This window comes from Nilaparvata lugens, chromosome X (assembly GCF_014356525.2).
Source record: "Nilaparvata lugens isolate BPH chromosome X, ASM1435652v1, whole genome shotgun sequence".
Classification (NCBI taxonomy): domain Eukaryota; kingdom Metazoa; phylum Arthropoda; class Insecta; order Hemiptera; family Delphacidae; genus Nilaparvata; species Nilaparvata lugens.
This window is the reverse complement of record NC_052518.1, coordinates 51,871,242-51,943,330: the sequence shown is the minus strand read 5'-3', so window position 1 is coordinate 51,943,330 and position 72,089 is coordinate 51,871,242. Positions and strand designations below refer to the sequence as shown.

At 33.1% G+C, this 72,089-nt stretch overlaps 2 protein-coding genes and 1 long non-coding RNA gene across 3 annotated transcripts; 1 reads left to right on the top strand and 2 right to left on the bottom strand.

Moving 5' to 3' along the window:
- Window positions 1-37,598: 37,598 nt before the first annotated feature.
- On the bottom strand, window positions 37,599-38,993 carry LOC120355045 (piggyBac transposable element-derived protein 4-like). Its single transcript, XM_039443309.1, has one exon. The coding sequence runs from the start codon at window positions 38,964-38,966 to the stop codon at window positions 38,139-38,141; it is 828 nt and encodes a 275-aa protein (XP_039299243.1). The 5' UTR covers window positions 38,967-38,993; the 3' UTR covers window positions 37,599-38,138.
- On the bottom strand, window positions 38,975-40,534 carry LOC120354619 (piggyBac transposable element-derived protein 4-like). The gene is made up of 3 exons (XM_039441982.1): window positions 40,261-40,534; window positions 39,026-39,957; window positions 38,975-38,994 (listed from the first exon to the last, which is right to left on the bottom strand). Exons 2-3 carry the CDS (start codon window positions 39,942-39,944, stop codon window positions 38,975-38,977), a joined length of 939 nt encoding a protein of 312 aa, XP_039297916.1. The 5' UTR covers window positions 39,945-39,957; window positions 40,261-40,534.
- Window positions 40,535-52,850: 12,316 nt separating this feature from the next.
- Window positions 52,851-59,653, top strand: LOC111044012. The gene is made up of 4 exons (XR_005573383.1): window positions 52,851-53,096; window positions 54,924-54,998; window positions 56,542-56,619; window positions 59,385-59,653. It is a non-coding gene; the product is annotated as an uncharacterized LOC111044012 (long non-coding RNA).
- Window positions 59,654-72,089: the final 12,436 nt, after the last annotated feature.

Genomic DNA, 72,089 nt, shown 5'->3' with positions numbered 1-72,089 from the left:
GTAACTGGATTTAGAAGATCAATACGATAATGTGCTCTATCACAATTTAATCACAGAAATGTTTAAGTGAAAACGTTGGGCGCAAACCTTCTGCCATGAGGAGACAAATAAATTTATGAAAAGCTTGATAGCTTGAATAGTGATCTGATATTTGTTACACGTTTTTAGTCTAAGACATAATATGTCTTAGACTAATTTTTAATGTTTCTTCAATCAGCAGGAAAACTTTGGTTTTTCAAAGTTATCTTACTCCCTTATTTTGGGGTATTTTCAGAAATCAAGATAAATATCCTACCAAATTCCCTACACGAATACAGTGTAAGTTGTATTATAATAGCTACAGTACTTATGTACTGTATAGTACAGTACCTGTTCGTTTTTACCGTATAATTATATGATAATAGAAAGCTTTATTAAAAACAGCCATAACTTCCTTGTTTTCGGATATTTTTGAAAACAGGACTTATGCTTTAGAGAATTTGGGGTCGCTGAATCCAAATCCGAAATCAGAAATCTTCTATCTATATTTTAAGGAAGTTAGACTTTGAGAAAAAGTGATGAGTCATACTTTGAGCAAACGTCGGCGTAGTTGTTAGATCTTGCCTCTGCTTGCCTCGAGGGGAAAAGACGTGACAAAACGAGGTTCCTGGATAGGAATCACCATGTGAAAGACACGATTTGACTCAATGTACTTTGACAAAAAAACGTGAACACTGTTCAGTGTTCAAGTTGCACGTCTCCTATTGTGTGAAAGTACCCTTACTGGTAATAGACGAATATGCATTGATAAATAAATACAACATTACGATTGGAATAGATTCTTTTGATATTGACTCCGAATTTACATGCTTGGACATTTTAAGTTTAATAATTAAAACTAAAAACCTGAATTATGTATTCTATTACAGAGGAATAAACAATCAAATTTTTTTGGATATACCACATGAAAACAATGGCTCTGAAGATTGTCCAAAAGAATACCTACCGTATGATTCTATTCTCTATGCTTATTTGAACAGTATGATAGAACTCAGGAACTTTATTCAACAGTATGATGTTCTGAATGCAGATTTATATAGGGGAGTACTATCATCACTAGGTAGTAATATCTCTTCTTCAGCAGCATGTATACAAGAGATAAGGCGAAACGAGATGAACATCTACAATCAACTTAAGACTTTCCTGTGGCCGACATCCACTACATATCGAATGGGCTTCTGTTTTGAAAATGAAGGAAAATACGTACCCTTCAATGAAACAACAAAGTCATTCTTAACTAAGGAAAAGTATATTCTAGTCAGTAGAGACACCCAAATCATGCTGAATGCTGAGCTACTGAAGAATATTCTAAAAGTTGACATCACAAATTGTAAGATGCCAAAAATAACTTGGATGGATGGAGTTCCAGGATGTGGTAAAACTCACTTTATCCTTCAACAACATACACCAGGTAAAGATCTCATCTTGTGTCAGACAAGAGCTGGAATAAATGAAATTAGGCAAGAGGTGAATAGAATTCACAAAAATAAATATGAAAGAATAATTAAACAGGATTATAGAACAGTTTCATCTTTTATAATAAACGGATCAAAAAAGCAATACAAACGTGTATTCATAGAGGAAGCAGTATTAATGCATGCAGGTTTCGTGGGATTTGTCTCATCTCTCGCTGGTGCTTCTGAGATAATTCTGCTAGGAGATTCAAACCAAATACCTTACATAGAGAGAAGTAAATTAACAGCTGAATGGTCACACATTTCATCTCTCTGTGAGAAGAGAATCCATCAAACAGTAACTAGAAGGTGTCCAATAGACGTCTGCTACATCCTTTCCAGCTACTACCAGGACATTGGTACGAAAAATGAGGTCCTGTTATCCGTCAGACCTCCAATAACAAATGGAGAACTTGGACCACTTGAACCCAACACTCTGATTCTTACATTCACTCAGCTAGAGAAGAAAACAGTGCTAGAAGAGCTGCAATCAAAACTTCACCCTTCAATTAAAGTCCATACAATTCATGAAGCACAGGGTTTAACTCACAAGAATGTAGTTCTGATAAGGAACAATAAAAAACAACTTGGAATATATAACAGCATACAACATGTAATAGTAGCAATGAGCAGACACACACAAACCTTCAGATATATCACAACAGGGCAAGAAGATTTAGTGCTGACCCTAATTCGAAAACTGAAGGATGTTAGTGGAGAGTTTCTCTTAAGCTGGAATGAAAGAAACATGGAAAGGATTAATGAGAGTTTAAATAATGAGTAACAACAACTTATCAAATTTGCTCAGCTTCGAGGATCTTGATTATTTTGAAGAAATAAATGATGAAGTGATCAACAACAGTCAACAACTTTGTGCAGCATTGAGTTCTTGTGATTTTAGCATCTTCTTTCTCAATATAAGGAGTATCAGAAGAAATTTTGATGAGCTGATGATTCAATTGTGCGACATTAATTTTTCTTTTGATGTTATTATTCTAACCGAATGCTGGATTAGGACTGAATTTGTACTCCAGTCCATTCGAGGATATGATGTATTTTCCACCATAAACAACCCATTACAAAATGATGGTGTAGTTGTTTATGTTAAAGAAAGTATAAATGTACAATGTGTTGAGCTACGGATTAACCAGGCAAATGTCCTACATATTCGGTTGGATGCAGCAGACAAAAAGTGGAACATCCTTGCAATATACAGATCACCGTCCTTCAATGATATTTCAGATTTCCTGAGTGACTTAGAATCGATCCTGAATGAATTAAGAGGGCAACAAGTCATATGTGCAGGAGACATGAATATTAACACCCTTCAAATTCGTCCACATCATCAATTGAATGACTACTGCAATCTTCTAAGCAAGCATGGGCTCAGACTCTGCATTAAGCAAGCAACCAGAACTACAACAGAAACTGCTTCTTGCATAGATCACATTGCTACCAACTCCAGAGATAATATTTTTCCAATCATTACAATAACTGACCACTTCACCACAATTCTAGGAGTGCAACATATTTCGAGAAATAGTGCAAATGAAACTGGAACACATGAAATAAACGAGAAAATAGACATTAATAGCTTGAAGAATGAACTACTGAATGAGGAGTGGATTCATGTTTTAGAAGATGATAATCCAGATACATCTTATGACACCTTCTTATCAACTCTGTGACAACATATACAAAATAATATCAAGCAGCATCGGCGGCAGAAGAAGTACAAACCCATCAAACCATGGATCACCAGAGGTATAGTAGCAGCAATAAGAACCAGAAATCTTCTCAACAAAAGAAGAAAGGAAGACCCAAACAACATTAACTTAACCAACTTCTATCGTCGGTATAGGAATACACTCACAGCTTTAATTCATGAAACAAAGGACCAATACTATAGAGAGAAATTGTATGAAGCTGGAAAGGATAATAAAAAAATGTGGAAAGTAATCAAAGATGCTACTGACTCTAAATCAAAAACAAAAATGAAATTGAATGCTATTAAAATAGATGATCCAGAAACTGTGCTCAACCACATGAATAACTTTTTCACAAATGTAGGTGAAGAAATGGCGGAGACAATAATAGATTCCTTGAGAAAACCACTAGACCAAATCATATCCTAATATAAACCTGTTACAAGAACTCTACACTCCATCTACTTTCACCCAGTAACTGAAGATGAGCTTCTTGAAGCTATCAGTAGTTTACGAAATGACAGTGCTTCAGGACTTGATGGAATCAATAATAGAACATTGAAGTTGATGAAAAATGTAATTGTGAAACCATTAATTCACATATTTAATTTAAGTCTGTCAAAAGGAATTTCTCCAAAAGCTATTAAAGAGACATGTGTTAGACCATTACATAAAGGAGGCGACAAAACAAATGCCACCAATTACAGGCCTATTTCACTTATAAGCAATATTTCTAAGATTTTGGAAAAACTGGTAAAGAAACGTCTTTGAAAAAACAACTTACTATCTAGGAATCAATTTGGCTTTCGTGAGGGGAGGAGTACAGAAGATGCGGTTTTAGAATTGTCAAATTTTGTCACAGATAAGCTAGAAAATAACAAAAAATGTGCAGCAGTGTTCCTGGACCTAGCAAAAGCTTTTGACACTGTTAATCACAGTTTGCTGCTGAAATTAGAAGCCATGGGAATTAGAGGAGTTCCTTTAGCATGGTTTAGATCATACCTCTGTGACCGGCGTCAAAAAGTCAAAGTTGAAGAACATCTCAGTTCAGAAGAAACGATGAAGTTTGGGATTCCCCAAGGAACAGTTCTTGGGCCAATTCTGTATTTGGCATATGTAAATGAGCTATGTTCAATTAAGATAAGAGGAAGAGTAATAGCTTTTGCTGATGATACGTGTATACTATTTGAAGGAAACACCTGGGAGGAAGTTTTTAATCTGGCACAGGAAGAATTGATGAAAGTCGATAAATGGTTAAGAGAAAATTTGCTTACAGTAAATGCTACATAAACGAAATTTTTAGCCTTTTCTCTGACGGAACGGACGAGACCACCGGATTCTTCAATAATCCTGCATCACTGTGGAAGCACCAACAACCCGTGTGATTGCCCTTCAATTCAACAAGTCAATGAAATAAAATATTTAGGGACAATAGTGGACAACAAATTCAAATGGGACAAGCACATTAATCTATCAATTACCCGGATCAGGAAGCTTCTCTACAATTTCTATCAACTCCGTAAAATCCTGAACTATGAGACATTAAAAACTGTTTATTTTTCTTTAGTGCAATCAATTTTAAGATACGTCATAATTATCTGGGGAGCTACGAATTTTATACATGTTGAACCTCTCTATAAACTTCAAAAACGAATACTAAAAATAATAGACATCAAGGAGAATCAATTCCCCACGAACATTCTTCTCAAGGACAGTAAAGTACTGAGTGTAAGACAACTCTACATCCAGGCTATCATCACGCGAATGAGGAGAAACAACGAACACATAAGACTGGCAGATCATAACCATCAAACAAGGCAGAGAAACATGCATTCAATAGTACCAAGGATGAACACTACATTTGGGCAAAGAAACTACATATATTTGGGACCAAAAATTTACAATTCAATACCAAGTTACATTAGGGCAGAATTCAATAGACACAGCCTCAAGAAAAGTTTATTTTCCTGGTTGGTTGATATTGGGATGGAAAATTGTGAAAATTTAGCTAGACTTAAAAAACTTTGTTCTGAGGTATTGGGAATACGTGATGAGATATTAGTGAATCGTGCTCATTTTCTGGGGAAAGACAATAAAACTGTAATTGCGCACCTCCCAAAAGATGAAGACATTAATAAAATTTTTGATAATGTGAAGAAATTAAAGAACACTAATATGGTCGTCCACCGAGACTACGCTCGTGAAGTGAGGTTCAAAAGAGGAAAACTTTTGGCATTGAAAAAAGAACTATCCAAGTTAGTCCCGGACGTTGATATACACCTTGGCTTTGACTTCTTAAAAATTCAGGGAATTCACTTCTATTGGTCATCGGATATGAGGTTGATGGCCGGTAAGGAGGACGGCATGGAGAAGCTGAAAGCAATGCTACATGTTGATTTGAGCAGTTATCTATCGAGTCTCATGGAGGAAGCTGTCAACTAGGGAATTCCCACTACTCGACAGATTATTCACGAAGTGAACGAACAGTCATCGACCGTGAGAGAGAGAGAGAGAGAGATGATCGCCTAAAGTTACTCTACTATAATGTGTGTGGCCTAAAAGGGAAGGTGAGAAATTTTGGTTTTAGAGATTTTTTAAGAAACTATGATATTATTTTTATTTCTGAAACTCATATTATAGAGGAGGATGCAGAGTGTATAGGTGATTATCTAAATGATTTTAAACTGATCTGGTGTTATGCGCAAAAAAGCTCTCAGTATGGTCGTGCTAGTGGGGGTATGTTACTAGGTATTAATAAAACCTCAGATTTCAGAGATATGTTGAATTTTAAAAATATTGATAATATGAAAGCAATTGTAATAAAATTAGATAATTCTGTTTTCCTAAATGTATTGCCTGTATATATCAACTGTAATAACTGGGAAAGAGATTTTCAAGAGATGAACAATTTATTGCTGCAAAACTCAGATGAGGGATTTCTAGTGATAGGAGATAAAAACGTTCGAATCGGTAAAGAACAGAAGATGTCTAGTTATGTAGGTCGGACTGTGTATAGTGGGTTAAGTAGTGGAAGAAATTCAAAAGATACTATAGTTAACAGTAGGGGGCGTAGATACTTAGATATGTGTACAGAATTGGGATTTATTATATTAAATGGAAGGATGGAGGGCGATCTAGAAGGAGAAATGACGTTTGTTGGAGCAATGGGCAATTCTGTAAATGATATTGCAGCTATTAATTTAGATTATTTAAATTATGTAGCTAATTTTAAAGTAGTTCCTCAGGCTTTTTCTGACCATTTGCCTATCGAAGTTGTATTGAATGTAGGTAAGAAAACAGTTGATAAGTATCAATGTTTACCGTTACTGCCGAAATTGGCTTGGAATAAAGTTATCGGAGAAAAATATAAAGATAAGATAGCTAGTAGAGTTAATAATGTAGTATTAAGTGATGATGTCGATCAGGCAAGCCAAACTCTCACAGAATGTATTCGAGAAGTGGGTCTTGCTCTAGGAAACGGTCAAAGTTCAATTAGTTTTGAACGAAAGCAAGCTTGGTTTGATAATGAGTGTTGGAAAGCCAGAAGCAAGGTTTTATCTCTTTTGAATTTGTATCGCCGTATCAATAATGATTGCACTAGAAAATTGTACTTATATGAGAGAAATAAATTTAAAAAAATATGTTACGAGAAACGTAAAAGCTATGAGAAGACACTAATAAATTCAATTTCTTTTGGCAAGCTCTGAATAAATTTAAGGAATAATATTGTAAATAACGCCATAACTCCTCAAGACTGGGTAAACTATTTCCAACACCTCTTCAATAACAATCCCGAAATGTTAGCTTTACCTCATTTCTATGCTGAACCTTACATAGTTGACAACAGATTAGATAGAGATTTTAGTAGGGAAGAGCTGAGTAGAGTTTTAAAATTAGTAAAAAATAATAAAGCGCCTGGTGAAGATCAGATCCCATTCGAGTATTATAAAAATGCACCTGATAACTTTCTAAACAAATTGCTGAATGTCTACAATTCTATATTTACATCAGGTAGAGTCCCACATAGCTTTAAGTCGTCAATAATTTTTCCCCTTTTCAAGAAGGGTGAGTGCGATGTAGTAGCTAATTTCAGAGGCATTAGTTTTTTATCAACATTTTTCAAAATATTTGCAAGGTTAATTCTTAATAGACTCAACTGCTGGCTGGGTGGAGGAAGATAAAATCTTGAACGAGTTTCAGGCTGGCTTTCGTAAGGGGTACTCGACCATTGATAATATATTCGCCCTAACATCCATCATTAGTCTCTTAGGTCTCTCAACAAGGACATTGAATATTTTGAGGGCATTGAATGAAGGCACAACTTCTAGTGTATGGTGTACTGCCAATGGGGGTCTCTCCCAACGTTTTGAAACGAAGTCAGGCTTGAGGCAAGGTTGTTTGTTGAGCCCGTTGCTTTTTTCCCTATTTATGAATGACTTACATAATGAATTAGGGGGAGGATTAATAATAGGTGGTAAGAGGATTAGGGTTTTATTGTATGCCGATGACATAGCTTTGATTTCGGACTCGCCAGTGGGACTCCAGTACATGATAAACAATTTAGAGCGTTACTGTGAAAGGTGGAATTTAAGAGTTAATTTAGATAAGTCAAAAGTAATGGTTTTTAGGAACGGGGGAAAAATGGCTAGGAGCGAGAAATTGACATATAAAAATGAGCAGATAGAGTGTGTCAACAGGTATAAATATCTGGGGGTAGTTTTAACTCCAACCTTGAATTTTGAAGCTCAAGTGAGTGATAAATTAGACAAGACAAAATAGCATTGAATGTGGCATGGAAAGGTTTTTTAAATAGTAGTAGTGTAGATTTTTCAGCCAAATGTAAGTTGTTCAAAGCTTGTGCAAGGACGATCTTGTGTTTCGGAGCACAGGTGTGGGGTTTTAGACAATATGATAGTGTAGAAAAGTTCAGCGCCTTTTCATCAAGAAGATTTTTGCACTTCCAATAAAAACACCGAATTATATGTTGTTTATTGAAACTCAACTAACACCTCTATTCGAATATTGCCTTAGACTCTATTACAATTATATTCTAAGAGTTATGAAAATGAAAGATGAAAGGCTCCCTAAATTCCTGGCTCAACAAGTTATTCAAAAGAAATGTTTCTGGTTCAAAGAGTGGAAGAAATTAAGTAATCAAATTGGTATAAATTATGAGTACGAAGTTAATTGGGATGACTCATTTAAAATAATAATCACAGGTTTGAACAAGATGCATAGGGAAATTTTTTTGCGGGATGCTCAAGATGGGCGTTTCCACACATGGTACAAAACTCTCAATTTGGAACTGGGTGACAAAAATATAATTATGAAACGTGGGTCATGAGGTGGATACTTAAAGCAAGGGGTGAACTGATCCATTTAAACTACAAGCCATAGGTTGCTGATGGAAATTATGTTTGCTCCATGTGTAATCTGAAAGAAATTGAGGATATTTATCATTTCATAGCTCGATGTCCTTGTTTAAGAGAATGGAGAAGAAAATAGTTTGGAATTGGGGAGCTATCAAGGGATGATTTCGTTTCTTTTATGAATGGAAGAGATTGGGTAGGGTTGGCCTCCTACTGTAGAGAAGCCTGGCGTTATAGGCGATTACTTACACAGGAGTTTAACTGGTAACTTAGTATAATAAATTGAAACTTATTTATTGAATCTGAGTTGGGTAGAAGTATCGTGTTATAATATAATACAATATAGGTTATTCGAATATTCTCAGGAGGACATCATAGTAAGACGAAATGAAAGGGAATATTAATTCTATGTTATGATTTCCAACTGCTGACAGTTATTATCATAATATAAAAAGTATAGCTTTCTTTTTATAAAATTAATGTTGTAAGATTACCGAGTGGTAATTATGAACATTATACTTCTACTTGGAAGAAATCAACCCTCCAGAAGCAATACATAATTCACAGTAATAATTTGAAACATTAAATTGCCTTTTTCTCAAAACTTGGATTTTTGAGTTGTAGCACTGTTGAACTGGGTCAGCGATATATCCTTTTTTAGAACAAAACGTCTCTTATCCATCCATTGCCTCACAATCATCTAAAGCACAGATTTTCACAAGCATTATATTGTCACAAAAAGGTTCTGTAATAGGCACAAGATTTGAGTCATCCTGCACAAACAGTTCTTCCCCAGCAGTGTAATCAATATTTCCAATGTCTGTCACAAGGTTGTCGTTACACAAGTTTTCTGATAAAAGCCACAAACCAAACCACTCATTGGTAGGCTTGATTCTATTACCACAGAGCATAGGCACATTAAACACCTTAGAAGAATCATGTTTAGTGCACCGTTGACACTATCAAACTGAACGAACGAATGCAGATCAATGCAGTTGTATTCATAGTAAGATGGGGTGGAGTGGGGGTCGTTGAAACAGCCTTCGTTGAAAGTATAGTAAGGTGATTTCTTACCTATATGCAGGCCCGGCCGCAGGGGTGGGCGGACCGGGCGGCCGCTCAGGGCGGCAGATTATTGGGGCAGCAAATTTTAAGGAAAGGAAATTTTTTAAATACAAATAAATAATAAATTTATAATATTCAATGTGAATAGTAAAATTCTATAAGAAGCTTTTCCAAACTCAATCTAATATATCTAAGATCAACAATGTCCCAGGAATGTCTGAGTGGTCTAGCGAAAATAAAATAGCTCAGTCCCTAGATCTTGAAGAACTAGAGAAGGAATTTTTCTATGCAAAGGTCAGACGAGTTTTACTTAATTAAACAGATGTGTTGAACAAACTCGTGTTGTAGCAATATCGTAGTTTTAATTACTTAGCAAGTTAAATAGGCCTAATACTCTCTTGAAGTCTCTTGATTTGAAACTACCGTCTTAATAATGTTTTCTTATTGTGTATTGTATCTGTTCCGAACATAAAAATAGTTTAATAAGATATTTTGTGTTACTGTTCTAGTCCAGTCAACGAAAGATTATAGGGGGAAAAGTTTGGAACACTATTTTCAACTCCTCATCTCTTACAAGGATAGTAAGAGGATTAACATATCAAATGTCCTCATCCCTATCCCATGTGCTAAAGAGGTGGGGGTGGTTTAAAAGTATATATTTTTAATTTTCGCATATATCTCGAAAAGTATGCATCTTATGAACATTTGTACTCCGTACAAAATTGAAGCTCACAAAATTACCAACAAGTTTTGTCCTCTACATTTTTTCCATATCTCTTATAGTTTCTGAGATATCCGCTCGCTCTTGAAGGTGAGACATTTTTTGAAAAAACACTTCTCACCTTCAAGAGCGAGCGGATATCTCAGAAACTATGAGAGATATGGAAAAAATGTAGAGGACAAAACTGTTGGTAATTTTGTGATCTTCAATTTTGTACAGAGTGCAAATGTTCATAGGATGCATAGTTTCCGAGATATATGCAAAAAATGAAAAAATGGTACTTTCAAACCACCCCCACCCCTTTAGCACATGGGATAGAGATGAGGACTTTTGATATGTTAATCATCTTACTATCCTTATAAGAGCTGTGGAGTTGAAAATTGTGTTCCAAAATTTACCCTCTACACCTTTACTTGAGCATTCGTTGCCTGTACTTATTCCCCAATATTTATATTTGTCAAATATCTGTTTAAATGTCATTTTAAACTTGAACAGCTGATAACCTTCGGGCAAATTCTCAAGTAAATAAATAGACGGGATACCGTACCTGGTGGTGGGGGGGCGGCGTTTGTCGATTTCGCCCAGGGCGGCAGAGTCCCTAGGGCCGTGCCTGCCTATATGATAACTGTAATAAATATTAATAACAACAATTATTTCAATTTTGAATTACTTTATTATTTTATACATTTACAATTTATTATTTCTCTATTAGTTATGTTGGCGGCAGTGCGACCAACAGTTGTGAATTGGTATGTTGCCTTGCCTGTGTGCTTGGTCTGTTCTCTTCTTGCTGCTTAATGAAATGTTCAATAAATGGAATTATGTGAATTCTAAAATGTTGGTCAATTTGCGTGCACCCACCCAAAACATTAAAATTGGCGACGACGGATAAATGGATAATGAAGAAAAATGGAACTGGAAAAACAACGGAACTTTGATGTGATTATTGTAAAACGAAAGTGAAATTCGAACTGAACAGGGGTACAAGTAATGACCTAATCGAACAAGATGGCATCAGATGGACAGGCTTCTACTTCAATTGTTAGGGGAACAATTGGGAGTATCAGTGAGTTTCGACTTCAAGACAATTGGGACCAGTGGTGTGATCGACTTGACCAATTTTTTGTAGCTAATGATGTAACTGAAACTAAAAAGGTAGCTATAATTCTTACGATGATTGGGTTGGAAGGTTATTCCTTGCTCTGTGACTTATGTACCCCGGACAAGCCAGCAACAAAACCCTTGAACACTCTTCAGAAGTTAATGTGTGACTACCTGCAACCTAAACCATTGACGATAACAGAACGCTATAAATTCAAGGAGAGAAAGCAGCTGTCTAACGAAAGTATTGCATCGTTTATCGCGAATTTGAGAAAATTGTGATTTCGGTGATAAATTAGATGAACATCAAAGAGACCAGATTGTATGGGGATTGAAGGAAGAACATATCAAGAAGCGTTTACTAGGCGAAGCGGATCTAACCTTCCAGAGAGCAGTAGAGTTGGCCTTGGCCCTGGTGACGGCGACGCATGATGTGGGGGAGTTAAGCGGTAATTCGACTTCACGGATGATGAACTACAACAAAAATGAAAGACGGCAACCCAGTTTCCAGATGAATTCCAGATTTCAGAAGACTAATCAAGGAGTAAATTTCAATCGGTCCAGCCAAGCAGAGAGTAAGAACATGGAACAAAATAAGGGGGTATGCTATTGCTGTGGTAAGTCCAATCACTATTCACCACAATGTAAGCATAAAAATAAGAAATGTGATAATTGCGGGAGAGTAGGACACTTGAAAGTAATGTGTAGATCGAAAACTTCAGATTCTAAATTCAAAAGCAACGGTAATAAATTTGTAAAGAAACAGTCCTTGAATCAAATTAATGATGAGCTAGGTGGGCAGTTGGCCCATTCTTATATTTTTTTTTAATGAAACAACCCTGGATGTGACTAAAAATAATTTCTACATTAAACCGTTGAGTACTATACTTACTGTTGAAGGTGAAGATATTCCATTTGAAATCGATACAGGTTCAAGTATTTCTGCTATTTCGTTTAAAGATTATGAAAAATATTTCAAAGACTTATCGATGATAGACAGTTCGATCTCACTCAAGAGTTATGTTGGTGATCCTATCAAACCAATAGGTATATTAAAAACTAATGTAGTCTATGGTTCCATTTCAAAATTGCTTGAATTGTATGTCATTCCAAAGGGAGGCCCACCGTTAATTGGTAGACAATGGATGGCTGACTTGAATTTTAATTTCAATCTAAATGTAAATGAATCTGTGAATGCTATTAAATTATCAAATGTAGATAATAATGCTATGAAAGGTAGGAATATCCTTATGAGTAGATATCCTAATGTTTTTTTCCGACAAGCTAGGACTTTACAATAAAACGAAATTTAAGTTGTATTTAAAGGATGATGCATCTCCGAAATTTTTCAAGCCTAGGCAAGTACCTGTTAGTTTGAAAGAGAAAATTGAAAACGAATTGTCAAGATTAGTTGATTGTAAAAGTCTAGAACCAATTGAGAATAGCGAATGGGGGACTCCTATTGTTCCAGTTTTGAAACTTGATGGTACCATGAGAATTTGCGGTGATTATAAGGTAACTATTAATAAGCATTTGAAAGTTGATAGATATCCTATTCCACGAATTGATGACTTATTTTTAGCACTTAAAGGAGGTGAAAAATATTCGAAAATTGATCTATCTCAAGCTTATCAGCAAGTTGAATTAGAAGATGATTCTAAAAATATTGTGACAATTTCTACCCATAAAGGTTTGTTTAGATATAATCGTTTACCTTATGGTGTTGATTCTGCTCCAGGTTTATTTCAAAGAGAAGTGGAATAATTAATTCTAGGTATTGATGGAGTTGTATGCTTTCTTGATGATATTTTTGTAACAGGAATTAATGATAAGGAACATTTCTCACGACTTGATAAGGTAATTTCTAGACTTAATGATGCAGGTCTGATTGTAAAACAAGAGAAATGTGCGTTTTTCCGAGATAGTGTTAGTTTTTTAGGCTATAATATTGATAAAAATGGTTTGCATCCTTCTGTGAGCAAAGTTGAAGCTAATAAAAATGCACCAGTACCGAGGTCAGTAACTCAGCTGAAATCATTCCTAGGTATGGTCAATTATTACTCGAAATTTATTCATAATATTTCTACTGTTCTTAATCCTTTGTACAAATTACTGAAGAATGATGTAAAGTGGGTTTGGGGAAAAGAACAAGAAAACTCGTTTAATAAAATCAAAGAATTGATGTGCTCAACTAAAGTGTTAGTACATTTTAATCCAGATTTGGAAATCAAATTGACTTGTGACGCATCTCCTTATGGAGTTGGTTGTATTCTATCTCATGTTATGCCGGACGGGCAGGAAAAGCCTTTAGGATACGCTTCAAGAACGCTATCTAAAGCAGAGTCTGGCTATAGTCAAGTAGATAAAGAAGCTCTAGCTATTATTTTTGGTATAAGAAAATTTCATCAATTTTTGTATCATCGTAAATTTATTCTTGCTACTGATTGTAAACCTCTAACTTCTATTTTTGGTTGTAAGAAAGGTCTACCTTTAATGGCAGCTAGTAGATTACAGCGTTGGTGTTTATTTTTATCATGCTATGATTATGATATCCAATTCATTAATGGAAATAAAAATTGTGTAGCTGATGTATTGTCTAGACTACCTCTCAAGGTCAATGATGAAATCCATCAGGATGATTTTACATATTTGAATCTAATAGAAGAAACAGTATCTCTATTCAATGAAATTGATGTCAGTAAGAAAACGCAAAAATATCCTATTCTATGTAAAGTGTATAATTTGATTTTGAATGGATGGATTCAAATACCATCAGATGTTGATTCTTTGAAACCGTATATTTCTAGGAAAGATGAACTGTATATTGAGAAAAACTGTATTATATGGGGACATCGAGTTGTTGTACCACACAATCTTAGAAATTAGGTTTTACATGAGTTACATAGTAGTCATCTAGGTGTTGTAAAAATGAAATCTATGGCAAGATCTTATGTGTGGTGGCCTAAGTTAGATCATGATATTGAAGAGATCAGTAAAAGTTGTAAATTATGTTTGAGTGTAAAAAGTAATCCTCCTAAAGCAGTTTTACATAATTGGGACTGGCCTAGTGGTCCAGGACACCGTATTCATGCAGATTTTCTAGGTCCTTTTGCTAGTAAAATGTATTTAGTAATTACTGATGCTCATTCTAAGTGGCCTGAAATTGTTGAAATGAAAAATATTACTACTGAATTGACTATTCAAGCTTTTTGATACTATTTTGCTAGATGGGGTATTTGTTATAAATTAGTAACAGATAACGGCCCTACTTTTACTTCAAAAGAATTTGACATTTTTATGAGAAATAATGGTATTGTACACATGAAAACGGCTCCTTATCACCCTGCAACCAACGGTGCAGCGGAAAATTCTGTAAAAACTTTTAAAAAGAGTATTGAAGTTTTGTTAAAATCAGGTTTACCTATCAAAGAATCTATTAGTAGATATCTCTTGTATTATAGGAATGCACCTCATTGTACAACCGGCAGGACACCTGCTGAATTGCATATTGGTAGAAAATTATGCATGCGTTTAGATAGAATTAGACCAAATAGTTCTATTGATGTTGACAGAAAACTAGAAAGTCAAAGAGAGTTTTCAAGAGGAAAACGTAATGTGAAATTTTCAAAAGGGGAAAATGTTATGATTAAAGATTACAGATTGGGTGAATGGATTGAAGGTAAAATTTTGAATGAAATTAGACCAGTTACTTATAGGCTACTTTCACACGATAGGAGACGTGCAACTTGAACACTGAACAGTGTTCACGTTTTTTTGTCGAAGTACATTGAGTCAAATCGTGTCTCTCACATGGTGACTCCTATCCAGGAACCTCGTTTTGCCACATCTTTTCCCCTCGAGGCAAGCAGAGGCAAGATCTAACAACTATGCCGACGTTTGCTCAAAGTATGAATCATCACTTTCTTCTCAAAGTCTAACTTCCTTGAAAATATAGATAGAAGATTTCTGATTTCGGATTTGGATTCAGCGACCCCAAATTCTTTACAGCATAAGTCCCGTTTTCGAAAATATCCGAAAACAAGGAAGTTATGGCTGTTTTTAATAAAGCTTTCTATTATCATATAATTATACGGTAAAAACGAACAGGTACTGTACTATACAGTACATAAGTACTGTAGCTATTATAATACAACTTACACTGTATTCGTGTAGGGAATTTGGTAGGATATTTATCTTGATTTCTGAAAATACCCCAAAATAAGGGAGTAAGATAACTTTGAAAAACCAAAGTTTTCCTGCCGATTGAAGAAACATTAAAAATTAGTCTAAGACATATTATGTCTTAGACTAAAAATGTGTAACAAATATCAGATCACTATTCAAGCTATCAAGCTTTTCATAAATTTATTTGTCTCCTCATGGCAGAAGGTTTGCACCCAACGTTTTCACTTAAACATTTCTGTGATTAAATTGTGATAGAGCACATTATCGTATTGATCTTCTAAATCCAGTTACATGTACATCGATTTTCATAAAATTGATTTTCTACTGTTCCTATGAATTCTAAGAATTCTATGAATTGTTTATGCAGGTTCAACACAGGCCAGGCTGGTCTGAGCTATTCATGACTTTTTTTCAGTATGCATTATCAACTCAGCAGTTCCAATACACAGACATCACTACTTGGAATGCCATGACATTTTCTATTCTTTCAATTCCTATTATTACCATAAATCGATTCAGATCAGCACAATGTTTATACTGTATGCTCATAATAGATTTTTCTGATTGTAAAAAGAAATAGTCGATAATTGCTGGGAATTTAAAGTGATATTCAACGATTTGAACCTGATAAATTGGATTGTTGAATGACAATTGAAATTCAGTGAATTTTACTGTACAACATTCCTTTTCCTCCTATTTTATTGGGTGATGAGTGGAGATGATTTATGATTTCATATTTGGATTCATCTTTTCATAGTTCAATATTTTTTTGGAAAACTAGAACTTTTAAAAATTAAAAATGTTTATGTATAAACTTCTTAGGTGTTCAAAAACTTCTTAAAACCTTTGCCTGTCCCTTTGTGAGGCAGGAGTATTATTATCTTAGTATGTTTACTATATAATCATATGATAATGGAAAGCTATATTAAAAACAGCTATAACTCCCTTGTTTTCGGGTATTTTTGAAAATGGGACTTACGCTTTAAAGAATTTGGGTCGCTGAATCCAAATCCGAAATCAGAAATCTTCTTTCTATATTTTTAAGGAAGTTAGACTTTGAGAAAAAGTGATGAGTCATACTTTCAGCATAGTTGTTAGATCTGTCAGCTTATTCGTAAGATCCACATGTGAAAGTACAGGAGAGCTGCAAAATATGAAATATGATCTTCCGTAATATGATATTCCAGGAGCTAGGTCTCTACCATGTGAAACTAGCCATAGAGTTGAAACTGATAAGGGATTTGTATGGAAAAGACATGTGGTTCAACTTCTTCCATTGTTGGAAAATGATTTCAATTCCAAAATGATTGATGATAATTGTTCATGTTTATTTGTGCCTGAAGTGTCAAAGAAAAATGATGATTGATCAATTATCACTCAAATTAATACATAGAGACTATGTGGGTGAAGATATTTGCTTCAGAGATTTCAGTAAATTGTGTTCAAATGTGTGGAATTCTAACAAGCATAGTTTTCTTACTATTAAGACTGAATGTGTAGCTAATAGTGGGAAATATAGGCATGGTCTGGATAACTTTATTGACATTCAGTAGAGAGTGAGTAGCAGTGAAAGAATGAGGATCTCTCATAGAAGACAAAATGCTAGCGTTGCTCTAATCGATAAGATTAAGAAATTGAGGAAAGTTATTAGAGACAAACATAGAAGCATTGTGCATTTTGAAAAGCAATCTGACGATTACATAGAAAAACTTTTTAAACCGATTATCACACCTCTAGTTGAAATGAGGAAAACTAAATCTTCTCACCAATCCGATCAGAGTTTTTTTAGATTGCATCAATTATAGAAGAATTATGTGAAGGTAAAATTATTGTTTAGTTGCAGAATGAGCATGCACAGATTCAGAGGTAAAAGCGAGAGAGTTGCTGTGAAGAAAGATATTGTATGGAATGAACCAGATCTTGACAGTTTCAGTGAGAGAATAATCCAGGCAATTAATTAACAGGGTGCTAGTGAATCTCTGCGTTCATATTTAGATTCACAATTATCTAATATAGTTAAGGATATTGGATTGAACAAGATTGAAAAGGAACACATCTTCAGTACATTACAACAGTTATCTGACAATATCGATAGGGGAGTTAAAGAGAAATCTATCAATTTGGAGAATTCTCTACATGATCTCAAATCAACAACAGAGATATTCAGATCGCACTTGAATATGATCAATGATAATAAAGTTGACAAGAATTATTTGGATGAGAAATTAAAAGTTATCTCAGACAAGATTAAAAATTTGCAAGTATTAGATAGAAATTATCTAAATACCAGATTGAAACAGCTTAGCACAGAAATTTTTACTAGAGTAAATGAAACTCATTCATTATCGGTTGATAAGGAATAATTGGATAAAACTGTGCAGGCATTGAATAACATTGTTATAACAAAAAAAGAGTTTGAAGATTGATTATCAGCAATAACTAATACGATAAAGACAAATATATGGAGGGGATTGAACAATTTGTTTCAAAAAATGATTTAAATACATTGCTATCTATGTTTGCCAAAACTTATGTATTGAAAAATGATCTGAGTAGTGAAATGCAAGCATTTATTAAGAAAGATGAATCACAAGCTACAGTCAAAACAATTTGTGAGGAAATAGCATCTTCAATTAAAAATATTGAGGATGATGAGGTGACAAGATTACAATGTTCACCTGCATTTATCGATTATCTCACTTTATTTGTTCATAAAATAGCCTACCAAATGGTAAGGAGCTATGCGAAAGTTAGTTTTCATATGAATTGGATTGAGAAAAAACAGCATAATTTGACAGAAGATCAAGTAGGCAATTTAATTACTGATAAAATGGGTTTGAGTATCTACGCAAATGTTCTAAAACCCTCAAGTTAGAATCACATCAATCTTTAACCGATTTCACTATGCAAGTTGCTTGGGAGAGATCGCATGAGAAATAGATAACTACATTCTATTTCAATGTGAGAGAGTGTTCTCTACTTCACAAGCATTTTTTCCAAGGTGAAACAAGATTATGGAAAAAACGTGCTAATGTTCGAATTTGAGATGAATCAGAGCAGAGATGCATTTGTCCTTGTAAGCTCTGTGAAGTAAACGTGCTAATGATCAAGTATAGAATTAGACCAGAACCGCATTCGTCCTTGTAAGGTCTCTGAACTGAAATTTTAAAACATGTTAATTTTCAACTGGAAGGAGAATTGGTGCATAATGATATAGCCCAAGGTTGTCATACAGGAAGCATGCATATGATTGTAATTAGTGTATCCTTATCTATAAACATTGCTACATTGTGCTGTGAGATGAGTGAAAACTGCAACAAAGTAATGACACACTTTGATATGACAACTTTAAATGAAATTTCATTGGAGATATATCCCATTAAAGCATTACATAATGTTTTTCAGTTTGATTGGTTCTATGTTAAGAATGTGAGATTTGGTGAGGATGATTTGATTTATATCAATATAGATTCAGAAGACAACTTTGAATTCACTATTATTTTTCCAAAAGAATATTCAACTGTGCTGAATATACACAACATAAAGAGTTTTAAAAGCAAAAGATGGGATTTGAATGCTACTGCTGGTTGTGTATTCTTGAAAGAATGGTAAAATCTCCTCCTACTTGTCAAGTACATCTAGAATTTGACTGATGGATGTAAAGCAAGCAATGGAGGCTCAGTGAAAATCTGAGAGTTTCACTTGAATCTATGTCTTACACAATGATGTTTCAGTTAAATCTGTCAGTAAGATGAGATTTTCGTTTCACTTGAATGTGACAGTTAGACAAAGATGTTTCAGTTAAATCTGACAGTAAGATGTTCATTTCACTTAAATCTGGCAGTAGAATGCCTCTCTCTCTCTCTCTGCTATAAATCATGGAATAGACCATGACTAAATATAATTAGGCATGACTATCTATAAATTAAATGGAGCATAACAGAGAGAGAGGGAGAGAGAGAAAGAAAGAGAGAGAGATAGAGAGAGAGGTTCTTCTCCTTCTAAGGAGCAGGGGGGGCAGGGGGAGGTGCGGCAGGAGCGGGGGTTGGTGGGGGGTACATATGATGGGTGCGGGGGGAGTGGTGAAGGGGGGGGGAAAAAGTCGTAAAAAAACGTCCCAGTTTCAGCAAATAGAAGCTACTCATGCCTTTCGTCTCCATGCTCTTATCCCCATCTTTCGGAGATCATCCTCCACTTCATCAAATCAAATCAAATTCTTTATTTACACATTGTTGTACAAAAAGTTAATTGTATCAAATAGTGTATCATCGAAAATAAAATCAAAACATAGAACATAAAACATACATGCCATACAGTAGGCTACTACATCAATTATATATAGTATGAGTAATTTCTTATATTATTGTAAGGTTCCATTATCAAAGAACTCGTCAACACTATAAAATGCCCCTTCTACCAAAAAAGAAAATACTGTACATCTTTTTTGAAATATCAAAATAGCCACAGGTGATTATTGGTCAGATCAGCGTTTTATAAATGTTCAGTTTGGTTGCCCTAGATAGAGACCTAGGTAGATGATAAATTAAGCTTAGTAAATATGTTTTGTTCATTTACAGTGGTTTTGTATAAAATAATTATTGAACTAGCGTTAGCGAGTTCTAACTTTTGACTTACTGAAGGACAAAGTCATTGTCCGTCTATTTGTATGTTCTACAATAACTTTAGAAAGAATTGATCAATCAGCTTCAAACTTTGAACACATATTCTTGGACAACAAATTGAGTAAGTGAAAGGAGTGAACGGGGGAAAACATGTGATTTATGCAAAAAGATAACATACAGTAGCTTAAACTACACGTCAATTAATGATATGCGTGATTAATTAATATGTCACTTATGATTTTGTCGTAAACGCACAAGGAAGAGGATGCTGAACTGATTATTTGATCAATAGGAAATAATAGGATGGTCTGGATTTGAGGATTGTTAGTATGGGTTACAGAAAATTTGGAAAATTTGAAATTTTACTCTGGAGTACCGGGAATTAGGCCTACACATGATTTTTTTATTTTAAAATGGGTGGCCACCCTGATTTAACTATTTGGCGGTACGAATTTCGCCGGGGCAGCTAGTACAACATAATTTACAACTTTTATATCAACAAAATAGTTATATCAATGTGCAGTTATCGCTAATTATTTTCTCTTAGAACTCTGCATCAAAATCATGTAAGTTAATCAAATGACCACCTTTTAATTAAAAAAATTAGTTTGGATCCATATGAGTGTCAAATATGTTGAAGCAACAGAGTAATATTTGAAGAGTAATTTTTCATTTCAATTGACCTTCCCAATGAAACCTGCTGTCAAATTTTTATTGCAAGAGAAATATTTAGCAGCATTCATAATTTTCATCAACTATGTATAATTAAAAGTTGCGGCTTTCAAAGATTAGGCCTACAATGCAACAGTTCTTGAACGAGTTCTTCAACGCAGGGGGTCATTAGTTCATACAGGTAGAAAAAAGATAAATTATTTCAACCATATATTATTATAATATGCTTGAATAGTATCAGTAGATATGAGTAATTTTTCATATAGTTATAGCTAATAGTAGGTTATAGTAATTATTGCAAAAATAATATATTTACTATTTGATATAGCCTATTACCATAGAGAAACAAATGCTATCGTTTTTCTATGCTATTACTAAATATGTTTTATAGGATGCATAAATTATTTAACTATGCAGATTTTTCTGGAATTTTCATTCATCAATTTCTTTGAATTTTTATTCTGGAATATATCACACAGTGGCTGATGATTTCGCAACAAATTTATTACTGTCTTTATATTTCTTTACTATCAAATTCATTACAAGTAAACAAACGATCTAGAATTGTAATTATATTGATACTATTGAAAGGAAATGAATAAATTATGGGGGTTTGTGTTTCCCTCGTGATTTATTTATTATTTGAGTTTATGAATTTCATAATAAATGGCTGTCTAGCAAGTAGTCAAATAGAAAAAAGCATGAAATAATTCCTCTGAACACCCAATTTCCAATAAGTTACAATTAATCCAGAAAAGATACTGTAAAGAAGAATTTCATCTGACTCGAATTTTTAATTATGGACTAATTATATGAATAGATGGAATGGCAATTTAATAATTATTAGATTCAGTGTTTCATTTTTAATTTAAAAAAATGTATAACAGTAATTGATGGAGCCTCATTTAATCATTGATGAAAAATAAATCTGGAGGGAACTCATTATCAGATTATTTGACAATGTGTGATACAATTGAACTGTTTTATTTATACATTCATAGAATATAATTATAATATAATTCCCAACTTATTATGAATTATATTGGAAAAGGAACAACAGCTTTTATATTGATATCAACAGCATGAAATAATAATGAGAGGGAAATTATGGAGTAGGCCTACTGCAGTATCACACAGAAAATATATTTTCCTTTCTCCTCTCTGGGAAGTTACTGTACTAGTTTGCGATTCACTGTATGGTGTGTGTGAATGTGTGTGTGTGTGCTAGCGCTTTATAAAATTGAAAAGGCTCCGTGAACTTGTAGTGCACAAGCACGAAAAAAATTGAAATAAATTGACAATAAACTATGAATTTTGTGTCGGCAGAATATCCAAAAATTAAATTTTGTACAAGCACTGTTTTTTACACACATTTGAAGTCACGGTCAAGGTTATTTTCCAATGCTAATTTCCCTATGCTGGAAGTGTGAACTTGTAGTGCACATGTCACAAATAATCCGAAAAAAATTGACAATAAACTACGAATTTTGTGTCGTCTGAATATGCAAAAATCGAATTTTGTACAAGCACCGTCTTTTTTAGACGCTTTTGAAGATGGAGTAAAGGTCATACCACGGAATAAGCATAAGTAGTGTTTCTTTCCTCTGTGGTCATACATATCATTGATTATTTCCCTATGCTGGCAATCTGCCAGCTACGCTACCGCTCATGCAGGCAGTATATTATGCAGGCGTGATAATACGGTATGTATTACTTTGAATGAATAAAATACTGTATCCAAGTCAAAAACATGATCTATTTAATCATCTTCAACCATACATGAATTATGTACAAGCACAGTTTTTTCACGAAAAAAATTTCAAATTTCAATATTTGTAATAGTGATACAATGGGAATTCTTGAATAATCAACCACAAAAGTCAACTGCATGGCATTTCTTCTTTTATTCTGGACTTAATGCAATGTTGAACATATATAGAATCATTTCTGATCTTGAATGAATTTTGTAGAAGCACAGTTTTCACAAAAAAATTTCCAAAGTTTAATACCAGTTATAGGTATCCTCTTGGGAATTCTTGAATAATCAACCACAAAAGTCAAGTGCATGTCATTTCTTCTGTTATTCTGGACTGAATGCAATGTTTATCATATATAGAATCATACTTGATCACGAATGAATTTTGTACAAGCACAGTTTTCACGAAAAAAAATATCAAAGTTCAATATTTTTTGTAATAGTGATACTATGGGGAATTCTTCAATAATCAACCACAAAAGTCAAGTGGATTGCATTTCTTTTAGTATTATAGACTGAATGCAATAATCAACATATCGATAATAATCATACCCGAACACGAATAAATTTTGTACAAGCACAGTTTTCACGAAAAAAAAATTCAAAGTTAAATATTTGTAATAGTGTTACTATGGGGAATTCTTCAATAATCAACAATTAAAGTCAAGTGCACGGCATTTCTTCCGTTATTATAGACTGAATGCAATGACGAACATATAGAAAATCATTTATGACATTGAATGAATTTATTACAAGCACAGTTTTCACGAAAAAAAATCCAAAGTTTGATACCAGTTATAGGTATCCTCTTGGGAATTCTTGAATAATCAACCACAAAAGTCAAGTGCATGGCATTTCTCCTGTTATTCTAGACTGAATGCAATGATGAACATATACAGAATCATTCCTGATCACGAATGAATTTTATACAAGCACAGTTTTCACGAAAAAACATATCAAAGTTCAATATTTTGTAATAGTGATACTATGGGGAATTCTTGAAAAATCAACCACAAAAGTCAAGTGCATGGCATTTCTCCTATTATTCTGGACTAAATACAATTTTAAAAATATATAGAATCATTCTTGAACACGAATGAATTTTGTACAAGCACAGTTTTAACGAAAAAAAATCAAAGTTCAATAATTGTAATAGTGATACTATGGGAATTCTTGGATAATCAACAACAAAAGTCAAGTGCTTGGCATTTATCCTGTTATTATGGACTGAATGCAATAGTCAACATATTAAGAATCATTCCTGATTACGAATGAATTTTGTAAAACAACAGTTTTCACGAAAAAAATTTCGAAGTTTTTTTGAATGTTGTATTTTCAAAAAATACATTGAACTTCGAAATTTTTTTCGTGAAAACTGTTGTTTTACAAAATTCATTCGTAATCAGGAATGATTCTTAATATGTTGACTATTATTAATATTGAACTTCGAAATTTTTTTCGTGAAAACTGTTGTTTTACAAAATTCATTCGTAATCAGGAATGATTCTTAATATGTTGACTATTGCATTCAGTCCATAATAACAGGATAAATGCCAAGCACTTGACTTATATATCAATATATGGAGTGCATCTAACGGGTGATTCTCATAGAACATAATCTCATGAACTTATGTCATTGTGCGAAATATCAATGGTAGGACAATGTAGTTGATGATGATTGAAGCTGAAAATTAGATGTTTTTCACAATACAAGGAGCATTATTGTCAGGTGTACCTGGAAATCTATATGAGATACAGCGCTCTACCTGATCTCAGATTGTAGTGTACAAAATACGCCCAGAGGGACTTTCAATTACACATCTAAATGGTGACAATCGAAAGATATTGTTGATCAAAAACTGAACTTCATCAAAATTTTGATTTTTTCTTAAAATTTCACTCATTTCTGAAAAATCATAACTCAGTACTCATTGGAGATAGAGAGTTCCGAATGATCTCATTTCATTCATCATTTTAAAATTTTAAAAAATATGAGAGCAAATGTTTCTGTCCGATTACTAGATTTGGCAGAAATAGCTGAAAACTGGAAAATGAGCCGAAAATACGAGGTTTTTGGGTCACCTGTATCTAGCACAAGGAAATTTTGCATGAAGAAATTTGTTCTGGACTTCTCTTATGTACCCAAATAATATATTAAAAATCAGAACTACAATATAAATTGCATGCACCAATGTATATAGTGACTTGACTAATAAACTTTGCAGGAATCAGTCTACTTGTCTACCACTTTCACTTTGCGTGCATTAAATTGAAGGAGGTGAACTTCAAGAAACTGTCCAAGGAGTCTTTGAAACGTTGGAAGTGTCCAAATTATAAATTTAGTGAATCAAAAATGCCCGACAATTAATCTCCTCAAATTTCGAATGACTTATGAAAAGAAACGACTTATTAAATGAAGAGCGGCAAACTATCAGCCAGGAACTTTTGATAATAACTTCGGAGCATAAGAAAACCAATGAAAGTGTATCGGAGCTACGTAAGTCCATAGAATTCTTCTCAGCCAAGATTGACGATTTTTCTAAGACGGTAGAGGAGATGAAGAGGGATGAAAGTGCACTTCAAAAGGAAAATACGATTTTGAAATCAAATATCAGTGACTTGGAGACTGAGCTGAATGAACTGCAGCAATATTCAAGAGCTAATAATATCGAAATACAGGGTATACAATCTACTGCTAATGAGGATGTGTTCGAAATAATAAAACAGACTTCAAATGTTTTGAATATAGATTACTATATATCTGGAATAAATTTCGCTCACCGTTTGCCGTCATCAAAAGAGAAAATACCATTAATTATAGTTTCCTTCAACTCGAGAATTACAAAGCAGATTTGGATGAAGAAATACAAAGAGATGCATGGGAAAACAAAGGCACAAGGAGGCTTTCGGACTCAATGAATTAATAAGAATCTACCGGACGGACCTGTTTATATTGTGGATAATCTTTCTCCAACATACCGAAAACTTTTGTTTGAGGCCAAACAGTTTTGTAAAAATCATGATTACAAGTTCGTGTGGGTATCAAACAATAAAATTCTTATCAGGAAGAACGAGCAGGTTAGAGCAATCAAGATTAACAGCATTTCTCAGCTTCAAAGTCTTGCCAGGCAGTCCAAATAGGATCAATGATATATTTTAACACTTGTTATTTGGTAATATGGACAAAAATGTACTGGTTTTTGACGGATTTTCTCCTATCGCGCATGCAATTACTTTTTCAAAATTTCTCAAAATTTCAAAATTTATTTATTCAAGTAAGTCACAACAGAATAGAATAGAATAGAATAGAAATAATGCTTTAATCTTCAAATTTGCAACATACAATGAATGAGAAAACATTAAGATCCGTAAGATGCGTAAGATCCTTACTAGGTACTGCCTATATCGTACCTTATATTTTGAGTTTTCTGTGGTGAACGAATGGCTCAAGTTAATGAAGCTAATGGAATATCAAAAACATACCAAGTGAGTTTTCTTTTAATATCAACCTATTAAAACTAGATGTACTTAAGTTTTGTGAATGGTTTATTTACTTCTTCAGCCCTTGCCAGTAATGCCAGTTCTTCGGGAGCATTAAAAACTAGAAACTTTATAAAAGCTATAAAATAAGATTTGAAGTGTTCCAATAATCTAATGAAATTAATTAACATTTGCAATAAGTAAACCTAGGTACTGATGCACCTATACTTGATTTGCTATGTTTTCTTATTGAAAATAAAGTTTTCCTATACGGTACCGGTAGCTGTTTTCCTATTATCACAGATTGATAGCTTAGCCCCTTAGCCTATCTCACTTTCTGTGTTTTATTGGGTGCACTACAAGCTTTTTTGTGAATCCATAGCAATTAATATTTTGTTTAATAAGTCAAAAAGTCAATACAATAATTTTGTTTGTTTAAAAAGTCAATACAATAATAAAAAAGAACTACATAACCTCATTTATTATAACTCTACTTATATTGTATCATTTTCCATCACCTAGGCTTAAAATACTTCTAGAAAGTCGCCTTTGTAAAATACCGTCAACCGGGGTGACTTTGACCCATGTCGCGGAAAAAGATTCAAATCGTTTTATCTCCGATATCTGTTATCCAAAATCGATGTTTAACATTTATATCCGTAGCCCTGATCATTATCTAGTTTTTACAATTGATATCTTGTCGAATCTCGATATATTACTTGAATTATCGACATAAAACCTAGCTTCTTGCTTCATCTTGTGATTTTGTTGACTGAAAACGTAGCCTATTAGAAAACTTATTTCTAAAAGACTTATAATATCGGCGAGTACATTTCATTTTTTTTTTATTATATTTTAATTGGTATACATAGTGATCATTTAGAAAGTCATTTCAGGTTAAAATTATGGTGACTTTGTCCCAGTATAAAAATTGTGTTATTATGCAGGATATATTATGCAAATACAATTCAATGTATGATAAATATAATGTATTCTACCTAATAAAACATAATTATTCACCTTGCTTGAAATTAATGTGTTCTCAATATTCATTTTTTGCTTATTCTGAAGCTGGAGCCAACATGCCCCGACATTACAAAAAATTTTAGGCAGCCGAAACATAAAAAATTGAAAAAAAATTTCAATAAATAACTTGTAATTTTTTGAAGTGGTTTTCATTTGTTTTTAATTCAATTATCCATTTTAAAGGTTGACATTTGGTTTTACTTTGTATAAATCATGAAAATTAACTTTTTTGCATATATTTTTCAAAGTTAGACAAAGTCACCCAACCCCTGGTTGACATTTAGTCCAGGCAATGAATGCTCAAAAAAGGGTATAGAGGGAAATGTTTGGAAGACAATTTTTGACCCCGCAGATCTGTTGAGGGTAATAAGGAGGTAATATTAAAAGTCCCCACCCCTGTGCTAAGGGGGTGGGGGTGGTTTAAAGGTACCATTTTTTGGTTTCTCGCATAAAACTCAAAAACTATGTATCTTAAGGACTTAACTGTTATATAACAAATTAAAACTTACATAATCTCCTACAATATTCATTCTATAACTTTTTTTATATATCCTCTAGTTTTTGAGATATCCGCTCTTGAATGTGTGACATTTAAAAAACACAATTGCTACCAATTTTTTTTTACTTTCCTTGCCCTATTACCATAGGTAAGGAAAGTATTTTTTTCCGAAAAAAATAAGGTAGCCCAATTTCTATACGTTTCAAGGTCCCCAGAGTCCAAAAAAGTGGGTTTTACTTTCATTGCTATCCGAAAAAAATTAAGGTACCCCAATTTGTAAATTTCTATACGTTTCGAGGTATAACCAAAAAAGAGGTTTTCGGGTATTGGTCTGTATGTGTGTGTGTATGAGTGACTTTTTGGCTTGGACACACACACAGCGATCTGCGGACAGGAATCAGAGTGGTCTTAGCAGCTAGGTTATGGATATGAATTTCTAAAATATAGATGAAGGCCACTCTGACCGCTTCCCACAGATTGTTCTCTGTGTGTCCCAGCCCATACTGATTTAGAGCAAAAGCAAAAATACCATTTCATGGTGAATTGTTCACTTACTTGGTCAAAACTAATAATAATTGCAACTACCGTATCAGTTACTGAATCACATCTTGAACGTTCCATTAGGATGCAATTGATCAGTTTGGCACTGTAAAATAGAAATAATAAGTTCAAGTTAATTTATAAGGGAAACTTTTGTATAATATTAAATTTAACATTGGCATGAAAAAAGTTGGCGATCAAATTAAAACTACTCATTCAAAGAGGGTAAATAAATACAGCGATACTTATGTACAGGTTAATTACAGCTGATTTTACGACTCACACTGGCGCACAAGGAATCTTCCTTCTGCCGGTGTTTTTGCCTCACCTACTGTACTCATGCATGTGAGCATAAATTTAATCTTAATTTATCAATATTATTATCATGAATAAGGATATCATTTTGTTATAATTTATAATTAAATAGATTAACATTTCCTCAATTTTTATGTTTGTATCTTGTTTTTGGCAAATGAATTCATTCATTCAAATAGGCTTATAGTTAGGTCAATGTTATAATGCCAGTAGAAAAGATAGGACAACAGCGTTGCCGATTTCCTGTATTGCCACTGGCTCCTAAAATAGTGAATAGCTGATTCGGAATAACATATCTGATGTAACCTAATATTGAATGTTCATTCTATTTAATAATAATAAATAATATATTATTTGTCAAGAAAATATATTATTCAATTAGTAATTCATACATTTTCATGATTTAAATTAAATGTTTTTGTAAGGTCCAATTAATTATATTTTCACATTGTAAAAAAACAATCATGTAAAGCAACATAAGGGTAGCGCTAAACTTATTTCAATTTCCAAAGCTGTTGATAATAATTATTTAAATAATTAAATTATTAGATAATAAAGTTGAATGTAAAATAATGTTGTTTAATTGATGTTGGCAGCAGTGTGGCCAGACAGACAGAGACGGAGTTAGAGATGAGAAGTGCTTTTGGTGAACTAAGATTATTATGTAAAACATCATTAAGTTTATACAATAAAATAACAGTGTATTTAAGTTGGTCTTATAATTGTGTAAACCCGTGAATACAACATGGTGCAGTCGAAACGGTAAAATAATCGGCGATAATAGTGTAGTTCATGAACGTTAAGGTTAAGTGTCTTCCAACATGAGTTTTAAACCTCCGGGACCACTCAACATTCACTCGGATAATATTTCCAGTGACTGGACCCTTTTTAAAAATCAATTCCAGTTATTTTTAACGGCAACGGAGGCTGGGGAAAAATCAGATGCTATAAAAGTGGCCCAGTTTTTGAATGTGATAGGCTCGGATGCCCTATCTGTTCAAGATTGGCGATGTTGATAAAGTAAAACTACAGGATTTGATTGATGCTTTTGATAAACATTTTTCTCCAACACCAAACGTAGTGTACCGCCGGTATTTGTTTTATAAGAGGTCTCAGGCTCCAGGTGAACCATTTAATACATTTCTTACTGATCTTCGTAAGCTTGCTAATTACTGTCACTTTGGGGTTGAAGAGGACAATCTAATTCGTGATCGCATTGTAATGGGCATTGAAGATTCAACAACACAGGAGAGAGATTGACTGTTGAGAGAGGTTAATATCAAGCTACAAGATGCAATTCGGTTTTGTCAATTAGTGGAATCTAGTCGGGAACACGTTAGTACCGTATCATTTCCCAGGACAAAAGACTGCCGACTTTTGAGTATGGCTCAACAACCCGCCAGGATAGTTCTACTCCACTTACTTCAGTGAAAAAGGAGGATGTCGTTCATCAAGTCAAGACATTTCAACCCAGGAGGAAATTTTCGGCTGAAGGGAAATCAACAGGAGCTGAAAGGTTGGAGTATAATAGAGCTAGTAGCCTAGTGAGAAACAGGAAAATCAATGTAATAGTCTAATATGTATTTATGTAAAAAATGTAATACTAGTCACTTACCGGCTCAGTGTCCAGCCTTTGGAAAGAAATGTTTTGTTTGTAATAAAATGAATCATTTTTCAGTAGGGTGTTTCGAAAATAAGCCTAGAGCTGCATCTGTTATCAGTGAACTGAGAATTTAAACAGTTGATAAGCAAAGAAATAATGATAAGCTTGATCAAAAGGAGCTGGCATGGTTTAAAGAAGTATTAATAAATGGTTATAAAGTAAACTTAAAACTTGATACTGGTGCAGAAATTAACATTTTGCCACTGAGTGTGCTCAGGGAAATTGATTCTCACTTAATGGATTTTGTTGTAAAATCAAATATCAAACTTGTTTCATATGGAGGTTTTAAAATCAATACTGTTGGTGTTATCACCCTTACTTGCACCATTAATGGGGTTAGTATAAAAGATGATTTTGTTATAGTAGAGTCGGCTAGGTGTATACCCATACTAGCTTTGAATACTTGTATTCAGTTAGGTCTTATCAAACGGATTGACAGTATTGAAGTATCAAAAGACAGATTCATACAGAGCAATAAAGATGTTTTTACAGGTTTGGGTTGCTTTATGGGTGAGCACAAATTAAAAGTGGATCCAACTGTGGAACCAGTAATTAAACCACCTCGAACAGTATACCATATTCAATGTTGCCTAAATTAAAAGGCACTTTGTATGAGCTGGTTGAAATGGTAGTAATTGAAAAGGTTGATAAGCCTCGTAATTGGGTAAGTAATTTAGTAATGGATGAAAAAAGTGATAAAACATTCAGGCTTTGTTTAGACCCTCAGTCCCTCAACTCAGCACTGATATCTGAGCCATTTCTAATTCAAACTGTTGAAGAAATTAAAGCTATGTTAAGTGGTAAGAAATACTTCAGTGTTGTTGATATAAAAAATGGTTTCTGGCATGTGTCACTTGATGATGATTCAAGTCACTTCAGTACATTCAGCTCACCATTTGGCTGTTACCGATTCGTAAGGCTTCCTTTCGGTATTAAAATAGCCCCTCAGCTTTTTCAGAAGCTCAATTATCAAATTTTCCCTGACATAGATGGTGTAACTGTATATTTTGATGACATTCTGATAGCGGCTGAGTCAAAAGAATCACATGATAAAATTCTGGAAGAAGTATTAAATAGGGCCAGAAGGAATAATGTAAAATTTAATCCAGCAAAGGTTCAATATAAACTGAGTGAGGTTAGTTTTCTTGGACTTAGGTTTAGCTCTGAGGGGCTCCAAATTGATAAAGATAATATCAAAGCTGTATGCAAGTTGTCAGATCCTACTAATAAAAAAGAATTGCAATCAATGTTAGGCTTATTCAATTATTTTCGTGAGTTCACACCAAATATGTCTGATATGACTGGTCCTTTGCGTGAGCTTCTTAAAAAGGAGTCCAATTGGTGCTGGATGCCAATTCACTCAGATTGTGTAAATAAATTAAAAGAAGCAGTGACTTCAGCACCTGTTTTGGCAACATTTGATGGTAATAAGACTATTGAGGTTCATGCAGATGCTAGTAAGGATGGATTACGTTGCTGTCTACTACAGGAGGGGAGGCCAGTTTCGTTTGCTTCACGTAGTTTGAGTTACACAGAACAACAATATGCTCAGGTTGAAAAAGAATTGCTGAGTATTGTTTTTGCTGTCACAAAATTTCATCACTTGCTGTATGGACATAAATTCACAGTCCTTAATGACTCAAAACCGTTAGAATCCATTATGAGGAAACCTATCCACAAAATTTTGTCACCAAGATTGCAGAGACTGAAACTCAAGCTAATCAAGTATGATATTGTAATAAAATACAGCCCAGGAAAAAATATAGTTATTGCAGATTTGTTATCACGTAACATCGCTGATTCCAGCTCTAGGGAATGTGAGACTAATGTAAGTTCAGTTGAGAAGGTCATACTTAGTGAATTGCCTATATCTGATAGTAAGAAAGTTGAATTTAGGTTTAGTACTGAAAATGATCCAGCTCTGAAACTAGTTAAGAGTTAGTTACTATAAAAGTGGGTGGCCAAATCATAGAAAATTTGTGCCAGAAAGTGCTAAAGTGTATTTTAGTAAACGCAATGATTTATATGTACATGATGAGTTGCTATTTTTAAATGACAAAGTAGTTGTGCCCTCTGACCTTAGACGGTCAATGTTGAAGTTACTTCATGAAGTTCATTTGGGCTGTGAGAGAACCAAATCACGAGCCAGGCAAATCTTGTATTGGCCAGGTATGTCAGTAGACATTGAAAATGTAGAATTGTAGCTTATGTCAGAAATACATGAATGCCAATGTCAAAGATTTTTCACAGTCACATGAAATTCCAGATTTGCCATTTTACAAAGTGGGTATGGATATTGCCGAATATCAAGATAAGGTATATCTAATTGTTGTTGATTATTTCACTAAATGGGCTGAGTGCCTCTGTCTTAAATAAAAAACAACGTCAGAGGTTATTAATGAATTTTAAAAAATTTGTTCCATCCATGGTATACCCACCACAGTAGTCGCAGATAACAACCCTTTTGGATCATATCAATTTAAACAATTTGCATTAGAATGGAACTTTGAAGTGATCAATAGTAGCCCTCACTATCCTAGGTCAAATGGTCAGGTGGAACGAACTATACAGACTATTAAAAAAATGATTAAAAAATCGGTGGAGGATAATAAGGATTTTGAACTTGCTCTTCTTGAGATGCATAATACCCCAGTAATAGGCGATTATTCACCAGCTCAGCTGCTAATGTCATGGAGATTACACACTAAACTTCCAATGGCTACTAAGCTATTAATTCCAACTATTTGTGACAGAGATAAGGTTAGTAGTTTGATTAATGCTAAACAAGAAATTGCTGCTCAGCAGTATGATAAGAATGCTAGACCTACTGTTCTGTATAAATTGCATGACCCCGTGTATGTGTACAATGTACACAAGAGAGTTTGGGTGCCAGGTGTAATTATAGGGTACACAAATCACCCTAGGTCTGTGATGTTGTAAGACTGTACTGGTAGTGAGTTCAGGAGAAACAGTTTTCATATTCGAGCCCGTTCAAATCATCTATTGGATTTTCACCATAATATAAGAAGAATAGTTGATACTGGAGTAAGAGATGGTTCAGATGATAGAGAGGAGAGGGATCTGGTTGATAATAGATTAAAAGAGAATATGCTGGGAGAGGATACAGAATTGCCGTTTAATAAAGGTCAGGTATCTAGAATTGGGAGACAAAAATTTGCAAGCCTCAGAGGTTGGATTTATAAATATTTATTGATGTTTCCAACGGGTTTAATATTTTTAAATAAGATGTTTGAGTTTAAAATGTTTAGTGTTAAGATACCCTGGAGTGAGTCAAAGCCAATATGTATAAGCTATGGATAGTAAACTTATTGTATCATTGTAATAAAATAAACAGGTTGTTTTGATGCCGTTAATAACTTAATAAAATAAATACATTGTTTTTGAAACATTTTATAATTAAATGTTGTTGTGGCTTTGTAATAAAATAAATCTGTTGTGATTAAATAAATGTATTAGTTAAAAATTAGTTAACATATATTTGAAGAACTTAGAAGCTAAGTCTAAGGGGGAAGTGTTGATAATAATTATTTAAATAATAATTTAATTATTAGATAATAAAGTTGAATGTAAAATAATGTTGTTCAATTGATGTTGGCAGCAGTGTGGCCAGACAGACAGAGACGGAGTTAGAGATGAGAAGTGATTTTGGTGAACTAAGATTATTTTTTAAATATCATTTAGTTTATACAATAAAATAACAGTGTATTTAAGTTGGTCTTATAATTGTGTAAACCCATGAATACAACAAAAGCTATTTGATTTGTCAAATGATAGACAAGAATAGCAACACCAATGTTAATCAAATGCTGCCATTAAGTGGACCTCACAGTACCAGAGTTATTATATTTATATTGAGTTACAATAAAGAAAAAATACCATAGGAATATTAGCGGCTTGAGTTAACAGTGAAATTTAAAACATAAACGCCCTATACTATATCATTAAATTAAACACCATGAGATGTTTTTTATGCTATTGTTTCTCTATGATGTTACAAACTACAGTAGTCTGAGTATATAAATTATCTTCAAACAACCAATCCAATCAGCTCTAGGGCTTCAGTGAGTCTGGTTGAATTTCATTCAGTTTATAATTTCGTTAGTGGAAAACTTTTTATAAAACACTGAAAAACTTATTTTATAAAACAATCCACATTTGACTAAACCACTCCAAGCTTAATCTTGAATCATTTCTCTAAATGGATTTTCCAACAAGTAGCCTGACTGCAGTAGGCCTACATGTAAATCACTTATGTTAGCGAATCCTTTTTTTTATTTATTGAATGAATGATGCAGTAACCTATAACTACAGTAAGAAGATGAAACTCATAGATATCTCACAATAGGGAATAAGGTCTAAATATATTTAGCCTATTCAGTACCCCATACTTCTAATATTATTCAAGCATTCTAATGATAGAACAAATAAATTAATGAAAGTTGTTAGCCTATTATAAATAAATTAAATTTGCTATTTCAAAATATTTTCAACTTTAGTAACTTAGTCCACATTAAACTCACCTCACGATGAGAATTATTGAGAAACCAAATTGTCACAATGTAATAGATATCACTAACCAAAAAGTATATTTTTGTATTATCCCAATCCCAATTATAATTACATTTGAATACATTAAATGAAAAATAGGGTGGGTACCCACTCGGACGACAAACCACTCGGACGACATTGTAAACAATAGTATATTTCGCACCTAGGGTCGAAAATGTACGTTTTCCGGCTCGAGATCGCGGTTTTCAAGTTCGAGACGAAGTCGAGAACTTGAAGCGGTCGAGAGCCAGTAAAAAATTGTTGCCCGTGTTGCGAACGCTATTTTTCGCCACACCAAAAAAAAAAAAAAAAAATGTTAAGTTGGCAATTTTGAAAGCAAAATTTTAAGGTTATGCTACTATAAATCATCAGTGAACTCTATACTAACTGGAACGGGCTGTCCAATGCTAAGCTACAGCCAAAAGTGTGTAAGGCGGAGTGAGTGAGACATGCCTACCGTGTGGGATTCCCTTCTCTCTCGTACTCATACATTTAAACAGGTTGTTGCAGCTCTTGAGTACGATTTTCCATTTTTAAAGTTGAAAAACGGATTTGAATGAGTATTAGGGCTATCAGTATTAGATCACAACCTTTTCTCTTTAATATTGTGATGTATTTGTCGTGAAATGCGTAGAATTAAATAAAAATACGACCGAGAAATGGTGATGTATTGTGTTGCATTTGGATGCAAGAATGGGCATGTTAAAGGAAATGAAATACCATTTCACAAGTAAGTCAAACATTTTTAGTCTATTAATTAATTTGAAGAAACCTTTTTGTTCTACATACATTTCCAATACTTTTTTCTATATTGATCAGTTTATTTGACCAAAAATAAAACAACAAATTTGGTTATATATTCCTAGTAGGCTATACGGTGATAGTTTCTATGCTAATTGAAAATTTAGGCCTACTTTATAGCATCTAAAATAAAAAAAACATAGTTGAAGAACAAATTAATCCTTATTCAAAAAAGAATAAATACAAATGATTAATAATTCTGTGTTATCATCAAGAGATGACATAATTTATTTCAGGTACCTACTTTTATTTTGAAAAATATGATATTGCTATCAGCTGAATTGTGATTAATTTTTGAAACCTTTCCGTTTCAAATAAATAATCGTTCAATTTACAATATTATAGTAATTATTGAGCATATTTTACTGTTTGCTTATCATATGGTCATAATTATAATACAATTAATATAAATGTTTCTTCATAGATTTCTTTGCATCATTTCTGAAACTCCCACACTTACATGATTTGAAATGTTATCAGAATACCTAGTATATTGCTATCATTACATATTCAATAATCCTGTGTTATTAAATCATCATGAGTCCACATAATAATTCATTTTATTCACCTACTTTTATTGTAAAAAATATGAGATTGTTATCAGCTGAATTGTAATTAATTTTTGAAACCTTTTAATTTCAAATTGTTCATTTTACTATGGTAATTATGAAGCATATTTTACTGTTTGCTTATCATAATCATATAATATAATAAAATGTTTCTTCGTTATTTGCTTCATTTCTGAAACTCCCACTCTTATATGATTTGAAATTACACCAATGCATAATATTCATACATAAATAATATTCTACATTCATAGCCTGCTGTAAGTAGGCCCATATTATTAAATTGAGATATTTCCTTCAACAATAAATCATAAATCTTTCCTTTAACAATAACAATAAATCATATAATCCAAAAAACAATAGTATATCCTATCAAAATAAACATAAGATTGTGTTTAATAGTTTCAATTAAACACAGCCCTCCTTTGGACTGTGTACGAACAAAATTCGGGATTGGAATAATAAGGACTATGAACCTGTTTTTTCATTCCCAATCATTTCATGACAGTTTATATTTGTCCTTGTTAAATAAATAAAAATTAATAAATGATACGCTTCTCTGAAATCTGGCCCAAAGTTATTCCCTTGCTTGTGAAAAGTTGACAATACTAAAACTACCACAGTCACAAATAAAAAAATTCTTTTCATTAGGTATTCATATTCAACCTATTTCATTATTTTTGCTCTCAAAAAGTTAACAATGAGCTGCTCAATAAAGGAAAAATAACGCTTCCATGGAATAAGACATACAATATAGAAATAAAATAGAAATTGAAACTGTGCAATGCATTTTCCCATAAGAGCCAATGTGTTACAAAACGACGAATCCCACAGCAATGCGGGTTGCCTATCTTTACCAGTTGCCTCACTTTCTTTGTGTTGCTAGTCCATTCCAGTTAGTATGGAGTTCAGTGTAAATCATACAATGTTAATGAGGTTATGATTGTATCATTGTATTCTATTGTTCGGTATCAAAACTACAAAATAATTCTTATCAAGTTATAGAAATGATCATTTATTGATAGTTTAAATACCTATTTAATTATACTAGATAGATAAATACATATTGTGCCAAGCACTATTTTTAATTCAGGCCTTTTCCAAAGTTATAATAGTAAATTTTATATGCAATAGACTAGAGCCATTAATGTGAGTTAGCGAAATATTTTATTTTCTCTCTCTCTATTATGAACGGCCATGACTTCGAGTTTCCCATGATAGATATTTAAAAATTGTGGCTCTGAGTAGTCGAGGAATGTAGATTATGGAATTATCTCTAAAACGTAGCCTTCCTGTCGCAACATGGAGTGCGATAAGCTGGAAAACAGCAAGCATTGAAATAATAACAAACTACTGATTTTGCAGTTACTATTTGGTCCAAAGGCTCTAGAAGCCACGCGATGATTGGTCAAATTGATTCCCTCCGTCAGGTGCAATGTCGAGCCTCCCGAGTTCGGGCGCAATGTGCCTGACAGGCGCTTATCATAAAATGCCATGTAAATTCAAAAAAAGACACATTATATGGAACTTTTTCACAAACTACTTTATTATTCAGATAATTGATTACTTATTTAAAGACAAATATAACAACTATAGTAAATTTTATTGGTTTATTTCAATCTTAATAAGAGTTTTTTATCAAATCTCAGTTCAGTTTTTGCGAGTGAATGTGACTGAAAAATATTGACTTACAAACTACTTTATCATTCAGATAATTGATTACTTATTTACAGACAAATATAATAACCATAGTAAATTTTATTGATTTGTTTTAATCTTAATAAGAGTTTTTTTTTATCAAATCTCAGTTCAGTTTTTGCGAGTGAATGTGACTGAAAAATATTGACTTACAAGTTTTGTGAAAAATGACTCAATCAACACTGCAATTAGATTTATACCGAAATAACTAAAACTAGATTTTATAAACTGTTGTAAATACAAATAAAAAATAATGAACTATTATAAATATAAGTTGAAACTTGTATTTTTTTAGTCAGATTCACTCTCTGATTCAACAATTTGTTGGCGGGTTGTAGTGCAGCCTTGGCATACCATATTGGCATGAGATAGGCAAATCGCCTCATGGCAATCATGACATTCGTAATTCGACAGCCTTCTGTGGCCAGTTTCCGCAGCACAAGTGATGCATTTACGCCTCTTGGGAGGTTCTTGCGTGGGCGACTTCTCTCGATCATCATCAGCACTGGGTCGATATCTCTTCAGACGAACTTGTAGGCTGCTGGGAATTCCAGTTGTCTTCATACTTCTTCTCTGTAGCTCTCCATAAACCAGTTCATTCGCCAGTTTTTTCAGATACATTCTTCTGCGCAGGGGTTGTAGTTCATTGCACATGTAGATAACTTGTGAATTGATACCACCCACATTCAGCATTGCAAAAAAAATGACCATTGGCCAGCGCTTGGTGTTCCGGCTTACACTGTATGTCATGCACATTTGATCTGCAGTATCGACACCACTTTTTGTCTGATTATAAAAAGTTATAATCTCAGGCTTCTTCCGCTCTCCAGAATCAGGGTCAATTGTTGAGTCATTATGAAGGGAGGATAGAAGAATGACATTTTTCCTTTCACGAGGGATGTAGGAAACCAGAACTTTGCCATCATTGAATGCAAACATACTGCTATATTGTTTTCTTCCTTTCACATTCACAAAATCTGGTGGCAACGCTGATTTATTTTTTCTCACAGTGCCAACGTAGGACAGTTTCTTTTTTCTCAGTTCATCAACCAAGTCAACATCAGTGAACCAATTGTCGGCTGTTATGTTCCGACCTGTTCCAACAATTGGTTCAACCATTCGTCTCACTACATCAGTTGGTTTATTGCTCAAACAATATGGACCTGCTGGTTGTTTACCAGCATATATTTCCATCTTCATAGTGTACGTCATTCTGGCATCTACGAGAGCATACACTTTTATTCCATACTTGTTTGGCTTAGATGGTATGTACTGCTTGAAGCTACATCTACCTCGAAAACCAGGAAGCATTTCATCAAGAGTCACGTTCTCCCCAACACAATAGCTCTTCTGACAATTCTCCACAAACTTTTCAAATACCTCCCTAACAGGAGCTAGACGGTCATATTTTTTTCGATCAGCTCGATTTGTCCGGTCATCAAAACGGAGGCAACGTGTTAGAGTCTTGAATCGCTTCAGATTCATTACAAGACTAAATTTCTCTACACCATCACCCTCAGCTCCCCAAAGTTCTTCTAGACATTGCCGATTTGCTTTGTATGCCCCAGCTAGGTACAACAAACCAATGTAAGCCTTCAATTCAATAACATCAGTAGGCTTGATGTCTCGTTCTCTAGAGAATTGGTCCTTGATAGAGTTCATGTATTGGTTTGTACATGTTACAATTGTGTCAAGGATGTCGTCAGTAAATAAATTGCTCCAACATTCAAAAGCAGATTTAGCATTTCTTGCATTACCTTTTACACCAGGAAGATGAGTTACAATATTTTGAGATTGTACCCGACGAAAAGTGCTTCCAGGTGACTTTTTCAACCACTTAGTCTTCTTGTCTTTGCCCAAAAAAAATGTCTCATCTGTTTCTTCACTCGTAGTATCTTCATCATCACTAAACTTATCACAATCCTGCTCTGTATCGGAATCACCTTGTTGTTCCTCCACTTCATCTTGTGAATCGATGTCACTTTCTTCTCCCAAATCCTCATTGGCCGCTGGGTCTTCATCATCATCATCCTCAAGGAAACGTCGTAGCTCTTCAATATTTTTCTGATTGGTCGTATCATACGTTTCTCGAGCCATTTTTCCAGTAAAACTGAAACCAAAACAAACAAAATTATTTTTATAATAGCTTATTTGTATAACTGCTAAATTACTAAATTACTTTTCCATAACTGCTAAATTATTTTTATATAACAATCAAAGTAAACTGACTGAGTAAATAATCATACAAAATATACATTTGACCAAAAGTGAACGAGTTCAGGCGCAACTGGCCTGAGAAGCCAACCTGAAAAAACATATATATATTTTTGTAAAACAGACACAAATTTGATAATTATGTTTATAAAATGATCAAATTAAACTGACTAAATGAATAATGAAACAAAAAACATACCTTCAAAAAATGGACGAGTTCAGGCGCAACTGGCCTGAGAAGCCAAGATAGACAGATCTCCTCAACACACAATCAGAACGGCTACTGGTATGAGGAATCTTCAACACCTTCAAAATTGACGCGAGTATCCTGGAGACTAGCGATGTACGCACCCTAGTGGCATCAAGAGAAACTAAAACAAATCTGCTGTGCCTGTCAGGCCTATTGCGCCCGACGAAGGGTTATGAACGGCCATGACTTCGAGTTTCCCATGATAGATATTTTAAAAATTGTGGCTCTGAGTAGTCGAGGAATGTAGATTATGGAATTATCTCTAAAACGTAGCCTTCCTGTCGCAACATGGAGTGCGATAAGCTGGAAAACAGCAAGCATTGAAATAATAACAAACTACTGATTTTGCAGTTACTATTTGGTCCAAAGGCTCTAGAAGCCACGCGATGATTGGTCAAATTGATTCCCTTCGCCCAATAGGAGACCTGTTTCTAAATACAGTAGTAGGGCGATTCCCCAGCCGAGAGACCACATTACGTTTAGGAGGACACTTTGCTAGGAGCACTACGAGAGTAAAGATGTAGTCATTATGTTTCGACCTTTTTGGGCAGGTTTACAAGTTTATATCATTAGTTAATGTAGGAGCTAGTTTTATCTTTTTTAAAGTTTAAATTTTCTAGTAGTGCCATGTCCTGAAAAGTTTAATTGTGTTTCTTCATCATGTACAAATAATTGTTTTTTTCAAATAACCGCTAAGGTATGTAAAATTAGGTTAAAATATAATTTAGGGAATTTAATTGATTGAAACTTCCATAAGAGTATTGTATTAACAAAGCCTGTTATTATTCAAGTTAATAATATTGATTGAGAATAATCCTTTTGATTTTATTAGTGATGGAAGATAATTATAAATTTTTTCTAAAGAAGTATAGAAAGTTTTCAGTTACGTTACATTTGAGTTATTGTTTCTGGAGATATATTATCGTAGAGTATTGCTGAAAGTCAGGAAGATAGCCTTTAAATTGGAATGAAATTTTTAAGATTATGTTCATATTGAGTTTATGACATTTTATAATTTTATATTTTTCAGACTCTGTTTTCTTATGTCATTAAGGCTTTCGAATGATTTAGTAAATTTTTATGATAGAAATCTTAATAGACGAAGAAGAAAGTTTTTCTTTTCCATGAAATTAATATTAATGAATGTTACCATACCAGTACATGAGTTAATTCCTGATATTGAGCCTGATACATGAATGTTCAAATTTTAATACAATTCAAATTATTTTCTATGTGTCTACTAATTTTATTTAATTAAAGGTAAAAACTATCTACAAGATGAATCTTATAGGGCAAACATTATTTTTACCTTAAAGTGAAATTTTCAATATTTTTTTCTTTTATTGTGTTATAAAGTGTCTTGTTTTGTTTTGTGATAAATTCATAATTCTAGTTGATACTCGTTTTTGGACTTGTATTTGTAGGTAAATCAAATCATAAACTCTGGACTGTTCATTTTAAATTAAGGTTCTGAGCAGTTTTGGGCGAATGCCCATTGTTTGCACTTGTATTGCGTCCTATAGTTCATAAATAATAGATAAAATATATAATAATAATAAATAATAAATAATAGATAAAATAAATGTTGGCTAGCACACAAGTTTCCAACAATACTAGTCGAGCTACTATATGAAAAATTATATTTGATTTCGCAAACCAAACGAAAAATATCATATAAGTTAGCATCATTTCAATCTGAATTATTCCTTTTCTAAGAGTATTATATCAATTTATATAAAAGTTAACATCATAATTAATGAAGTATTCATTTTCTAAAAGCATTATATTAATTTATTACGGGTGTTTTCATAAATGTTGCAGTGTATATTAATGACACTCTGGCAAGTAAATTCGTTTTAATTCAATCTGTTAAATTTTGAGAATGAAATCAGAACGTCAAGATAAAATCTAAATTAAATAACAGAATAAACTCCTTTTTTAGCTTTTGATGAATTGTAGGTAGAGTTAGAAATTAATGCTGTAATACATTTATTTACAGCAGTTCATGTGTGTCCCCAAACCAACTTCATGTACCACCACTTTGGTTCCGCAACTTTATGTAACACCGCTTCAAGACACCCGTTCAGACGACAGGTCTAGGGATGTAAGAGGACGTCACCGTCAAGCCAAATTCAACCGGTAAAAGTTCACCGCCAAAAACAAGGTACTGTAGCCCCGACGATAAAGCAACGTACAGACCAACGAAAGTGCAGTGTAGTGAAACAAAGGTTCATTCGAGAATGTCAATCAAAAGTGGGGATTCAAAATTATTATGAAACGGGTTATATGGGTTACTATCGACGAAATTTGGGTTCAACAGGCTTTTCTTTCTTGAGTAATTTCATGTTGAAATTAATTTGTTATTTTATGACTTATATTGTTTGGTTTTGTGACGTATTGCTATCTAAATGAGGGATGAGGGATAGTAATGTGCCCCCAAATCAGATGAAGAATGTCAACAAAGTAACATGAAATTGTTGTTTCTGTTGTTCGATTTCAGTTGCCAATGTTTATTGAAGCTGTTTGTATTTTTCAATTATTTCAAATTGTAGTGTTATTCTGTAGTAGAAACCTATTAAATCAGGCATGGCAAGATTAATTGAAGTTTTCTTGACTCTAGCCCATTCACCTGCATGAATTAGGTATAGACTCAGGTATTTTCTAGATGTGTCAGCCTATTTCTAAATTCTAAATTTCATTCAAAATTATCTTCTTTATCATCTTTTAAAAGGTCAGGCACACAACTGCGCCACTCTGCTGTCTAGAAATATTTAAATCTCTGGAATTCAAATTTTCTAAAAAATTAGATTTTTCATAACTTACTCTAATCATACTAGATCAATTTTTCTGAGTCTATAATTGAAAATTCATGCTGTGAACGATTTGACGGTCAGGATTTTTGGGTTTGGAGTTGAATGAATAATTTATAGTTGCTACTCCATTATTTCTGAAGTTTAAATAATTGTAGATGAAATAGAGAAGTTATTAAATTCAGTAAATCCATTAAAATTAAAATCTTTTGAAGTGCTTAAAGATAAAGTTAGGTATCATTGAAGCTCAAGTTGAAAGTATTCTAAAACTTTATATTGAAATTGATTATTGATAAATTAAAGGTTTAACGGTAGAATAGAAATGAGTAGAAGAAACTAGGATATGTGAAAAAAAAACTGATTCTAAGTGCTGAATAAATTTTTTGCATTCTGTAATTCTGTGAATGATGATAGAAATTATTGTGATGTCAACATACGTATTCTGGTCTCATGCATCGGGTACTTGAGTATCATCATAGTATAGTAGTAGTGAAAGTGAATATTGAGATTTTAAAGGTCAACCCAAGTTAATTAGGAAAATTCGGAAATTATTATGGGAGAATGTTCGAGGAAAATAGGAAATTATTTTTGATAAGTTTAGGTAGATCGAAAGTAATCAGAGAATAAATAGGAAACTGTTTTATTAGTTATTGTTGATATGTAGTTTTGAAAAGTTCATGAGTAGTTTTGGCCTTGAGATGTTTAAACTAAATAATTAGATATTGTAGATTAAAGTTGAAACGATGATCAAATCCTTGGGAATTTGTATAAAAATAAGTTGATTGAGATGAGGTTGTTAAGTCCCTTTATCAGTAATGTTTATTCTCGAAAAGGTGAATCAGTTTTATTATTGGAGATATTTTTTTTTAGGTGTGATTTTTGCGGTAGGCATGTGTAGTGATAGGGTAAAGATCCATTGTGTTGGTGACGTTTCCTGTAGGCTGTGGGGATTTTTTTTTGTTTAGTTGAGACTCAAGATTTAGAGGAGGACACGGGGATGTCCTGCCTATGTGTGTTGTTGTTGAATTTGGGTAATTGGCGAAAGTGTAGGTCCATGTCCAGAGAGAATGGAGCACTGCCCGAAAGCTGTCCATGTAACAAATCAAGGAATTTAGCTGTGACTAACCTTGCAAATTTGTATGGTGGAATTGTATAATTTTAGCGAAAGGCACTGAAGATGGTGTGAGCTAAGATTTTTTTGTATCTAGTAAACGGTCTGGTTCATTTGAGAGTTATGAGGCTTGTCAGTAGAATAACGTAAACCGAAATCTAGAATATTTAGTGAGTCTTTGTAGTGATTGTAAGGAAAACAATCAGCGTAATGCAGTTTAGGGAAGCCCAGTCAAAAGGTTCGTTAATGTTTGGTAGGAAAGTCAGCCGCAAAAACACAAGTAATAATAAAATTGGTAAAAAAAGGGGTATTATTGAGTTTGAAGTTGCTTAGAAATTTGGTATGGTAACGAAAATTGAAGGTTTTAGACAATGAATATTTAAAGTGATTAGTTAAGGTATACAAATAAAATAACAGAGAAACTTTTTCGAGTACCTAGGTAATGTTAAAATGGTTATCAGTGAAAGTAGGAATAAATATTGGAACAGTACTGAATGGGCTAAATTAAAATAAAATTAACAGTGAAATTCTTCTAGTTGAATTTGAAATGAAAAGGGAAAATCTCTTGAGTTAAGCATGAGTTTAAATTATTCCATAGTTGAGAGTTGAAAGGTTGATTAAAAATTTAAATAGGGATATAAGGTAGAAATTTGTAGGAAAATTCGTGTCAAAAAGGAAATAGAATTTTTGTTGGGAAAATTAAATTGAGGTAATTAACAGTAGTAGACCCTTTAGAGATAAGTAGTCAAAAAGAATTGATAAATAAAAAAAAATAGGAAAATCTTTAATGGAATGATAAATTTTTTAATGATGAATAGTAAAATTGCAATCAAGTTTTCCATGTGAATAAGTTGGGATGTTTTGAGATCTAGTTAAATATGAAGTTTATAGTTGAGGAATAATTATGTGAGGCTCCAGTAAGGTTGGAAATGTCAGTGCACTTGTAAATCAGTAATAGTATAATAGTAGTCTATCAATGTTTTGGTAAATTCAATAATGTTGATAATCAGAAGGCAAGCAGTAGCAGTCCATCAATGCTAAGTTAGAGCTGAACTTTCATATTATTAAATCATGCCTTGAGAATTATTATTCCAGTGTTTAGAGAAAATGTCACATACTTTGAGTTTGAGATAAATAATAATCATGATCTATGTCGAGTCAATTTATCCAGTTGATGTTGTAGGCAGTGAGATAATTACACTACTCTAGTGAGAAGCGAAATACAGAATTATTATTGTCGATAGCCTGGCACTCGATCATAGTTTTGTTTTGACTAGCGTTCTGTCGTAAAGGTTTCCTACTGGAATATTATAATGAAAAGTGTTTTTCTCATGAATGTAGAATGCAAAATCACGCTTGAGTCATGTTGAAAAATATCTGAAACAGATCAGGAAAAAATAGGAAACAGATCAGTCTATTGAAGACAAGATTTTTTGTCATGAGTTATAATTGGATAAGTTTTTGTGAGTATGGCACCACTCTATAGCCTTGTCTCTATACACTCAACAAGATGATTCCTAATGAATGAGAAGGAGAAAATAGAAAAAGAGTTATGATAAAGATATTTACTGTATTTGTTAGAAGGATTCATTACGGGTTCATGGAGGGTTTATTAGTCAAAGATTTTGTTACGTGATAATATAATGTATATAGAAGAAATTCCGGAATGTAAATAACTTGCGCAACTAGATTAGTCATTAAATTATGTTATTAACCTCGTAATCTTAAATATATTTAGGTAGGTGAATTAGGTCTAATTTTATTTCATTGATTAGCTGCATACTCGCGGTAAATGAAATGATTGTTCGGTTTTCTCATGGTAGTAGATAATTGATTGTTTGGCAAATCGGGTGATTATCAATTTTTGAAGTTATCAACAGTCATAATATCCTATGTGACAATGTATGTACGTGAGGTGTCTAATAATAATAAGAAGTTATTTAGCATAAGACGATTTATCATAATATTCTATACTATACCCATTTTCAATAGCTTAATACTCATCCATTCATAATTAAGAATTATAAATTTGAATACCTAGTTAGGAGTTAGTACATATAGATAAAATATATTCTCATTTGTAAAATAATAAGGATAATGTCTAAGGCCTCATATTTTATATCCTATTCGCTTTATATTTCCTATTATTTTTTTGATATCCCTATTCTTTATTAGTTTACCTTCCATGATTAATACAATTATAAACTTATCATAGGTTTATTCAGTTTAACTAATTCCGTTTTAGTTCACTTAATATAATTCAGTGGTAGAGATTTCCGGCTGGAATACAATAATGGATAGAAAATTTTCATAGCTACGGAATGTACATCAAGCATGTGTCATTGCTCTCCGGTGGCTCGCTAGTGTTGCAGTTTCAACCATTATTATCTTTGAATCGTAGTCTATGTAGAATAGTATTGCCTATTGAATTGCTTTATATTGTTAAAAATATGTTGCACTCTCAACTCTATAGTAATGATAGTTAGATTTCAATACATTCAGCAGAGTGAAAAAGTTTCATCCTTTACTATTATAATCAACGTACTTCATATTTTACAACAGCAGAGTAACATAGAACCAATTAAAACTATGATGTCTTTTAAACGTTTTCCTTGTTAGAGTTTGCCAAGAAAATAACCAGGGACTCAATAAAGTGATTGAAGTATTCAAGATTATTATACTCGGTCCATCTTTAGTACCTACTTAAAAAGTGGACAAGCCCATATTGTTTTGTCCTGACTCTTGCCACAGTTTTAAAGACTCTTGCCACAAATCTCAATTAGTTATACATTTTGCTGAATTTCGGAATGATTAAAGAGATTTCTTTTGAAGAGGGCCCGCTTCAAATTGGATCCTACTATCAATCCAGAAATTCGACTCTCCAAATCATACAGAATGCCTCTATGGTAACATATCCTGATTAGATTTCTTTTTGCGTGTTTCACACCGTGAGGAGGGGGAGTGTGCCGAGCACTATTTTTAATTCAGGCCTTTTCCCAAGTTATAATAGTAAATTTGATACGCAATAGACTAGAGCCATTATTGTGAGTTAGCGAAATAAATTATGTTCTCTCTCTCTATTATGAACGGCCATGACTTCGAGTTTCCCATGATAGATATTTAAAAATTGTGGCTCCGAGTCATTGAGGAATGTAGATTATGGAATTATCTCTAAAACGTAGCCTTCCTGTCGCAACATGGAGTGTGATAAGCTGGAAAACAGCAAGCATTGAAATTATAACAAACTACCGATTTAGCAGTTACTATTTGGTCCAAAGGCTCTAGAAGCCACGCGATGATTGGTCAAATTGATTCCCTACGCCCAATAGGAGACCTGTTTCTAAATACAGTAGTGGGGCCATTCCCCAGCCGAGAGACCAGATTACGTTTCGGAGGACACTTTGCTAGGAGCACTACAAGAGTAAAGATGTAGTCATTATGTTTCGCCCTTTTCGGGCAGGTTTACAAGTTTAGAATAGAATAGAATAGAATAGAATAAGTTTTAATGTAACCGCTTCTGAGGTCTTCAGAAGCATTACCTCCGTCACAATGTACAGCAAATGTCACACATACAATACAATAATTGGAAATATACTATTCTAAAAGAACTACAATATCATGATATATTAATATCATGTCCAAACAAAGAAAGATATTAAAAAATATATATATATTCAAATATAAGATAATATAATGCAGTCACACAAATAAAAACGAACAAACAGAAATGAAAAGTAGCAGTAGCTGATACAGTATTTACTTAATGTAGGTACCTCAACATAATATTGATAATTTTACAAAGTCCTAGCCAGTTCATAGAACTCCTGGAAAGTGTAAATGGGGTTACTGATTAGGAATATCTTCAGCCTCTGCTTGAAAACTAGATTTGGCAAACCTCTAAATTGTTCAGAGAGCATATTAAAAAGCTTCACACCAATGAATAGAAATGTTTTTTGCATGCTAGAATACTTGTAGCGGCTGGTGATCAAATTATTCCTGCCTCTAGTCTGATGCTCATGGGATACTCCCTGCTCAACAAAACCATTCAAATTCTCCCTCACATAGGTCAGACACTGAAGAACAAAAATAGAGGGAAATGTCAGTATTTCTAATTCTTTGAAGCTCTCTTTGCATTGAGCGCGTTTCGGCAGACCACAAATAAGCCTGATTGCCTTTCTTTGGATACGAAATAGTTTTGAGCTATATGCCTTTGACCCCCACAGTACAGCACCATAAGACAGGTGTGACTGAATGTGAGCAAAGTAAACTACCTTTAGAACATCAACACTGACACAAGTCCTTAACTTTCTTAATATAAATATTCCTCTATTAAGCTTTCCAGCGGTTTTATCAATGTGCCTGGACCAACTCAAACAGTTGTCCAGAGTGAATCCCAGAAATTTGGCTTCCTTTTCCGCATCTACCACCAGCAGTCTCCTATTATAAGTGAATCTCAAATCTTGAACCTTGTTGGAGTTCACACACAGCAAGTTTGAGTTGCACCACCTCTCAATTGACTGAGTAACCTCTTGTGCAGCAACATTCAGGGAAGCCTCTGTTGGCGTGCTCAGAAACAAACAAAGATCATCAGCAAAAGATAACTCTTAGCTGGAGGGTCAACTATAGTTGGGAGGTCATTAATGTAGATTAGGAATAGTATTGGACCTAATATTGACCCCTGAGGAACCCCATGAGAGACAGGCAAGTACTGAGATTCTTATCCATTGAATGCAACTTTCTGAAAACGATTGCTGAGATATGATTCAATCATCCTTATGGATCTGGACTGAAACCCATAGAATAAGAGTTTATCTAGTAGGAGTTTGTGAGAAACCGTGTCAAAAGCTTTCGACAAATCAAATAACTTAGCCTGAGTGAAGCACTTATTCTCTAAGGAGTCCAAGCAATCCTTATAGAAATCCTCAGCAGCTCTAATTGTGTTTCTCCCCACTCTGTACCCAAACTGAGAGTTACTAAAAAGACCATTAATCTCAAAGTAGTTTACTATTTGCATATTCAAAACACTCTCAAGAACTTTGGACACAGTGGTGGTTATATTTATCGGCCTGAAGTTATTTAAGTCGGATTTGCAACCTTTTTTATGGACAGGTAAGACCTTTCTCAATTTTAAAGTCTGTGGAAAAACACCATCAATAATTGAACTATTCACTAAATTTATCAAAGGATCTATAATATAATCACAACCCATTTTCAGCATTTTTGGACTTATATCATATACATCTGTGCTATTGCTGGCTTTCATTTTCCCAAGAACACGAATAACATCGTCTTTTTCAATCAATTCAAATTCAAACTTAGAAGAGGGTTTACAGTAACCAGAATTTAAAAAATCAATTGGACTACTTGCTGAATTCCTACTTTCAACCTCAGCAACAACTTATACTAATATTTTTTATGAAGAATTCATTGAACTGGTCTGAATACGTTTATATCATTAGTTAATGTAGGAGCCAATTTTATTTTTTTTAAAGTTTAAATTTTCTAGTAGTGCCATGTCCTGAAAAGTTTAATTGTGTTTCTTCATCATGTATGAATAATTGTTTCTTCAAATAACCACTAAGGTACCTAAAATAAGGTTAAAATATAATTTAGGGAATTTAATTGATTGAAACTTCCATAAGAGTATTGTATTAACAAAGCCTGTTATTTTTCAAGTTAATAATATTGATTGAAATAATCCTTTTGATTTTATTAGTGATGGAAGATAATTATAATTTTTTTCTAAAGAAGTATAGAAAGTTTTCAGTTACGTTACATTTGAGTTATTGTTTCTGGAGATATATTATCATAGAGTATTGCTGAAAGTCAGGAAGATAGCCTTTAAATTGGAATGAAATTTTTAAGATTATGTTCATATTGAGTTTATGACATTTTATAATTTTATATTTTTCAGACTCTGTTTTCTTATGTCATTAAGGCTTTTGAATGATTTAGTAAATTTTTATGATAGAAATCTTAATAGATGAAGAAGAAAGTTTTCTTTTCCATGAAATTAATATTAATGAATGTTACCATACCGGTACATGAGTTAATTCCTGATATTGAGCCTGATACATGAATGTTCAAATTTTAATACAATTTAAATTATTTTCTATGTGTCTACTAATTTTATTTAATTAAAGGTAAAAACTATCTACAAGATGAATCTTATAGGGCAAACATTATTTTTACCTTAAAGTGAAATTTTCAATATTTTTTTCTTTTATTGTGTTATAAAGTGTCTTGTTTTGTTATGTGATAAATTCATAATTCTAGTTGATACTCGTTTTTGGACTTGTATTTGTAGGTAAATCAAATCATAAACTCTGGACTGTTCATTTTAAATTAAGGTTCTGAGCAGTTTTGGGCGAATGCCCATTGTTTGCACTTGTATTGCGTCCTATAGTTCATAAATAATAGATAAAATAAATGTTGGCTAGCGCACAAGTTTCCAACAATACTAGTCGAGCTACTATATGAAAAATTATATTTGATTTCGCAAACCAAACGAAAAATATCATATAAGTTAGCATCATTTCAATCTGAATTATTCCTTTTCTAAGAGTATTATATCAATTTATATAAAAGTTAACATCATAATTAATGAAGTATTCATTTTCTAAAAGCATTATATTAATTTATTACGGGTGTTTTCATAAATGTTGCATTGTATATTAATGACACTCTGGCAAGTAAATTCGTTTTAATTCAATCTGTTAAATTTTGAGAATGAAATCAGAACGTCAAGATAAAATCTAAATTAAATAACAGAATAAACTCCTTTTTTAGCTTTTGATGAATTGTAGGAAGAGTTAGAAATTAATGCTGTAATACATTTATTTACAGCGGTTCATGTGTGTCCCCAAACCAACTTCATGTACCACCACTTTGGTTCCGCAACTTTATGTAACACCGCTTCAAGACACCCGTTCAGACGACAGGTCTAGGGACGTAAGAGGACGTCGCCGTCAAGCCAAATTCAACCGGTAAAAGTTCACCGCCAAAAACAAGGTACTGTAACCCCGACGATAAAGCAACGTACAGACCAACGAAAGTGCAGTGTAGTGAAACAAAGGTTCATTCGAGAATGTCAATCAAAAGTGGGGATTCAAAATTATTATGAAATGGGTTTTATATGGGTAAGTTATATCGACGAAATTTGGGTTCAACGGGCTTTTCTTTCTTAAGTAATTTCATGTTGAAATTAATTTGTTATTTTATGACTGATATTGTTTGGTTTTTGTGACGTATTGCTATCTAAACGAGGGATAGTAATGCGCCCCCAAATCAGATGAAGAATGTCAACAAAGTAACATGAAATTGTTGTTTCTGTTGTTCGATTTTAGTTGCCAATGTTTATTGAAGCTGTTTGTATTTTTCAATTATTTCAAATTGTAGTGTTATTCTATAGTAGAAACCTATTAAATCAGGCATGGCAAGATTAATTGAAGTTTTCTTGACTCTAGCCCGTTCACCTGCATGAATTAGGTATAGACTCAGGTATTTTCTAGATGTGTCAGCCTATTTCTAAATTCTAAATTTCATTCAAAATTATCTTCTTTATCATCTTTTAAAAGGTCAGGCACAATATTAAATTATAAAAAATGAGCATTATTGACAGTTAATTCTTTGTTTTTCACGTAAAATAAATTATACAATCATTATACTTTTTATACAACAAATCTCTATTATTTTATTCTTTATTATTTAAATAGTAGTCGAATGTGCAGTTATGATTGTTTGAGAACATGAATCCTCTCGCAGATTCTACTACTTTTTTCTGAGAGGTCGAATGTACATTCAAATTGTTTGTATTTACAGTCCATTCTGATTGGTTCTCATGACATTTAATCTCAAATATTTAACAGACTTTTGTGCAATCTGGCCTTATAATACAGTATTATAAATAATACTTCCAAAATAAATAATAATTCATCCATTTATCGGATAAAATCCATTTACCAGATAAAAGCGCTTTGCGCCCGGTGCAATAACTCATGGATAAATGGATAGAATTTTCATTACTATTTTGAAATAATGTGATGAACAAAAATTAATATAATTGCATGTTTCACAGTTTTGTCTCAAATTACTCAAAATATATCTAAAAAATTGATTGAAATTTAAAAAAAAGTAAGTACGGTAACTTATATAAAAAATAGGGAATAGAAATTGATTGACTCGTATTTTGATAAGATGAATTGATTTGATGATTTTAGATTACTGATCAATAAATTGTAATGAAAAACCTCTGCATTCTAGGCTTTATTGATCAGTAATGAATTCATAACAGATTCAAAATTAGAATAAATAGGTAGTTCAACATCTGATAACATAAACATAAGAAGAAAAACACTAGTCATATGATGATTCAATATCATCACAGCATTAAGAAGTGGAATTCGATAATAAAAAGAAACAATAATTGTTAATAATTATTATTAATTTTAAATATTGATACAATTATTGTACTTTGATTTCAAATTCGATTCATCACTAGGCATTCGGTCGACGTGGAACGTCATCATTCATTTTATTTAAAGCTTAATATACACTAGATCCGTGACGTTTTGAAGATTGATACTAGTGCTGCCTATAACATTCGTACCAGCTTCGTCACTCTACATTTTTCTACTTGTTTCTATATTAAACTAAATTAAGCTATTATCTTCAAAAACAGAGCAATGGGTTTCTTCCTTGTTGATCTTGAATTGCTGATTGCTGGAACCGTTGAACCCAAAGCTTCGATGTGATATTTTATTTTATTAAAATTTCAAGTTGAAAATTAGCTTTCATAGTTTAGTAATATACTAAAAAACATTTTGGCTTTTTATGTGGTTAACATAACAACATAGTTCAATAAGGTAAGTCAGGGTTATTCATTTATTCATTTATTGTATAAAACACTATGATCATAATACAATTATGACATTGGAGGAAAAACTAGCCTAAGCCTGTATTATTTCTCTCCAAAAATTTTGATAAAATGTTAATGTTGTCCAAAAGTTAAGGTTATGTGATCACACACTGCTTTGGCACTAACTTGATTTTCAGTCCAGGAATAATGATTTGAATATTTTGAAGGTTGAATTTATACTCTAAATGAATCACAGAATATATCACAATAAATTAAAAACTCAAGAGATACTGCTATTATTTGAAAAATTTGAATGAATCAAAAACCTACTCACTATTAGTTATTTACAGCTTAGGTTAGGATAGAAATTTGTAAGCTACTGTTCTGTAAAATAACTCAATTTATAATATAATTATACAAAAAATTAGACATGAATTATGGTTAGGCTATTTCTCAAGTAATTTGTCAAATGATGATATCGACATATTGTACACTGATGACTACAGTACTCTTTTACAAACGAATAAGTATGGTAAGTCGTTTGCATTAGCCTACGGCTTAATTTTACAATATCTTGGCAACATATTTTGATTAGACCTAAATTTTGTTATTATAATTATAATATGTTCCTTTATTAAAATTTAAAGTTGAAAATAGGTTTCCATTAATAAGTCTGTTTGATAGTCAGATTATTGCTATAGGCCTATCTCTGATATGCTATGCAGTACAGGCTGAGTAGTATTGGCTTACACAGACCTCTCCGACTACCCTATAGGCCTATAGTGAGGTCCATGTTATAATGGTATTAAAGAAAGATAGCAGAACAGCCTTGCCGATTCTCAGCCTTGCAACTGACTTCTATAGTCGATAGTTAGCCTAATACTGGTATATCAACTGTTCATTCTTGTTTTAAATAATAAATTTTATTTTATTCGTCAAGAAAATATAGTTTTCAATAATTATTTCAATTCGGTAATATATAAATTTTTATGATGGAGATAAAATATTTTGTTTATTAATTATACTTCCACATTGTTGAAAAACCATCTGGCAACATTGCGGAGCTAGAATGGAATAGCGGCCGTAGTGCTATCTGCTTTTTCGAATGATAAACAATGATAATAGCAATGCCATTGCTAATCAAACACTGCTATTACAACGTGAACCTCACTTTATTAGATTTTTGTTTGTCAACTATTGTTGGCCTAGCCCACCTTCAGGGATCCTACTGTTCATATTATAGACAATGGCTTTTAGAAATTTTGCTGATAAAAATATCTCTTTGCACCATCAATGCAGGGATTTATTACTGTTCTCTATTTTCAAACTACTAAAATCAATTTTCCGATTGTGGTGGAGATAGCCTACAAACTTTTTATTTAAAATGTTTGCTGTGATACAATTCAATTAATTTTATTATTTGTCACAGGCTAAACAACAGTTAGCATTGACAATAGTCATATACAGTAAAAACATGAAAATTTTAACTTCCATATACAAAGTTGGACTTTAAGAAGTACTAAATAAAATATCAGTTACATAATTATACAGTTTAGAATGATTTGAAAAATTGCTTTGGTTAATGAGTTACTTTGTGTTACCTAAATTTAATTATTATTCTTTAACTGTATATTATATCATGGTCAATCTTATTTTAAGAATACATACAAGATGTATCTGGCATAGGCTACATAGAATTAAATAATTGAGTTTGAAGATTTTGTGTGTTTGTGTCATTATTGTAATGTAAGGCCTATTGAAACAGTGGTGAGACACAGCTCAAGAAATTTTATAATTGTATAGAAGCTACAAATTAAAATGTTTTTTTTTTCAGGTCCACCTTGTATGATGTGACTATCTTATTCAATATTTCTGATTTTGAGAAAAGCATTTGCCAATCATATCAAACGTAAGTAATATTTGAGGAGACTTTATTATGCTTTTCTTACAATTATTATCAACTGTTACTATTAACTGTGAGTTAGTTATAGTTATCAATAGTAATTATTAACAATTACTATTAACGATTACGCTAGGGCCACACGAGCGCACATAGTGCGTCCGTTGCAACTTACTTTTTGCGGCCGTCGCCAATGACACCACACGAGCGTTGAGTGTGGTGCGTCAACGTCAGTTGGCTTTTCGCAATTGAACCAGACGAAGTAATAACTTTTGCATGTCTCGACGTGCATTGTAGCATTTCGACGCAGTTCAAAAATCACCGTCCGTTACGACTTCCGTTACTTGGTACGCACGTACCTCGTGTGTTGTCACCAATTCACTTCTATGTATTTCTACAACGGACGTCAAAAAGTAAGTTGCAACGGACGCACTTTGTGCGCTCGTGTGGCCCTAGACTTAATGGCCGGCTAATCGAGCAGCATACTGAAACTAATAAGAACGAGATGTTAATTAACTTGTTGTATAAATGTGTGCCTAGAGGCAGTGGCGGCTCCAGGGGGGGGGGCATAGAGGCATGGAACCCCGTAAGCTCAGAAAGTTTTATATTTTCAACAGGACTCTATCAAAAGAAATAAATGTTTCAAAAAAGTTCATTGATTCATACAATAATTAGTACATTATCATCTTATAATGAACCATTCATAATTTGAATATAATATTTTTAATAATATAAAATTCAATCCATTAAATAATATTTGTGAACCTATCTGAATCGCTAACCGCAGAAAGGCACCATGTCCAGCTTTCATAATTTTACAGGGGTGACAAAACACTTGATAAAACCAAAACCTGCAGTAGGCCTAAATGATTTATTCAAAACGTCGCCATTGCAATGCTATCAGTTGGACATGTTTCCTTTCTGCGGTTAGCGATTCATTTATAAAAATGTGATTACTGAGATTTTAGTTAATTCTGGAAATCCATGAGTGAGCTAAAGAAAATGATTCCTAACATTTTTCAGTAAGCTGCAAGAACATTAATTTTTCTCCTCGTGTTTTAACTCTATTAACTCATTATGTTTATGAGTAACAAACTAATTTTTTTCTGGAACAAGAGGGTCATGCCCCCCCCCCACCGCACCGATTTGTTGTTTTGCCTCAACTGTTTGAAATAATCCAATCTATGATAAAATAACATAATATAAGATCTGAGAAATATTTCCAGATAGTCTTAAACTTGTTTCTCTATACCAATTATAGGTTACATTCATTTGGTCAGTGTTTCACCTTGTGATCCATTGAGGATGATCAAGAAATCATAAGTTTTGGTTCGCCTAATTTTTCAGTTTCCTGCAATTCCCGTCCAATACAACTGGGGGACAGATAAAATTATTCCTGTCCCATCCATTGAATTTCAAAGAGAGAAGGAAATCTTCTAAATTCATCTCTCCAAAAATTTAAAACTTTCAAGAGTAATAAGTTATGATTTTTCACAAGAGTGTTGAATTTTTGGAAACCTGAATTAAAATGCAAATTAAAATGTTTTTTCAGGTCCACCTTGTATGATGTGACTATCTTCTTATTCGATATTTGTGGTTTTGAGGAAAGCATTTGCCCATCATATCAATTGTAAGTAATATTTGAGGAGACATTATTATGCTTTTCTTACAATTATTATCAACTGTTACTACTAACTGTCAAGTCAATAGTAACAGTATTAACTATTAATTTATGGCCTATCAAGCAGCATACTAAAGCTAATATAATAGTCCAGGCAATGGATGCTCAAAAAAGGGTATAGAGGGGAATGTTTGGAAGACAATTTCTTACCCCGCAGTTCTGTTTAGGGTATTTAAGGAGGTAAACATAGAAAAGTGCAGTTTTCATTGCTGCAACAAGTGTTAACTCAGCGATTCCACACCTTCAACAGAGGAGATAAAGATGCAAACTTTTGGCATGTTCACCTACTAACTGGTCCAAATTAAGCTGCAAAGTCAAAAATTGTTTCACAGACACCCCCTTCACATGTGATTTTTAAACGATCAATTGTTGCAGCAATGAAAATTTCACCCCCTACATTGAAGCTGCTATAACTATGAAAGGAAAACTTGGAATAGTGAAATAATGCATCATTTCAAAGAGAATTCAATGCTCTATAACCATCAGTTTTTATGATGCTTTGTTGGAGAGTTATAAGCCCTGAAAGAGCAAAACATTGGATAAAAACCTGTCATTTTAACAATTACACGCCTTCAAGAGCGAATATCTTGGTAACTTTGGAATATCACAAAATTCCAGCAAACAAAAAGTGTAGAGAATTTATTAAGCTTCATTTTTGAATAGTTAGTTATGTCAGTTGAACACATTGTTCTCAAGATATGAGCGTGGGAGCAAAACGCTTAAAATGCAATTTTGAAACCACCCTCATCCCCTTAGCACATGAGTTAGGAATTTTGATATGTTCTTCTCGTAACTAGTCTTAACAAAGCTGCAAAGTCAAAAATTGTGTCTAAAACATTCCCTCCAAATTCCTTTGTCAATTGGTCTATTGTTGAAAAAATGGAGATTTCACAATCAACACTACTGCTGCTGCAACAGTTATAGGGAAATGCGTATAAGTGTGAAATTATACATCAAATTGAAGACAATTCAATGCGTTATAAGCTCATAATCAGCATGAATTTTTCCCATCGATTTTTAAAAAGTTATAAGAGCAAAAATTGAAATATATTGGAGGCAAACATGTTTTTTCAAAAATTTTTCGAAAACTAGAGAAGATACCGTATAGAAAAAGTTGTGAGATGAATATTGTAAGAAATTATGTAAGCTTAAATTTTGTAAATACAGTAACAATTATGTACTTAAGATTCATAGTTTTAGATTTATATACGAGAAACCAAAAAATGGTACCTTTGAACCACCCACACCCCCTTAGCACATGGGGTAGGGGTGGGGACTTTTGATATGTTTACCTCCTTACTACCCTAAACAGAACTGTAGGGTCAAAAATTTTCTTCCAAACATTCCCCTTTATAGCCTTTTCTTGACTGGACTATAAGAACGGAATGTTCATTAACTTGCTGTATAAATAAGTGCCTGAGTAACTGAGTAGAGGAGGGTTTATTTCTGACGTATGACGTATTAAAAGTGGCCTTCAGATGTTTCCATCAACAATTAATTTCTGTCACATTCCAGGACTTTGACTGTCTTATTAATGGTGATAATTCCACTTATCTGTATTGAATGGAGAAAAGTTACCTTAGCTTAAAGAAAGACCTCTATGACTTCGCCTGTATTCAGGCATTATAAAGTAGGTCTACATGAAATTTGTTACTGTAAAATCTAATGGATGAGAAACATTTTTTTGGCATTTGTAGTGTCTTATATCTCACTATAAAATGAATGCTCTATGTGAGAGGAAAACGCTTCAACAAATCTCATAGTAGAATAGTTTAATGAAGGCGGCTGAATCAGACAAGGGTCTGATCAAAAGATTTACACTCATGAAAGAACACTTAGCAACTCTTTAGAAACTCGCGCGTGGGTTAGCAGCCTCCGCGCTTCGCGCTCCGGCTGGGAGGCAGGCTGCGCCCGCCCAATTGTCTTTTGTGACTATATAGTGTTGGGTAGCAGGCTCCGCGTTTCGCGCTCCGGCTGGGATGCGGGCTCCGCCCGATGAAAACTCAATTTCCCGGGTCCCCATTTGAACTCGGTTGAAATTGAACTATGGCTATAGGCTCATCTCCGGGGGCTGAACAAAAAAGCTTTTATCGAATTTTCTGTGCGATGCTGATTTCAAATGTCGAAAAAATTTGGGGGTCTCTAGGGAGCCAGGAGGTGAAATTTTCGTGATTTGGAGGTTTTCCCATAGCCTCCAGTACGTTCCCTAATTGATTTCGAGGTTGTTTGTCCGTGACAATCAGCCGTATTGGCTGTGAATTTCTTGTCTATGTGGCTTTAATATAATAAAGATTGGCAACTTCAATATAATAAGATTTAGTACTCTTATATACAATGAAGTCAACTCCACCCACAAAGAGCATTTGGACAAAATGTTATTCAATTTAACAAGTATAGCATAGCAACAGACATCATCATCAGTGATTATATGATGTTTGTAAATTAAACATAGAGCATTTGTCATGATGTCCCTAGTATTCAAGTTTTATAGTCTACTTTCAAGTTTTGGAGAAGCCATTCTTGGCATTCACCACTGAACCGGCATCCACTTTGCATTCAATGATAATAAATGTTAGCATCTTGTATAAGTCGTGATATACTGCTCTTGGAATACAATTTTGATGCAATTAATGTCACAAATGTTGGTGGCTGCCAAGATAAAAGAAAATTATATTCAATTTCTGGTACTGATATCAATTAATTTATTTTTTCAGATCAGGCTACTGAAGACAGTGGATAAAATTGATATGGTGTTTTGTTACCATGATATGGAGGGTAATGGTGGATGAGTGTGGGATGACACTTACAGGACAATAAGAATCGCGTTTGAGAGAACTGAAATGCATTCTAAGCTAGTATTTCATCTTAGCCAAGTATTCAAGTTTATGAAACTACTGTCTGTAAGACAGGTATTACGATGTAAGCAAATACAGTTGTAGCAAATAATATTATATCTTTGATAAATAAAATTAATTTGAATTTATTCGAATTTGTTATTGATTATTATTATTATCCTATTCCATTCTAGCACCTCCTGTGTGAATTTATAATTTACAAAAGTGATATATTCTGATTTTTGTAAACAATACCTTGACAGAAATGAAAATACATTTGAAAGCTTAAAAAATATATTAGAAATTTGAATTTTCAAAATGTGTTCTGAGTTTTCTAAAAGAAAGTTTAAAAGTTAATTATACTCTGAATCTCTCTTTCTGTATCTCTCATGTTTCTATGATGAGACAGAAATTTTTTTTGTTGCAATAAGACATTTTATAATGCATGCTCAACATCAAATAATAAATAATGTTGAAAGTTGAGAAATACAATCAGGGGCCTGTTTCATAAAAATTTAGAAGTCCTGTAATACAGGAACAGCTGATTTTATCTGTTATATTGAACATGTAATTGGAATGGTGATTCTCCTTTATTACAGGACTTGTAAGTTTTATGAAACAGGCCCCAGACCCCTGTTTCATAAAAACTTGGAAGTCCTGTAATACAGGAACGGCTGATTTTATCAGCTGTATTGAGCATGTAATTGGAATGGTGATCCTGTATTACGTGCCTTATAAGTTTTATGAAACAGGGCCCAGGTTTCACTGATTAATAAAATAAATAAACAATTGCAATGATTTATTGAACGAGCGTTAGCGAGTTCTCACCTTTGACTTACTGAAGGCCAAAGTCGTTGTCCATCTGTTTGTATGTTCTACAATAACATTAGAGAGAATTAATCAATCAGCTTCAAATGTTGAACACGTATTCTTTGAACCTTTTTACAGGTCAAGTTCGTTGGACAGCAGAGTTCACTAAGGCCCGCCGCAAAGTAGACCCACGCTAATCCACGAAAAGCAACCCACGCCGTGGGATGCTTTGTAAACCATTGCTAGGCTTCTCTAGACATCTGTGTAATACATGCAATGAATAATCACTTGTCAGCTGATTGATTATGAATAATTTTATAGCAATGGTTTAAAAAAACATTCCACAGCGTGGGTTGCTTTTCGTGGATTAACGTGGGTCTACTTAGTGGCGGACCTAACTCCATCGTCCTTTTTCAGGATATACAAATAACATTGAAAGTGCTTAAGAAGAAAAATTTGTTTTGATTTTTTTATCATTTAGTCAGCTGGAATTAATTAGATGCTATTCATGTAATTTTTCAATTCATTTAAAAAAGCTGATGCTATTTGGCAGGCTGGTATCACACTGACTGTCCTTTATGCGCCGACACATGATTTCAGCTGAATAATACTCAACATAATTATTTCATTTATAAGTTCTATATTAATGTTAACGTCTGTCTGCCTGTCTATTGACTGTAACATACGCGTAATTGATAATACTAATTGTGATAGCAGTTGCTTTGACATTGACAAATTTTCTGACAATTTTTTTTTGTTCAGTGTTAAAATTGTGAGTAGAGCTACTATTAGTGTTTACTAACACTCGATTATTCAATGTAGGTACCTATATATTTCATTTCTATATCACTAGTAGTTCTGTGAACAGTAGACCTCGCGCAGTTATAACGACGTCCCAAACCATAAGCAAATCCACACTGATACACTAACTATTTATTATTTGATCAGATCATGCTTACACAATATTTAATTAACATATAACTCTTTCCAGAATTTAGCGCGAGAAAACCAGAAGACATCTAGGCGCCCAGACGAGCTGTTATAAGTTCTTTGCATCCTATTTAATAGTGCATAAAAATTGCATTCAATGAGGCATGCAATTATAGTCTACACAGATGCTAATTTTTTACCAAGTTACATAGAGATAACCATGCCATGACGATGAGAGATGCCATGACGCATGCAATTTATAGTCAACTCGACAGCTGATTTATGATGAATAATTCTATAGTCTGATTTTCACTGAAGGAGGCTCCTTTTTCCTTTTATATTATCCTTGAAATGTAAAATTTCCAAAAACCTTGTATATACGTCGACGCGCAATTTGAAAAGGAACATAAATATACCTGTCAAATTTCATGAAAATCTATTACCGCGTTTCGCCGTAAATGCGCAATATATAAACATTTAAACATTAAGAGAAATTGCAAACTGTCGACTTGAATCTTAGACCTCACTTCGCTCGATCAATTAATTATTAGTATTATCTTTAATGTTGAGATCATTGAAACGTTTTTAGATAATGCAGTTTTAATTTAGATATGTGCAGGTTTTGTCATTAATTTTCTTTTTAAATTCTGAATCGAAATCATGTATCATATGACCACGTTCCTATTTGAAAAATGAAGTTGGATGAGTATAGTTTTGAAGCGATAGAAAGTAGTTTTTTTTCAATTGGAATAGGATCCCCATGGAACCTAATGTCATATCATACTACTTGTAAAAGAGATATTTAACTGTTTCCATAATAATTCTCATTAACTCAGGGTATAATTACAAATTGCGGATTTCAGAGATTTTGATTTCAGAAAAATTTGTTTTGATTTTTTTATCATTTAGTCAGCTGGAATTAATTAGATGCTATTCATGTAATTTTTCAATTCATTTAAAAAAGCTGATGCTATTTGGCAGGCTGGTACAATACAACAGTTCATGAGCGAGTTCTATAACCCAGGGGTCACTAGTTATTCTATTAAAAAAAAAATCAACTGTCAGCTGGATTATAAATTGCATTCAATATTTTTTATATAAATACGAGTAGCCCTTAGAAAGAAAGCAAGTAGGTAATATTGGAGTATGGAGAAAATTCCTCTACTCTCATAATATTATTATCCTGAAGAAAACACAAATTGAGTCAGCTGTATTTCGTCTATTTTTGCAAATTGGTTTTTAATGCCTAAGGGCATTAAGGACCGGTTTCCGAACTCGGGATTTAGTTAAGTTCTATACTTTAAACAGCTGGAGTTGGAAAATTTGCTTGCCAAAATGGGACATAGTCCACGTTCAAATTAAATTTTTCAAAAACTAGAAAGCCGGTTAAGTTTTAATTGTGATTAATTCCACGAGAACTCAGAAAAAATTTTCCATGATTGAAATGATTTTTCCATGAGAAATCAGAGAAGCCGTCTCATCAAAAAAGTCTTCTCTGATTGGTTCTCGTGAAATTAATCACGGTTAAAATTTAACCGGATTTTGTGCAACCAGGCTGTAAATACAGTGTTTCGCTGTGAATGCGGAACACACATCAAGAGAAAAGCAAAACAGTCAACTTGAATCTTGGACCTCGCTTTGCTCGGTCAATGAATAATATTTTATAGTCTCATTATTTCTTTGATCAGAAGTAGATGATGTATATAGCGATATTGGAGTATGAAGGGTTTCACTAAAATTACTATTGCCCAGGTCAGTAGAATAATTGAAAACGTGAATCTTTTGTCTCTTTCCTGTATAGGGCTACTTGTAATATAAATATAAAGAAAATAATTAAAAATATTTTCTTTATGTGAATCTTTTGCTTTGATTGTTTTCTATTATAGTAAGCTATTATATAATTATGGCAACAGGAATTTATTTTGGTTGTTTCTCAATAAAAGTTTTTTATTGATACTACTAGTCTATATATCAATAATAATTTTTATTGATTTAAATACTATTTATATATCATAAAATATTATTTATTACCCCGTCATATTATATTATGATGAAGTGGGGTATCATTTTTTTAAGATTGTGCAAAAACAGTACGGTAGGCCTGAAACTTTTTTCTGATTATTACTTTTGTGAGATAATGGAATAAGTAGGTGATCAATAATATTAAATATAAATAAAAATACTGAAATTGAGGTTTCTTAAAGGAATAAGTTTTTCAAAAATTAATATTCTTTTGAGAAAAATTCTCTATTCAAAAACACCATGAAGAAAATATCCATGTACATTTACTGAATCAAAGCTCGTATTGTATATGTCCAACTACATTTTCTATTTCACATGTGGCTTCAGTTCCATTGTGCATTATGATCACTTGACCTAAGTTTGCAGGTTAAATAATGAAAAAATGAATTCTTTATCTGACATTGCAATTGGATTATAATAATGTTGTTTATCCAAGTTGATAAACATTTGGGAAATATTTTGAAAAGATATTAGGGAAATATTTTGGGACTGTGACATGATACACACCACACACCTGAAAATAAACTATCCATTTTTTGAATTTTCTAAATATTATTATTACTGTATTTTTGTTTTGTTGTTTTTATTCATTTTTATAATGAAACTTCTTCTGAATGTTTATTTCAAATTTTGATGATTGTAATTTCACACTACTTTGCATGAATTCATTAGAAGTAAAATGATGACATGCTGAACTTCTGAAAGCAAACTATTTCTTTTTTTTAATTCTTTATATCATTATTGTATACAATTTTTATTTTGTCGTTTATATTATGAGAATCTCACTACATGTTTCTTACAAATTTTGATGATTGTAATTTTACATACTGCATTGACTTATTGATTCAATAAAAAATATGAACATCTGAAAACAAACTACCGGTACCGTATTTCCTTCTTTGAATTTTTATATTATTGCATATAATTTTTGTTCTGTCGTTTCTATTATGAGACTCTTCATAAATTTTTTTCTTACAAATGTTGATGATTGTAATTTTATGCCTTGGTACCGGTATTTGAATATTACTCAAGAGAATATACAAAATCTATCTGATTGTTTTTTCATACTACATTTTTACTTATTTTTGGAGGAAAAAATAAATATCTATTATTCTGATTTTAATTTTATATATCATTGACTTATTCCTGAAAATAAAATAAAAAATTTATTAAGTTATGCTGAATTTATATTTTCCAGCTCATGATCTTGGTACCTGATCTGATTTCCCAATAGTAAACCGTTCCTAAACTCGTTATGTCCAAATTACAGTTCCAAAATCCATCAATCCAAACTATTTTTCTATTTTCTCACAAAACTCGTGTCACTTGATTTTCTATAGAAGTGTGGAAATTTATTTCATGAATAAACTCCTATGGATGTGTTGTCCAACGTTCAGAGCAATTATAATTCAGAGGACAAGTATAAACTATATCCATAGATTCAAATCATTTCACATCTTTTCCGAAAAATAAAATTATTACGCATCTGAAACAAACTTTTAAAATTCGTAATCTTAAAATCTTTAAATTCGTATTTGCGCGCCTTTTTTGGAGAACGAAGCTTGGAACAAGGGATTCATAGAGCTACATATTTTGAAAGCAAATTATTCCTCCTGGAGCGCTGAGAGCTGCCTACGTCATGGATTAGCTATATATAGCTTGTTTACAATGTCGACAGAGTGGTAAATGGTTTGTTTACAAAGTCGTCCGAGCGCTCCGTCGTCCGAGTGGCTGTCTCCCAGTTATTTACAGCTTAGGTTAGGATAGAAATTTGTAAGCTAGGTACTGTTCTGTAAAATAACTCAATTTATAATATAATTATACAAAAAATTAGACATGAATTATGTTAGGCTATTTTTCAAGTAATTTGTCAAATGATGATATTGACATATTGTACGCTGATGACACTACAGTACTCTTTTACAAACGAATAAGTACGGTAGGTCGTTTGCATTAGCCTACGGACTTATTTTACAATATCTTGGCAACATATTTTGAGTAGACCTAAATTTTGTTATTATAATATGTTCCTTTATTGGAATTTAAAGTTGAAAATAGGTTTCCATTAATAAGTTTGATAGTCAGATTATTGATATAGGCCTATTTCTGATATGCTATGCAGTACAGGCTGAGTAGTATTGGCTTACACAGACCTCTCCGACTACCCTATAGGCCTATAGTGAGGTCCATGTTATAATGGTATTAAAGAAAGATAGCGGAACAGCCTTGCCGATTCTCAGCCTTGCAACTGACTTCTATAGTCGATAGTTAGCCTACTACTGGTATATCAACTGTTCATTCTTGTTTCAAATAATAAATTATATTTTATTCGTCAAGAAAATATAGTTTTCAATGATTATTTCAATTCGGTAATTTATAAATTTTTATGATTGAGATTAAATATTTTGTTTATTAATTATACTTCCACATTGTTGAAAAACCATCTGGCAACATTGCGGAGCTAGAATGGAATAGCGGCCGTAGTGCTATCTGCTTTTTCGAATGATAAACAATGATATAATAGCAACGCCATTGCTAATCAAACACTGCTATTACAACGTGGACCTCACTCTTTTAGATTTTTGTTTGTCAACTATTGTTGGCCTAGCCAACCTTCAGGGATCCTACTGTTCATATTATAGCCAATGGCTTTTAGAAATTTTGCTGATAAAAATATCTCTTTGCACCATCAATGCAGGGATTTATTACTGTTCTTTATTTTCAAACTACTAAAATCAATTTTCCGATTGTGGTGGAGATAGCCTACAAACTTTTTATTTTAAATGTTTGCTGTGATACAATTCAATCAATTTTATTATTTGTCACAGGCTAAACAACAGTTAGCATTGACAATAGTCATATACATTAAAAACATGAAAATTTTAACATCCATATACAAAGTTGGACTTTAAGAAGTACTAAATAAAATATCAGTTACATAATCATACAGTTTAGAATGATTTGAAAAATTGCTTTGGTTAATGAGTTACTTTGTGTTACCTAAATTTAATTATTATTCTTTAACTGTATATTATATCATGGTCAATCTTATTTTAAGAATACATACAAGATGTATCTGGCATAGGCTACATAGTATTAAATAATTGAGTTTGAAGATTTTGTGTGTTTGTGTCATTATTGTAATGTAAGGCCTATTGAAACAGTGGTGAGACACAGCTCAAGAAATTTTAGAATTGTATAGAAGCTGCAAATTGAAATGTATTTTTTTCAGGTCCACCTTGTATGATGTGACTATCTTATTCAATATTTCTGGTTTTGAGAAAAGCATTTGCCAATCATATCAAACGTAAGTAATATTTGAGGAGACTTGATTATGCTTTTCTTACAATTATTATCAACTGTTACTATTAACTGTGAGTTAGTTATAGTTATCAATAGTAATTAGTAACAATTACTATTAACTATTAGGCTAGGGCCTCACGAGCGCACATAGTGCGTCCGTTGCAACTTACTTTTTGCGGCCGTCGCCAATGACACCACACGAGCGTTGAGTGTGGTGCGTCAACGTCAGTTGGCTTTACACAATTGAACCAGACGAAGTAATAACTTTTGCATTTCTCGACGTGCATTGTAGCATTTCTGCGCAGTTCAAAAATCACCGTCCGTTACGACTTCCGTTACTTGGTACGCACGTACCTCGTGTGTTGTCACCAATTCACTTCTATGTATTTCTACAACGGACGTCAAAAAGTAAGTTGCAACGGATGCACTTTGTGCGCTCGTGTGGCCCTAGCCTTAATGGCCGGCCTATCGAGCAGCATACTGAAACTCATAAGAACGAAATGTTAATTAACTTGTTGTATAAATGTGTGCCTAGAGGCAGTGGCGGCTCCAGGGGGGTGGGTCATAGAGGCATGGACCCCCGTGAGCTCAGAAAGTTTTATATTTTCAACAGGACTCTATCAAAAGAAATTAATGTTTCAAAAAAGTTCATTGATTTATACAATAATTAGTACATTATCATCTTATAATGAATCATTCATAATTTGAATATAATTTTTTAAATAATATAAAATTCAATCCATTAAATAATATTTGTGAACCTATCTGAATCGCTAACCGCAGAAAGGCACCATGTCCAGTTTTCATAATTTTACAGGAGAGACAAAACACTTGATAAAACCTAAACCTGCAGTAGGCCTAAATGATTTATTCAAAACGTCGCCATTACAATGCTATCAGTTGGACATGTTTCCTTTCTGCGGTTAGCGATTCATTTATAAAAATGTGATTACTGAGATTTTAGTTAATTCTGGAAATCCATGAGTGAGCTAAAGAAAATGATTCCTACCATTTTTCAGTAAGCTGCAAGAACATTAATTTTTCTCCTCGTGTTTTAACTCTATTAACTCATTATGTTTATGAGTAACAAACTAATTTTTTTCTGGAACAAGAGGGTCATGCCCCCCCCCCCACCGCACAGATTTGTTGTTTTAATTCTAATACTGGATTCTATCCTTTACAGCCTCAACTGTTTGAAATAATCCAATCTATGATAAAATAATGTAATATAAGATCTGAGAAATATTTCCAGATAGTCTAAAACTTGTTTCTCTATACCAATTATAGGTTACATTCATTTGATCAGTGTTTCAACTTGTGATCCATTGAGGATGATCAAGAAATCATATGTTTTGGTTCGCCTAATTTTTCAGTTTCCTGCAATTCCCGTCCAATATAACTGGCGGACAGATAAAATTATTCCTGTCCCATCCATTGAATTTCAAAGAGAGAAGAAATCTTCTAAATTCATCTCTCCAAAAATTTAAAACTTTCAAGAGTAATAAGTTATGATTTTTTGCAAGAGTGTTGAATTTTCGGAAACCTGAATTAAAATGCAAATTAAAATGTTTTTTCAGGTCTACCTTGTATGATGTGACTATCTTCTTATTCAATATTTGTGGTTTTGAGGAAAGCATTTGCCCATCATATCAATTGTAATATTTGAAGAGACATTATTATGCTTTTCTTACAATTATTATCAACTGTTACTACTAACTGTCAAGTCAATAGTAACAGTATTAACTATTAATTTATGGCATATCAAGCAGCATACTAAAGCTAATATAATAGTCCAGGCAATGGATGCTCAAAAAAGGGTATAGAGGAGAATGTTTGGAAGACAATTTCTTACCCCGCAGTTCTGTTTAGGGTATTTAAGGAGGTAAACATATAAAAGTGAAATTTTCATTGCTGCAACAAGTGTTAACTCAGCGGTTCCACACCTTCAACAGATGAGATAAAGATGCACACTTTTGGCATGTTCACCTACTAACTGGTACAAATTAAGCTGCAAAGTCAAAAATTGTTTCGCAGACACCCCCCTTCAAATGTGATTTTCAAACGATCAATTGTTGCAGCAATGAAAATTTCACCCCTTACATTGAAGCTGCTATAACAATGAAAGGAAAACTTGGAATAGTGAAATAATGCATCATTTCAAAGAGAATTCAATGCTCTATAAGCATCAGTTTTATGATGTTATAGAGATTGTTCGAGATTTATAAGCCCTGAAAGAGCAAAACATTGGATAAAAACCTGTCATTTTAACAATTACCCACCTTCAAGAGCGAATATCTTGGTAACTGTTTAGAATATCACAAAATTCCAGCAAACAAAAAGTGTAGAGAATTTATTAAGCTTCATTTTTGAATAGAACTATTCAAAAATGAAGCTTAATAATTTAATAATATTTAGTTATGTCAGTTGAACACATTGTTCTCAAGATATGAGCGTGGGAGCAAAACGCTTAAAATGCAATTTTCAAACCACCCTCATCCCCTTAGCACATGAGTTAGGAATTTTGATTATGTTCTTCTCGTAACTAGTCTTAACAAAGCTGCAAAGTCAAAAATTGTGTCTAAAACATTCCCTCTAAATTCCTTTGTCAATTGGTCTATTGTTGAAAAAATGGAGATTTCACAATCAACACTAATGCTGCTGCAACAGTTATAGGGAAATGTGTATAAGTGTGAAATTATACATCAAATTGAAGACAATTCAATGCGTTATAAGCTCATAATCACAATGGATTTTTCCCATCGATTTTTAAAAAGTTATAAGAGCAAAAATTTAAATATATTGGAGGCAAACATGTTTTTTCAAAAATGTTACACCTTCAAGAGAGGATATATCGAAAACTAGAGAAGATACCGTATAGAAAAAGTTGTGAGATGAATATTGTAAGAAATTATGTAAGCTTAAATTTGGTAAATAACAATTATGTACGTAAGATTCATAGTTTTAGATTTATATGCGAGAAACCAAAAAATTGTACCTTAGAACCATCCACACCCCCTTAGCACATGGGGTAGGGGTGGGGACTTTTGATATGTTTACCTCCTTACTACCCTAAACAGAACTGCAGGGTCAAAAATTGTCTTCCAAACATTCCCCTTTATAGCCTTTTCTTGACTGGACTATAAGAACGGAATGTTCATTAACTTGCTGTATAAATAAGTGCCTGAGTAACTGAGTAGAGGAGGGTTTATTTCTGACGTATTAAAAGTAGCCTTCAGAAGTTTTCATCAACAATTAATTTCTGTCACATTCCAGGATTTGACTGTGTATAACCACTTGTATAATCCACTTGTATTAACCACTGTGTATAATCTGTATTGAATGAAGAAAAGTTACCTTAGCTTAAAGAAAGACCTCTATGACTTCGCCTATATTCAGGCATTATAAAGTAGGTCTACCTGAATTTTGTTACTGTAAAATCTAATGGATAAGAAAAATTTTTTTGGCATTTGTAGTGTCTTATATCTCACTATAAAATGAATGCTCTATGTGAGAGGAAAACTCTTCAACAAATCTCATAGTAGAATAGTTTAATGAAGGCGGCTGAATCAGACAAGGGTCTGATCAAAAGATTTACACTCATGAAGTTGGAAGTGTTCTTTTAGAACACTTAGCAACTCTTTAGAAACTCGCGCTCGGCAGGGGGCTTCGCCCCCTGCACCCCCAATAGGGTGGGTTAGCAGCCTCCGCGTTTCGCGCTCCGGCTGTGATGCGGGCTCCGCCCGCACAATTGTCTTCTTCTTCTCCTCCTCCTTCCTCACTTCCTCCTTCCTCTTCTTCTTCTTCAATAATTAGATCACAGCTGCTGGTAAACAACTTGGAATGACGCCAGGAAAGGCGCGACACGTTACAAAGATCTCACACACATACACACACACACACACACACACACACACAACACACACACACACACACACACACACACACACACACAGTTTTCGATGAAAACTCAATTTGAATTTGGTTGAAATTTAGCTATGGCTATTAACTTAACTTGGCGAGCTGAACAAAAAAGCTTGAAATAAATTTTTTGTGGGAAACAAATTTAAATGTGTCCCAAATATTTGGGCGAGTACAGGGGTGCCGGGGGGAAAAATTTGGAAGGTCTGGAGGTTTTCCCGTAGCCTCCAGTGTAGTATGCAACAGATTTGGTATTCAGTTTTCACAGCGATCTTATAGTTTTGGCTGGGAATTTTTCGTATTTGGCAAAACTTCAAATTTTCGATGAAAACTCAATTTCCAGGGTCCCCATTTGAATTCGGTTGAAATTGAACTATGGCTATAGGCTTATCTCCGGGGGCTGAACAAAAAAGCTTTTAACGAATTTTCTGTGCGATGCTGATTTCAAATGTCGAAAAAATTTGGGGGTCTCTAGGGGGCCAGGAGGTGAAATTTTCGTGATTTGGAGGTTTTCCCATAGCCTCCAGTACGTTCCCTAATTGATTTCGAGGTTGTTTGTCCGTGTCAATCAGCCGTATTGGCTGTGAATTTCTTGTCTATGTGGCTTTAACATAATAAAGATTGGCAACTTCAATATAATAAGATTTAGTACTCTTATATACAATGAAGTTAACTCCACCCACAAAGAGCATTTGGACAAAATGTTATTCAATTTAACAAGTATAGCATAGCAACAGACATCATCATCAGTGATTATATGATGTTTGTAGATTAAACATAGAGCATTTGTCATGATGTCCCTAGTATTGAAGTTTTATAATCTACTTTCAAGTTTTGGAGAAGCCATTGTTGGCATTCACCACTGAACTGGCATCCACTTTGCATTCAATGATAATAAATGTTAGCATCTTGTATAAGTCGTGATATACTGCTCTTGAAATACAATTTTGATGCAATTAATGTCACAAATGTTGGTGGCTGCCAAGCTAAAAGAAAATTATATTAAATTTCTGGTATTGATATCAATTTATTTTTTCAGATCAGGTTACTGAGGACAGTGGATAAAATTGATATGGTGTTTTGTTACCATGATATGGAGGGTAATGGTGGATGAGTGAGGGATGACACTAACAGGACAATAAGAATCGCGTTTGAGAGAACTGAAATGCATTCTAAGCTAGTATTTCATCTTAGCCAAGTATTCAAGTTTATGAAACTACTGTCTGTAAGACAGGTATTACGATGTAAGCAAATACAGTTGTAGCAAATAATATTATATCTTTGATAAATGAAATTAATTTGAATTTATTCGAATTTGTTATTGATTATTATTATCCTTTTCCATTCTAGCACCTCCTGTGTGAATTTATAATTTACAAAAGTAATATATTCTGATTTTTGTAAACTATACCTTGACAGAAATGAAAATACATTTGAAAGCTTAAAAAATATATTGGAAATTTGAATTTTCAAAATGTGTTCTGAGTTTTCTAAAAGAAAGTTTAAAAGTTAATTATACTCTGAATCTCTCTTTTTGTGATCTCTTTCTATGATGAGACAGAAATTTTTTTGTTGCAATAAAACATTTTACAATGCATGCTC

Bases quoted from the DNA above. Each gene is read 5' to 3' on its own strand.
- LOC120355045 (XM_039443309.1), bottom strand. From the start codon at position 38,966: ATGGTTGAACCAATTGTTGGAACAGGTCGGAACATAACAGCCGACAAT.
- LOC120354619 (XM_039441982.1), bottom strand. From the start codon at position 39,944: ATGGCTCGAGAAACGTATGATACGACCAATCAGAAAAATATTGAAGAG. The intron at 38,995-39,025 runs GTAAACAACCAG...ATATTGTTTGAG, and splicing joins GAAGATGGAAATATATGCTG to CAATAAACCAACTGATGTAG.